Here is a 71,763-nt window from a genome sequence, read left to right as displayed (position 1 = left end):
AGCTACTCAGGAAGCTGAAGCAAGAGGGTGGCTTGAGGTTGCTGTGAGCTTGGCTAACACCATGGCACTCTAGCCCAGGTGACAGTGCAAAGCTTTGTTTTAAAAAAGAGATTCTCTCTCTCTCTCTCTCTTTCTCTCTCTCTCCCTCTCTCTAGAAAATTTCAATAGAATCAGTTGGTTCTGTAAAACATTTTTAAAGAAAAAACATTTTTAAAAATCACCATTTGCAATTTTTCAGTCACTTCAAGAAAGATTTAAATTTCCTTTCAATAATATTTGGCTGTAGATGCCTCTTTAAATACAATCCATATGGAAATAGATACCAAAAGTCAGGCCTGGCTATCAAAGCAGTACCATTTAGAGCCAGAGACCCTATTCTAGATCCCCCCGGAAGTGGTCCCCTGCCCCAGGGGCCAGCAGCTGGTGCTGGGCCAGCCTGAGAACCAGCCCAAGGCAGCATCTCTGCCCTCAGCCCTTGCTAACCCTGCCAGCTGGAGGAAATGGAGATGCTGGAAATTCAGGCTGAAGCAGGACACCTAGGCAGCTCCTCCAACCTTAAGAAATACCAATCATGAACCAAGTGTATGGTGCCCCATGATCATACTAATGTACACAGCTATGATTTAATAAAAATAAATAAATTAAAAAAAAAAAAAGAAATACAAATCAAGTTACAGGGGCAGCTGCACTTCCCTCCCCAGGAGAGCAAAGGCTGGAAATCCAGCGTGTGTGTTAAAGCTGCAACCAGCTAGTATGGAAACCTAGGGGGCAGGACCAAAGGCTCCATTATCAAAGGACCCACACTGGTCCTGGCTCTGTGGAATAGCAGGCCAATGCTTTTTGCCAGAGTTCAAATCCTATCGCAGCCCTATCTTTGCCTGCCCCCTAACTCCATATCTGTGAAAGGCCCATGTGTCTGGGGATTTGAGGAGTCCAGAGTATGTTCTAGGCCCTGCTGCAGATCGGGGGCCTACTCCCATGCCCTCCCTCTGCTGACCTCGCAAGTGATGCATTAGCCACCTGCCTCACCCTTCTCCCCACAGCCACCAGGGTGGGCATGCTGCACAGCCCTGTCAGCACCCTCAGGCCCTTTATTGGCTCCCCACAGCCACAAAGAGGTTCTTAGCATAGTCATTTGGGCATGTCTGGGGCATCTTGATGGTCACAATAACAGGAGGGCCCTGCCACCATTTTAGTAAAGGTGATGACAGAGATGTGGGTGTCTGAAATAGGTGAGGCAATCCCCCATGAGGAGGAGTTGTCTTGGGTCCCTCACAGCCTCCAAAGGTCCCAGATGATATCCACCAAGATGAGAAACCAGTCTGTAATCATCTGGGCCTTTTGCCTAATCTTATTCAACAATCAACTCTTAGTATTGATTGCATAACTTCAATATGCAGTGACCTTCGCAGGAGGTCATATATATGAAGGGGTGAGAATGTGCTGTTTTGTTAAGAACTTTACCCAGAGTTATTTGTCATTTCAGAAATTCAGGTCCCCTATAACAAATGACTCTCGGTAACAGTCTGCATTTACAGCGTCACACTTGCTGTGATTCCATCGTCTGTAGGAGCAAGCATCTTGACTACTTCGTCACTCTCCCCGTGTTAAAGTACATATTATTTTATTAATTACGTATGTTACATTTCTCCTTTATATTACAGATTGAGCACTATGTTGAAATTTTTTGAAAATACATGTGTATATAACTTATTTGTGGATTTTCTAAAGGAGACATTAGAACATATTTCTATATAAGGGGGGGTGGTGAGGCCAGATGCGGTGGCTCACGCCTGTAATTCTAGCACTCTGGGAGGCCAAGGTGGGCAGATTGTTTGAGCTCATGGATTTGAGACCAACCTGAGCAAGAGCGAGACCCCTGTCTCTAAAAATAGCCAGGTGTTGTGGTGGGCACCTATAGTCCCAGCTACTTGGGAGGCTGAAGCAAGAGGATCAGTTGAGCCCAAGAGTTTGAGATTGCATTACCCAGGGTGACAAAGTGAGACCTGTCTCAGAAAAAAAGGGGATGGGAGGAGTCTGACAAAGTTGAGAAACACAGGCTCACAGCTACTGCACAATCCCCCTAGGAAGGCTTCTAGATCCTTCTGATCCAGCCCTGTCTCTGACCACCAGCTTCCACAGTACACACAGTGCCTTGGAAACGGTTCAGGTCCTGCCATTGACTGGCCATCCTGCCACACACCACCCAGACCTCCATACTCACTCCTTCTATACCTCATGCACAACAGAAGGACAGGGTGACACCTGCTCAGCCAACTCGCTCCTTGTGACCAAGTCCCACCTCATGAGCTGTAACCCACAGCTGGGTCTCCCAGAAAGACACCTGGAGAGCTAGTGCACGACAGTGCTGCTCCTGAGGCCTTGGAGGTGACGGGTGCAGTGCGTGCGGAATGTGCCATAGTGTGTGGGAGTACAGCGTTCGCTTCCACGCAGGTGTGTGGTGTGGTGCGTATGGCACTTACGATAGCGTCTGGGTGTAGTGGCAGACACATTGGTGGCAGGGGAAGAGTGTCTAAACCACTCGGTTGGATTGGGTGTGATGGAGGAATCTGTGGCTAAAGGGCTGAGGGAAGCTGGTGGATAAACCTAACCCCCCGCAGGGCTGCTGATTACGTCCTGCCAAAACGGTTCTCAGTTCTGTCACAGACGATGTGTGGAAGCATTTTCTGTCACAAAGAATTTTAGTAAAGACCACAGCTAAAAGAACAAAGGGTGTGCATGGGAGTAAAGGTGGCACATCTGGCGGGTCGGTCCCCTGGTGTATTGGTTCCTGGGTGGTTCTGCGAGGATTAACTGCTTGAGATTCTCCTGAAGTACTCGCAGACGAAAGGATCAAGACTTCTCTTGAGGAATCAAACCATAAAATGGGAGTCAGTCGGAGAGAAGCGTTTAGCCTTGAAAGCATGGAACAAAGGAAAGCCTCAAGAGCCCGTGTCCATCGCCTGCAGAGAGGAAGTCTTGAACAGTGAACTTGAGATGCCACGGTCAATTGACTGGGTGAAGGCAAGGGGGAGGGGGGCTCAGCGAGGATTTCTGGTATTCTCTAATCCTCTGCTGGGAGACAGGTGCACGCACACCCCGCCCTTCATTGATGCAGTTAAATATGTGCTCCATCCAGCTGCCCTCGGGTGGTTGAAACGTGCCTGCCTAAGAGGCGGGCCTGGACCATGTCACTGTGCCGGGCCCCCTGGAGTTGCCCCTCTGTTTTCTGTGCTTAGAGTGAACAGAGAGAGATCCACTCTGAGGATGCTGACAAAATCAAGAGCGTGACCAAGCCCAGGATGGGAGTGCACTCTTACCAGGCAATGAATGCTGCCTGAGAGCCCTGCCACCTGCCCTGGGGAGCCCCCCTCATGGCTTCTCACCAAGGGTCCAGCGTCGCACTCATTTCCACACCTCCAGCTTCTCCTGAGGTGCTGCAGACAGGGGGTCGCCCACCATCTCCCTCCCAGCCCCGGGGGACAAGCACACTCACAACTTAGGTTTGTGCCTCAATGACCTGGACCATGGCCAAGGTGTGGATTGGGTGGGAACAGAGACGCAGGGTAGGCTCTAAATAAAAATGCACGGAACAGATGCACCAATGGATCATTCTTGAGCCCACTCTTGGGGGAGGGGCCCATTTAATTTAAAGTGCACGATTCAATGGGCTTTTAGTATATTCACAGACTTGTACAACTGTCACCACAATAAATTTTAGAACATTTTCATCACCCCAGAAAGAAACTCCATACCCATCAGCGTTCACTCCCCATTGATCCCATTCCCCCATCCCCTGGCAATCATTAACCCATCTTTTGGCCTTTATAGATTTTTTCTGTTTTGGACATGTCATATAAATGAAATCATTCTCTGTAATGGGCTTCTTTCACTTTGTATATAATGTTTTCAAAGTTCATTCATGTTCTATTATGAATCAGTACTTCATTCATTTTCATAACTGTGTAATATTCCATTATGTAGATACACCGTATTTTATTTATCCATTCATCTGTTGATGAACTTTGACGTTGTTTCTACAATTTGGCTATTAAGAACAGCTGGCTTTTTTTTTATGCTAAATTTTTTAAAATTTATTTGTATTTGTGTTTATATATATTATATATATATATTTTTTTTTTTTTTGAGATACAGTCTCACTCTGTTGCCCTTTGTAGAGTGCTGCGGCATCACAGCAACCTCAGGCTTTTGGACTTGAGCAATCCTCTTGCCTCAGCCTCCCAAGTAGCTAGGACTACAAGCACCCGCCACAACGGCCGGCTAGTTTTTCTATTTTTAAGGATGGGGCTCACTCTTGCTCAGGCTAGTCTCAAACTCCTGAGCTCAAGTAATCCACCTGCCTTGGCCTCCCAGAGTGCTAGGATTACAGGCATGAGCCACTGAGCCAGGCCAGATTTTTTTACTTTGAAATAATTTCAAATTTACTAACAAATTTTGCAAAAGTCATTACAAAGCATTTTTTCTGTGACGTGCCAGAGAATGAATGGCTGGTCTCATGTCCCGTCATTACTAGCAACCCCCTGTACACATAAACACACATACAACATTTTAGTGTCTGTTTCTCACAATGACCCTCTCTAATCACAATAAGGGCCATCAAAATTAGGAAATTAACACTGATTCATTCCTGCTAGATAATCCATGGACTTGTCCAAGTTTTACCAATTGTCCCAATAATGTCCTTTAGAGCAAACTGTGCAACCCAGGATCACGCACTACATGTAATTGTCACCTGTCATTACTCTCTCTCAATCTGGAACATTTCCTTAAGTTTATCATTGGCTTTCATGACCTTGACACTTTACATCACAGGCAAGTTATTTTTCGGAGTCCCTTATTTTCAGCTTTCTGCTGTTTCCTTATGATTAGAGTCAGGTGATACCTTTTAGCAGGAACATCACAGCGGGGTGCCAAGTTCTTCTCATTGCACCGTATCAGGTGATACACAGTTTCTATTGGTCCTGTTACCGGTGATTTTCACCCCGATCAGTTGATTAAGCTGCGTCTGCTACACTATATGTTAGCAAATTTATTCCTTTTTCTTTGTGATTACTAAATAGACTTTGGGGAGACGCTTTCAGACTATGTACACATACATCCATTCCTCATCAAACTTTGATTCACTAAGTTTAGCATCAACTGATACTTCTTGGCTGAATTATTACTGTGCTAGCATCCAGATGGTGATTTTCTGATGGCACTTTTCCTTCCATATTTACTAGTTGGTATTTTACTCCAAGGAAAATCTGTTTACTGACATCAGTATGGTGCAGGGATTATGATTTGGTAGTTGGTTACTATCATTATTTATGTTTAGATTTGATTTAGCAATGTTGGCTTCTATGTCCTTTCAACATCAGTTTTTGAGCACTTTTATTTTTTTCTGACCCAGATATTCTAGGCTCATCTAATACGTTGCCAGCCCCAGCCCTAAAACCACTCATTGATCCAAGGCTCTCTTTTAGTAGAGAGTGGTATTTAGAAATCAAAACATGGACTTTGGGTGTGCTCATTGGTATTGTGATATCACTTCTCTGAGGCCCTCTCAATGGACAGAGATAAAGAACGTGCACACGCAGATTCTCTCTCTCTCTCCTCTCTCTTCCTCCCCCTCCCTCATACACACAACCCACATGTATGCATATTTACGTACAATCATACCCACATTTACAGTTACAGTTATAGCCATATATCTCTCGAAATTCATATATATATTGAAAACACAAATTTACATTAACAGCTCTAATTCCAATTTTACACCACAAAATTCATTCCAATATTCCCCATTTCCATATTTGTAACTCCCTCTCTGACACTGAAATACCCTTTATCCTCAACTATATTACTTGCTGAATGTGTTACTAATCTCCATCACCTTTGGGGATACCCACGTGGACACTGTCTTTACCCTGCTTTGCCTTAAAACTCTCACATAAGAACACAGCTGTCACTACTGCCCCACTTTACCTCCACTGTGTCGTGCACCAGGATGCTCCTCCCATGTGGACCCTCTCTTCACCTCACTTGAACTCAAATCCCCTGTTTCATGCCATGTAGATACTCCCTTCACCTTGCTTGGGCTCTGACACCCACCCTGGGCTGCTGCCACCTGCCCTCCATAGAGACACCATCCTTATCCACTTAGTCTCCAATGGATGCCGTCAATACCTCCACCAGCTGCCCCCACACAGATACCTACCTTGCTCATTGAAAGGTGTGGGTTTTAAGTTCCATAGGCTTTTCGTGGCTGGATTTTGCTGTCCTCATCTCCACAGTGTCCTTAAATGTGTTTTTCCTTCTCCTTTACAAGAAATTGACAGTTAGCTCTGGAGTTTTGATCATCCAGGCCCAATTTTTTGGCAATACAACTTTAAAGGTAGAGCTGTGTTCTTCCATCGGATAGCACCTGATAACCGATTGTATACAGTTTCATTAAGAGTTGTAAAATGCCATTCTGCTTCTCATTCTTGCTCTGAAGAGACAATCCTCCTCATCTACGTTTGTTTCATGAGCAATCATTGATAAAAGAAAACTGATCGTTTATATAAGAAGGCAAGTGATTGATTCTTTCTCCTTATTTTCTGGTTTTCAAAATAATAAGTAGGTTTCCTAACAACCTCCAAGAGTCATTAATGAGTGGCTTTTCTTTTTTATTTCCAAAAAATTTATATGAACTCATTGAAACCTCAAATATGTTTTAATCTGTTGCATTTATTTTTGTTGATAATCATAAAATCATAATAATCGATGGCCAATATTTGCCTCTTCAAGTTGCTACGACCTGGTAGCAGGTCTTTGATGGCTTCTGATCTGATGAGATGCCAGGTTCACGTTATATATCTTGTGCCCCAGAACTGGAATCTGCAACCTCTCTAAAAAAACCAAATCGCCATTTTTTGAGGGTGAGTAGAGACCATAATCTAATCCGTAGGGGTATTTACCGTTCCTGGGTTGGCTGTTATACCCAGGTCCTTGTGATGGATTAAAAAGGGGGTAGACCATGGGCATAACTTAAAAATAATGACATACCTCCTGAATTCATTCTCATAACTCAGTTTAGATTCAGGAGTAGATAGCTTATTCTTAGCTTCATGAGTCTTACATCTGTATATCCTTTATGTCACGCTGAAAATATCAATTCCCAATAAAAGCAACATAATTACATCCTTGAACACACTACATATCCAGCAGTCTCAATTTAACAATGCCAGCATTAATATCACTAATGTGCATATTGATAAACATTTCAAGAATTTTTGGCACAATTCACAATTGCAAAGATGTGGAATCAAAGAAAGTGCCCGTCAATTCATGAGTGCATAAAGCAAATGTAATATACATACACACACACCATGGAGTATTGCTCAACCTTAAGAAGGAACAAAATAATGTCTTCTGCAGCAACTTGGCTGGAACTGGAGACCATTATCCTAAGTGAAGTATCTCAAGAATGGAAAGACAAATACCACATGTGCTCTCTAATAAGTGGGAATTAAATGATGGGCACACACTAGCACAAAGAGATGCAAAGGACATTGGAAACCAAGAAGAGAGGAAGGTGGGGAGATAAAAACTTACCTGCAGGGTACAATGAACACTATTCTGGTGATGGGCACACTAAAAGTCCCGACTTAAGTCTTATACAAGGTATCCATGCAACAAAAACATTTGTACTCATTCAATAGTTTCAAATTAAAAAAAAGAATTTAAAAAAAGAAGTTTTTGCAGTTATTTTTATGAGACTACATCTTACTTTGGATAAAAATTGAAAGAGTTTTTTCTGTGTAATTATGCTACTATATCAATCAATATATAGATTTGTTTCTTTTTGCTTTCATGATTTAGATTTTTAAAAATTTTATGGATTTTTTTATTATTTATATTTTTCTATTTTTTGAGACAGAGTTTCACTATGTTGCCCTTGGTAGAGTGCTGTGGCGTCACAGCTCACAGCAACCTCAAACGCTTGGGCTTAAGCAATTCTCTTGCCTCAACCTCCCAAGTAGCTGGGACTACAGGCGCCCACCACAACACCTGGCCATTATTTTGGTTGCAGTTGTCATTGTTGTTTGGCAGACTCAAGATGGATTCCAACCCACCAGCTTTGGTGTATGTGGCTGGTGCCCTAGCCGCTGAGCTACAGGGCCTGAGCCTATGGATTCATACTTCCAAAGTCACATCTATAAAACAAGCTATACTAAATCTCCAAATTCTAATATGTTGGAATTTGGGCCATTCCTAAATATGGTCAGAGAAGTGTAGGCACCAGAATCTTGAGGTTCTGCAATATCAACACATTACTCAATTCTTGGTTATTCATATCAACATATTTTATAATTAGAATATAGGTTTCATGCTTCAACAAAGACTTTTTTTTTCTTTTTTCTTTTTTCTTTTTGTGAGACTCACTCAGTCTTTTTTTTTTTTTCTTTTTATGAGTCTCACTCAGTTGCCCTGGGTAGAGTGCCATGGTGTCATAGCTCACAGGAACCTCAAAGTCTTGCGCTCGAGCGATCCTCTTGCCTCAGCCTCCCGAGTAGCTGGGACTACAGGTTCCTGCCACAGTGCCCAGCTAGTTTTAGAGACGATGTATCACTCTTACCCAGGCTGGTCTCAAACGCCTGAGTTCAAGCAATCCACCTGCCTCAGCCTTCCAGAGTGTGAGGATTACAAGCAAGAGCCACTGGGCACGGCCAACAAAGACTTTCTAAAATCACAATAATATTGAATTCTCTCTAGAGCTGCTGTGATGGCTTCACTGTTGCCAATGCCTCCTTTCATCTAATTACTCCAGTGCTCATGACACATGGCATGTATCTTGTAACCAAGACAGTTGCCCCAGATCATGCCATCCCAGCCTTATACCAACCAGCAGGGAAGAAAGGGGAAGAGGAGGCCAATTCTCTTGAAGGGCAGGACCCAGAAGTTGCACACACAACTACCATGGAACACTTAGCTACAAGGAAAACTGGGAAATACAGTCTTTTCCTCAAAAGCTAAAATTTGAGATTCCATTAATATAGGAAGAAGAAGAGAATAAGATGAGGGACCTGTCTCTGTTACATCCTCCAAATAATAAGCCAAACCATCATATGATCCCAGCATTTCTGCCAACAAATTTATCACCCTAATGATACTTCAAAAGTTTGAGATTAAATCACATGACTAACCAAGAACACACGCAGACAGAGGCTGGGAAAGGAACACACTCTTACCCTACGGAAACAAATACAAATTTCTACATAGTCAAATCTGACTTCTGTGATTTCTGCCTTTGTTCTGTGTGAGAAAGGTATTTTCCAGCTGAGTTGAGATATACGCTCAGCTTTATGTTCTGCAGTTCTTTTCTGTATTTTTTTTTTCCTTTTACATCTAAAATTTTTGTCAAATAGTATCAGAGAGCTAAGGCTATTTTTTTCTAAATTGCCAATCAGTAGGGTCAGGCTTGAGACAGATGGCAACGTATAAAACACTCACAGGATAAAGATTATCCAGGTCAATTTCAAGTCTTTCTCCATGTTGGTTGATCACTTAGACTAGATGGGGCTTCCACCTAGCATCTCAGGGCATAAAGACAAAGGGACCCAGTTCTTACTTTTAAGGGGCAACTGAATAAGGAAGATGAATCATAAGCAAGTCAGCACCATGGAGTGTGAGCCGTGCTGGGGTTCGTGTAGAGGGAGAATGTGCAAGGAAACTTGCCAAAGGAGCCATGAGTTGAGGCAGGAAAGACCAGGGGTGTTTTCCAGGTAGGCGAGTGATGAAAAGGCATTTTACAGTAAGTTGCTTAAATTCTCTGAGCCATCTAGAAAAATGCAGGGGTAGCTCCTCCTTCATGAGCTTGTTGGAATTCAGGGATGGGACCTGGGCTAGAGTCTGGGGCTGAGTTTGTTATGCAGCAAGGGACCAAGGTAAGGAACATTCCTTCAGCTTCCCTGGCCAGAGATGTCGGCAACCCTGGGTAAATGACTCATCTACACTTCAATCTCTGATCTCTGGTAGGTGGGACTGCAAAACAGCTCAAGGTTTCGTGGAAGAGTGTTAAGATGAAGCCAAGCAAAGACCCCATATACCTTTGTAGGGATGAGGGTTAAGTGGAAGCTGAGTGTCCCTGGAATTGGATCTGGTAGCTTCACAGTTTCTACCAGCATACCCAGCCTCTTGCTGCAAAACTGATTTTGGAGTGGATTATGCAGGTGGCCGAGGTATAGAGGCCAGGCTTCTAATTCACGATTTGACTTTGGGCAAGTCATCTCCCCTCATTTGAGAATTGCTTCTTCTAACTCCAGGAGCATCCCAGCATTCCTGGGCCAATCCAGGGATGAAGACAGGGAAAGGGAGACATATACCTTTAAGGCTGTCACCCCATCTTAAAAGAGTCCACATGCCAGTTGTCCCATCGCCAGGTCCTCAGGCCAGCAGTTGCCATGGTGTATGGACTCAGAAGGCATGTTGCTATAATAAGACATGTTTATTTGAATACGAAGGTCAGGGAGTTAAGTAGTTGGTATTCCAGTCATATAGAGTCGTTTGCACAGTGTCACTAATAATTAAAGGGGGGTTTGACTAATCTAGTTGCTCTTCCTAAATATACTCTGCTCAAGAAACTCATCAAAGCAGCAAAGTAATCTTTGAGGTTATTAATCTCCTCTGCTTCACAGCTGGGGCAAATTTATTTGCTTGAATTAGCATGTAATAAACTTATAATAAAGCTGCCAGAGTCCCAGCTTGGTGGAGATTGGTTCCGTGTAATGGGTAGTTACATCAAGAAATGGGGTGCTAGTCTCTAGGCCTCCACTGAAGGCCTGTTGAGGCTGGGGGGCTGCCCCAGAGCCCACACAGAGAGAGGCCACCAGGAATGGGAGACCTCGAGGTGAAGCCTAAGGGAGATTTACAGATCAGAGAGTCCACCTCCTCATCTCTGCCCTCTCCCCATTGCAAAGATGAGGAAACCGAGGCTCAGGGAATGGAAGGATGTACCTCAAGTGAACTGGATCTCACCTGGAGAACCCAGGCAAGAATTCAGGTATGAGGGGTGCCCCACCCCCTTCTCCCCACCTCTCCACCCCCATCCTCCACTGCTCCACAGTCAGCAGTCCTCACCTTCTGGGGTTTTCACCCAGGTTCTACTAAGACCCCGCCTGTGTCTCCTACTTCTCTCTATCTGCCCCCTGCCTGCCTCTCCCCATACCACAGCCCCACCAAGGCCTGCTTGCCTCCCAGCTTCTTCATTTTCCAAGGAAACTCTGCCCCTCTGTGCCGCCTGGGAGCCCATCTGGAACATCTGGAACATCTGCGTGCTCCCTGGCCACAGCGATCCTGTTTTTGGACCCTGATGTAAAGGCATGCTAAGAGCCTATGGAGGGTGCAAAGTGTCCTCCTGAGCCCTGGGGAGTAAGAGAGCCAACCAGACTAGGTATCAGGGCAGCTCAGATGGGGGCCCGAGACCTTCTTCCACTCTCTTTCCGGTCCTTCTCCCTGCTGCCCCGCGGAAAACAGCTCCCTCTGGCCTTTGCTCCTGGAGGGGAGGTACCCTCAGGATTCCCACCCAGGGTGGGGGCAGCAGGGTGCTAGTGGACCCGTACTTCTTAGAGAGGGCAGCTACAAGACAGACCATGACCTTTCTGCTGCCAGCACTGACCTCCTTGCACAACATTGCTTTGAGGGATTTCACCTAAAATGCCTTATCCCGTGTGGTGAGGGCAGGAAGAAAGGAAGGGGATTAAGAGGACGGGTGACACAGTCTCACGTCACACATGGCCCCGCTCCTCGTCCCCCCTCCCCATTCTCTTATCCCTCATTGCCCTGCCCCATCCTCTCCAGTCCTCTCTCCTCCATCTCCTGCCCCCACCACCTCCTTGTCCCATTTTCTTACGGTCTTGAAGGAGAAGTAGGAGAAGAGAGGCTTCTTGGAGTTCCCAAAGACCCATGACCCTTAACCTTTCTTCAGACACCTCTAGAACATTGACCTTGATGACCCCCTTCTAGCAAAGCTCACACCTGCCACACTCCCAAAGTCACAGCACTTTTTTTTTTCCTCAAGCAACAGGTACTAAAAATAGAACAATTAATCACTGGGAGTCTTGAAAGCCAGGGAGGGTCAAGTTCATTTTTTTGAAGTTTGGAGAGCATAAGTGACTTCCCTAAGGCCATGCAGCAACTTAGCTCAGAGCCAGCAGGGGAAATGAAGCAACCCGGCCCCCTCTCAAAGGGCTCCTTCCACCTTCCTGCCTCAGATGGGGCCGTGTGGTGAGGGTTCCCTCCCTGGCAGCTATCCTGTTGACCTCTGTTCTGGGATCCGCGTCACTCTCTAGTTTTCCAAATCATTTACTCAAGAGTCCCCCAAACTCTTTTCCCCATCAAATCGTCCCACCACTCTTTATAAGTGACAGTCTAGGAGACACCTTCTCTTGGAGCTTTTTCGCCTGGCTCAGCTAACAGAAGCTGACAGGGTAGAGCCCTGGCAGGGCAGAACTAGACTTGACCTGTGAGGTGCCTGGTGCTGGAAGGACAAACCCTCATAGATGCTGTTGGAAGGAGAGCAGTCTGGCAAGCAGAACCCAACATTTGGTGGAGGGTAGCACGGATGTAACCCCAATGGTGGTCGGCATAGGTGGAGCCCCCTTCACTGGGACTGGGTGCCCTGGCCCACTGGTAGAACTCTTGCTCCAATCCACCCACACAGCCCAGCCAAGCCTGCGTCTTCACCATCGCAGAGGTGTTTTGGATCAGCTCAGCCCCAGGAGGGCTCTCCTCACCACTCTTCACAAACCTCTGATTCTACCTGAAGCCAAGGAGCAAATAATTTCAGCCTTTTCTTGGTGGAAATGGCAAGGGCCGGACCCTAGTTAAGATGCGTCAGGGACAAAGGAATCTTAGAAAGGCATAAACTTACCCTAAGGTGATAAAGTTGTTGAGAGAGAAGGCAGGAGCGAGAGAGGCGTCCAATTATTTTTCATCTCTCCAGGCCTTCTCTGGAAACCTTCACTGAGATCTTTATTTTCCCTGGCAAAGGAAAATTGGGAACAAAGAGGAAAAGAATAGAGTCTGCCTTCACAAGAGCTATTGAAATAGGTCTTCATAGAGGACAGAACCAGAGAGATGAGGGTGGACCCAGACTCAGGTCAGAAAAGCTTGAAAATACACACAAAGCAAGTTATCCACAATCCAAGGGCTTCTGGGCTACATCGGGAGCAAGAAGGGGCCACCACTTGGAGCAGGTGGTGTACTATAACCTTACTGCTTGGTGAGAGTAGGCACACCTTGGCTCCCCATTTTGCCCCAGATATCTTTGTCCTAGAGGAGATTTTCAAGCCAAAAAGGTAAAGCACAATTAAGAGAGACAAGAGGAATCACTGAGGCAAGAGGATCACTTGAGCCCAAAAGTTTGAGGTTGCTGTGAGCTATGACACCAAGCACTCTACAGAGGGTGATAAAGTGAAACTCTGTGTCAAAAAAAAAGAAGAAGGAAGGGAGAAAAAGAAAAAGAAAACCTGGAAACGAATAAAAGGAGGATCCCCAAATAAGAAACTATTTAAACAATATGTGGGGCATCTGATGTATGGACTCTTACCAAGTCATCAAAACCCCTGCAGAGTTTGTAGGAGCCTGAATATGCATGCTGGCATGTTAGGTATAAAAATAAATAAATAACAGGACTCGAATTTCCTTATACAGTTCACACATTTTCTATTATGAGCATGTACTTTTTTTTTCTTTATTACGTTTACATTAGAAAAACTGTGACATAGAATATTTCAAAATATTTACAAGATATATTTCAATTATATGATGTTTACAACTATCTAACACAAACAAACTTTGCCTGGAAAAATAGGAAGAAAGTACACTACATTGTAAATCGGCTAACATCTCAGAGGTGGATATTTTCTGAATTTTCTGCAAAGCATATGTTCTTACTATATTATATTGGGCAAGAAAGAAAGAGGGGAAGAGAAGAGAGAAGGAGGGAGAGAGAAGGGGGGAAAGAGAGGGAGGATTCAGAGAAACAGGATTCAGAGAAACTCTGGTCTTGTGAGGAATTCAGTTCCCCAGACACAAGGTCCCAGGGCAAGAAGCTTGGGGACAATTACAAAACGCCTGCCGGGTACCTCTGAGCAATTATAGCAAGTGAAGAAATGGTGAGTTATTGACAGCAATCCTCTGATATCTAGAGCAAAACAAAACATTAAATCCCAGTTAAGAGCAGGCTGGCCAGTTTGATAACAGTCTCTGGTAAATTTCCAAGTGTAAGAATTTATGGAGGAGCAAGCACCAATCCCTGGAGGCCAGCATGAGCTCCCCGAGGCTGAGCCTGGCCAGACGGAATTCCCATGCTGAAGGGACCACCAGGAGAGAAGGGGCGAGGGGGTCCTCCAATGACGGATGTGGGGTGGCAATTCCAGTGGGACATTTGTCAATGCTGCTGGGGCCCAGAGTGAGAGGTGCGGGCCTGCCCACCTAGCAGTTCAGGAGGTGTGCAGGCAGGTGGGGCCCTGGCACAGCACGGCTGGCATCTCCAACAGCATTCTGAGGCGCAGCCCTTGACCTTTTTCTCAGCAACTTGGATCAAGCAGAATGGAAGACGCGGGTATTCAGATTTGCAGTTGACACAAAGCCAGAGGGATTGTTAATAGGAAGAATGGCAGAATCAAGACTCAAAAACATCTTGACAGGTTGAAATAATGGGCTGAAAACATGTAAAAGGGATAAATATAAATTCCTGCATTTAGGGTTTTTGTTTTTTTAAGTTTCATAAACATCAGATGTGAGAAAGAAGGCTTAAAAGCAGAAAAGACAGCTAGGTAGGAGCTAGTGTGCCATCTGATAAGCTGTCGATAACTCACCATTTCTTTGCTTGCTATAATCGCTCAGAGGTACCCGGCAGGCGTTTTGTAATTGCCCCCAAGATTCTTGCCCTGGGACCTTGTGTCTGGGGAACTGAATTCCTCACAAGACCAAATCAAAGGAAGGAAGAAAAAAGGAAAATAGCATTTACTAAGTGTGCCAGAAACTGCACGAGGTGCTTTGAAGTGTGGGACGTGTCTGTGGGACAGGCACTATCTCCCAGCCCATTTCACAGATGAAGAAACTCAGGCTCAGTGATGTTATTAACTGATCGAGTGATTCATATCAAGCTATTAAGTGAATTCCTATTAAGTTACTGGAGTTAAGCTATAAAGTAATAGAGCTGGAATTCGAATGCAGGTCTTGTCTCTAGGGCTAATGTCTACCCGTCCCCTGCTCTCAGGAGGTAAATCGTACCATGATTTCTTTCTCCTCACCAGCAATAGTTTTGAAAATGGCACATCATCCAACTGGCCGACCAGACCCTGGGGCTAGTACGTTGGGGAAATTTCCAGTAAAGTTTTCCTTTTTCTTAAAAGGAGCCTCCCTCTTCCACATCTAAGTGTTATTAGCATATGGGTCTGGAACTGAAGTAGCCATTTGGGCACCTTAAGGACTTTGGCATTGGATGACCAGCGAGATATGGAGGGGACAAGGGAGGGAAATGGAAGTGTCCCATGTGTTGAGGCACTGAAACAAGAAAGATCCCACCACCTTAGGACTGCTCCTTAGGAGATAATCCATTTTCCTGATTGTCCTGTGAGCATCCTGACCAATACATAAGGTCAGGCGGGTCCCCTCCACCAGCCCTGGCAAGATGACGTTGAGAGCTCCCACATGCACACACACACTGCTGGGCCTTGGGTTCGCTCAGCCCTGCAGGCTCAGCCCTCTTTCTGTTCCCAGGCCCAATCCTAATCAGAAGCAGTAGGGATTTAAGCAACTCCAACACTGACCCAGCAATGTCACCTATGCCACTGGTATGAAGCTGACCTTGTTGGCTAGCAGGGCTTCCAGGTTGTTTCTGAAGCTCTCCCCTCTCTTGGTGTTCCAGCTTTCAGGCAGGCAGGGCTCTGAATGATTTTTTTGCTCTGGCACTACACCTGCTAATGGACTCTAGTTTTCCTTTGATCATAGATCCAACCCATCAATCAAGAATGACCACGTGTCCCAAGCCTGGCCAATCAGATTACTCAAGCCAATCCCAAAGCTATAGGGATTGGCTCAGAGATGTGCACACGTGGCCCAAATCTGACCAATCAGAGTTCTTCCCCAAGACTGTTCAAAATAGACTCTATAAGAGGAAACCACTGACCCCTTGGCTTACAAGGAAGCCAAGAATCGAGGCCTGGAGGTGGCCATATTCCCTGCCCGTGGAGCAAACCTGTCTGCCTGGGGAGACAAGGAAGCCAGGGAGGCTTCAGAGCTGAGGGACAGGTGGATGGAGGGAAATGGAGTTGTGGCCTCCTCCACAGTGATCCCTGGATGTGTTCGTTTTCCTCTGGCATTTCTTCAGAGCTATGAACTTCCCTCCACTTCCCCACTGACAAATCCTGTTTTCCTAAGCAGTTAGGTAGGGTTTCCGTCAGCTGTAACTGAAAGTGTACTGATCAGTACCTCAGCCTTTCTCCTCACCACATAGCTGCCCCAGACCTGGCGTGCTGGACTCAGCTGCAGGCTGAAGGAACCTTTCATCAGTGCCCGTATCTACATGAAGACTCCAGGATCTACCTGCCTTGGTTCTGTGTATGGGATACAGGTGGAAGGGGAGGGTGTCTAGCCCTGTCCTCTGCTCTTACTGAAAGGTCACCAGGCAGTGTTGTGCCCAAACCCGAGGTGGCCACAGCATACAGGGCAGGGTGTGAGCCAAAAAATAGGGGGAACATTGGGGTGAGAATTGAGCTCCGTTTACTGGTTAAACTAGTCATTCCCTCACTTCTTTGTTTATTCATTCAACAACCACTGTATGTATTAAGCATCTACTATTTCCAAAGTGCTCCATCCAAAGACTTAGAACAAGGGTTGGCAAACCTCTTTGTGAAAGTGCAGATAGTGAATGTTTTCCGCTCTTTGGGCCATCTGGTCTCTGTTGCAACTTTGCCTTGTAGGTAGGATGAAACAGCTACAGACAATATGTAAACAAGTGGGCATGACTGTGTTCCGATAAAAGTCACAGTTGTCACCGTTTATCTGCAGGGGACAGGCTCCAAGACCCCCCAGTGGATGCCTGAAACCTTGGAGGGTACCGAACCTTAGGTAGACTATGTTTTTTCCTGAATGTACATACCTATGATGAAGTTTAGTTTATAAATTAGGCACAGTAAGAGGTTAACAACAGTAACTAATGATAAAATAGAACAATTATAACAATTCACTGTAATAAAAGTTACATGAATGTGTTTTCTCTTTGATTCTCTTGCTCTCTCAAAATACCTTATTGTACTGTATCATGGGTAACTGAAACCGTGGAAATCCAAACTATAGATAAAAAGGGGAACTATTATACTTACAAAAGCAGGTGGTGGGCCTGATTTGGCCACTATCCATGACTTAAAATGTACAGTTGGAGAAGGTGGCGGGAGATAAAGTAAAGCCTTGAATAGCAGCAGGAGGAAAATGAATTTTATTGAATGGCTGATGGAACTCTTGGAGAATGTTTACACTGCAGAAGACGAGATTGAGGTGGGTGAGAGAGGGATTGATTCAGCACCAGCCTCCTTGCCAGACTCTCATGATACCTTTTTTTTTTTTTTTTTTTTCAGTGAGTAGCTATTGAATGTCTACCACAGTCAGACACTGACCTAGGTGCAGGGCAGACAGTGGTGACCAAGGCAGGCAAGATGTTTGTCTTTGTGGCATTTTGACTGTCCCAAATTCACCGCACTTCCTAATCTAGCCCTGGCCTGCCTCCCACCTCATCTCCTCCCATTCCTCAACTGCTAAACCATTCAAACCTCCCAAGTGTTCTTTCCCACTTCTGTAACTTTGCACCTGCTGTTATCTTGTCCTTGAATGCCCTCCCTCCACCTCACCCACCTGCTGCGGTTCTTAGAGCTCTGCCTACTACTCTTCCTCTTGAAGCCTTTGCTGTCTGCCATCCCCAGGAGAGAGCTGGTCACTCTTCTGGGTTTCCCCAATATTTTGTACCTACTTTAGCTCCAGTACTTCTTATGCAGCATTGGAATTCTTTGCCTGGAAACCCATCACTTCGCTAAGACTATGAGCTTCTGAAAGTGCTGTGTCCCCCATACCTGGCAGAGATGGCTCAATGAATGTTTGTTGAATGAATGAAGGAAAGAAAGTATCTTTGGGAGAGAAGGAGAGAATTGTGCCAGAAGGAAGGTGGGAGAAAATCAAACCTGAGAAGAAGGATGGCAGGGATGTTCGGGACCTAAATGTTTAGATACAAGGGATCTTATCTACAGGCTTAAAACTCCTGTCCAAAATTATTTGTTGAGTGTGAACAATAACACAGTCTTTCCCTCTCCGAAACACCATGGTGAGGGCTCCTTTGTCTGATTAAGGGCTGTCCAGAGTGATTGATAGGTTCCTGCTGGACGGCTGAAACTTCTCTCTTCCTGACAGCACAAGTGATAGCTGAGTGGAAACTGACCCCAGCTGACACAGTCATCTTAAAATATCTCTGTTTCCCTGCAGCCTAGATAAAATAGTTGTCACACTAAAAGTAAGGGCTCTTCTCAGGGGGATGCCGGCATCTCCAAGGACTGGTGATGAAGGAGTTTGTGATGTCAGGGCTCAGCTGAAGCCCAACCCAAAAAGGACCCTAAGAAACTGGCCCTGGGTGAATTGTATTCTGGGGAGCAGCTCAGTGTCCAGCCTCTCAAGGCCGGGCCAGGGCGAACAAGATACTGTCATTGACAATACCGAGAAATGTTTATTCAGCATTTATTGGCACGTGTACAAGGTTCAGCTCAGATCAAAGAGAATAACATAGACACAGCCCTGTCCCAATGGTACCTGGCAACACACGAAGGATGATAATGATCCCAGGCATTGCTATGAGACTTTCCGGCATCAGGAAGAGCTTTGGGAATGCAGGGAAGTAGGTAGAACAGGTAGGAATATTATTTCCACTGTAGAGGTGAAGAAACCAGAGAGGTTAAGTGTCTTGCCCCAAAAATCACACAGCTAGTAAGGGGTAGAGCAGAGATCCATTTCAGGACAGGAAACAAATATACCACTCAAGGGAGTAAAATTGAAGAGGGGTCAGTAAAGGTATGCTCTAAAGAGCTGTGGGAAGGGCTAAGGGAACCAACAATGGGCTAGGAGGCACCCCCAATATTATGGGTCGAATTGTGTGCCCCAAAGGAGACACGTTGCAGTCCTAACCCAGTTTCAGGGGGGACCTGATTTGGAAATAGGGTTGAAGCAGATGTTATTAAGAAGCCGAGAGGAGAGTGCCACGTGAGGACAGAGGCAGAGATCGAAGTGCTGCTGCTGTAAGCAAGGAAAGCCAGGATGCCAGCAGCCGCGAGGCAGAGGCGAGGCAGGGTCCTCCTCCGCAGGTGTCAGAGGGAGCACGGCACTGCTGGCACCTTGACTTTGGATTTTAGCAGCACAGAAAAGTAGGCTAAGTAGGAGTGAATGCTATTTCCACTTGAGAGGTGAGCAAGCCTCAGTTCTCACCTCCAGAATTGTGGGAGAAGACAGTCCTGTTGCTTTAAGCCATCCAGAATGTGGTATTTTTGTTAGATCAGCCCAACGAGACTCCTACCCTGAGGTTGGCAACAGTGGGCATCCCTGGGCCTCAAGGGGCTTGGGGTATAGGCGTCCAGGGAAAGCAGAATCCACAGAAGGGAGGATTGCCTAACAGGAGGGGTGACCCAGCTGCCAGTCACCACTGCTCAGGGAGGGAGCTGGCAAACAGGTGCACTGGCTGCTGTCTCTGTTCCTCCTCCAGGTCTCCCCAGAGTGTCTCCCCTCAGCACAACCCGCACGAAGCCAGCAGACAGTGGGGTGAGGAGGGTGTGCTTTGCAGAGCCAGCTTCCCGGGTCTGAGATCAGGTGGGGCAAGTGGGCACATCCAAGACCTGTCCTGCACCAGAATGACCATTCAGAAAGGGACCCTAAAGGCAATGGGAGAGTTTCTGCCCTTTGGAGACCTATAGTGTGATGAAGAGACCACAGATGGATGAAAAGCACAAGACCCTTGGTACATGCAACCAATTAATAAGTGTGGAGGCAAGGACTATGTATGGGTAGAAGGCAGGGTGGCCAGGGACACCTTCCCACCTCTCCTCACTTGTCCCATTGTCCCTGGTGTAAAACAGGAATTTTGCTTCCTTGCCAAGGAATAGCTGGAGAGACAGTGGGTAACAGGCCAGTGGTCGAGGAAGCATAGATGGGACCATAACCCAGTGGCTTCAGACAAGCCAGGCCAGGCCGGAGCTGGGGAGCGGGTGTGGAATTCAGTCTCTGAAGTGGGAGGTGGATTCTGTGGCAGGATCTTGGAAGCAGGCTCCAGAGCAGTACTCCCCTGCTCTGCTCCCCTCCCCTGGCGGGGTCCGGGGAGGCCTGGGCTGTCCTGGGCTTCTGTGCGGGCCCTGAGTGGCTCTCCTTAGTCTGTGAGTATCTGTCTCCCCCTCTGCAAGCTGGAGGACATGTCTGTCTTGTTGGCCCTGTGTCTCTGTGGCATAGCACAGGTCCCCGGTATATATTTGTGGAACAAATGAAAGAGCAAGACCCCAGAGAGAAGGAAACACTGCCAATGGGGAAGATATCTTGAAAAATAAATCGCAGGCCAGGCCGGGCAGGGGGCTGGCAGGGCAGGGCCAGACAGGTGGCCCCAGCTTGCGGGGTGCTTTTGGTGAGGAAGGGGTTTTTGGTCTAGTGGCTCCCCCCACTCACCACAGCAATGCCCCAGAACTGCAGGCTAGAACCAGAGAGGATGATCCTGTCCCCAGGCCTGGACCTCACAGTCCCCACTGCAGACCATCTGAGCTCCTGAGTCACCATCCGCCTCTAGCACCCCTTCCCCAGGCAGGTGGCCTTCTGGAACCTCAGCACAAAGGACTCTGCAGAGACCCAGAGAGGGTCCCCAGAGTTTCTCAGGGAAGGGGCAGATGGGCTGAAGCCTGGGCATGTAGGGAACCTGAGCTAGGTCAGTAAAGGTCAAAGAGGACAGGGGAATGGTTGCTTCAGCAGACAGAGAGAGCCACCCAGGAGGAGGCCCCTGAAGGCTCACAGAGGGCAAGGCCTGTCCTCGCCAGTGTGCTCGACTACAAGATCGTTCTTCTCCAACTAGGACTTACGCTGAGGCTTTAATTATAGCTTGTCACTCACACGCCTTCCCCCGGAGACGACTGAGCCGGACGGCAAAGGAAATGAAACCCTCGCTTCAGATGGCTCATTCTGTCTGTCAGGAGATTTCAAACTCACAAACAATAATATCCTGAATTGTGACAGGGCGGTGCCTTCCAAGAGCTGGATGCAGTCCCCTGCCCCTCCAGGACTCCAGCAAGCTCCCTCCTGTGCTGGGGTGGGACGGCCCCTGCAAGAGGCCATTCTTCACCTGACCCCAGCCCGGCAGAGTGACTGGCACGAGGTCACCCAGCACAGGGTCGGTGGCTCAGGGAGATCGGCGACCACTGCTTTTTTGTGGACTCTCTTCTGTCCCTCTGGAGGTGTCCCAGAACAGAAGACCCCTTCTATAACAACGCTAACAATTCGATATCACCTCTCGTGGACAGACGCTAAAGCTCCGTGTAAACCACTAACTCCTCTTGGCCACTCTATGAATTGGTTGTAAGTATTATCCTCACTTTTCATAAGGAAAAACAAAGACTAGAGTTTGTTCAAGATCACACAGCTAGAACCAGACCCTGAACCCACATTGCCCAACGTCAGAGCCTGTGTTCTCAAAGCATGCTTTCTCCTTGTGCCTATACCAGGTAAGTGCCAGACCTGAGTCCCAGCCATTCACCTCTGCCAGAAGCACAGATTATTTCTGGAAGCATTCAACAAAGGGAATCCCCCACATCATGGAGACAGGCTGATCTGGAGCCCTGGCGGGGTCAGCTGTGAGTGAAAGGAGCTGGGGGTGTCTTCGTGTCTGTCCCTCCAGCCTGGCCTCAGCAGTGCTGGCACTGGGGAGGGGAGATTGGCTGCAAGACAATCTGGGCATCGTCACAACCCTTGGTTGGAAGTCCAGAATGGACTTGGGTTTGAAGTCCAGAATGGACCAGGGTTTAGGCCCTTAAGGAGCTTAGAACAGAATATCATCTGCTGTGACCCAGAGGAACGTGGGGCATGCCACACAGATACCTTCCCAACAGCATGGCCAAAAGCCCACTACGTTCCCAGCTGGTGGTTTCCAGTCCATGGAGAAAGAAGCTACTTTGAATTATGTGGGTGACTCGGAAGACAGCAGAGTTTCAGTTTTAAGCCACTCCAGGCAAGAGAAATTCAACACAGTGCTGACCAGGAAGGGCAGGGCATCTTTGCTGAGCCTGTGGTCTAGGAGAGAAGAGACCTGACCCAAATTCTAGATCCTGTTTTGCTGTTTCTGGAGCTTTCAGCAAGTCTCTTAACCCCTGTGAGCTCGGCTTCCTCGTCCTCACTGTGGAGGCGTGGCCCCTCCTTCAGGGTCATGAGAAGGACCCAGTGTGTTCTGCCCAGGCCTCGATGCACCTGCTGGAGAGGGAGGCAGCCAGAGCCGTGTGATTAGACAGCCTGTGTCCCAGACTGTGAACTTCACAGGGCTTCTCTGCCCCTTAGGTGGGACGGGAGGGCTAGAAGACAGAGACTTGAGTTGGGCATTTCTCTTCCTCTAGCTGGGTCAGGCTCTGGTACCTGAGGGCAGACCTTGGAAACAACTTCTCTGGGTATTTTAAAATGTACCCCCTCCCATCCCCCACCATCACCACTGCCAGATTCACTGTGAGAACCAGGTCCATGGTGGTGGCCTGATGCCTGGGCCCCCTGGAGTTTTTCTCTCTCAGGCTTGTCCGTTCAGAGCCTCCAGGAACTGATCAGTCACTGGCATGTTTTCCCACCCTGGCACTGGTTCCCGAGGAGGCTTCTGCTTGTGGGTTTCTGCTCCATGAAGTTCTGATTCTCCTTGTCCACCTGTCTTTATCATTCGAGGTGCAGCGATTTGCCTAGTGACCTCAAGTCTGTGAGGAGGCTAAGAGGAGTTGGTTTTCAGTGTGTTCGGAGTTTCACAGGCAATAGCAGGGGGAGTGGCAGCTTCTGATCTCCTTTTCTGCCCAGGGACGAGGAAAGGCCTTGCACGGTGAGTTGATTTCAAGGTGCCCAGATGGTTCATTTCATTCCCTCCTGTGCCAGGCACTGGCTCGAGATTTGTGTTCATCCAGCTAGCCCTCACCACCCTGCAGGAAAGGTGTTACAAACTCCATTTCACAGACAAGAAAACTGAGGACCAGAGCAGTTAGGCTATGCAGCTGCTGGGGACAAAGGTTTGCCCAGCTCCAAAGCCCACAGGCCCCCATCACACTGATCACGTGCTGCCCCTCACTCTTCTATCCCCCTCCCCGCGAATGCCCTCTGATCAGCCAAGCACACAGACCCGCTCCTAGTCCCAGAGGAGGTTATGGAGCCACTCCATCTGTGCTCGGGTGAAGGGTTAATCTGCCTCCCTTAATGGACGGAGGGTGCTGGCAGCCCCCCGCTGGCAGGGTCCGGTTACTGGGAAATATGCTCAAACGGTGCATTATAGTTTTATGAACCAGCTCCTTCTGCTGTCCTGATTGAAGTACAGAATGCCTGGGGCAGGCTTCCCTCCTTCACAGACCTGTTTGTCATGAGAATTGATTTAAAAAAAAAAAAAAAAAAAAGAGCCTGATGGCTTGATTGCGTTTGTTTGAGGCAGGAGGAGGCCTGCCACCTGTCTCTGCCACCCTCAGCTGGTCTAGACCAAGAGAAGGGCCGTATCTTTATCCCAAAGTACCAGGAGGTACTGGGGGGTCACTGGCAGGGTCAATGTGGGAAGGCTGCTCTCCTGAGTCTGGGGTCTTCTGGCTCATTGCATCCTGAGCAGTGATGTGGCCTGTCAGCCTTTCAGGAGGAGTCAAAGCACAGAGGAGCATCCACTCTGATGCCACTCCCCAGAGCCGGAGACCGGTCACTCTGTCTTTGGAATCAGAAGCAAAGAAAGGTGGCAGCTCAGTCTGTTCCAAGCAGAACACTCCCACCCCAGCACCAAGGATGTGGAGGGTGGAGAGAGGCAGGGTTGTCCTAGTGTGGGAATGGAGTGTGGCCACTTTGCTCATGGGACTCACTGTGGAGGCAAAGCTGGGACCTGAGCAAGGCAGCCATGATGCTCGAGCCACCTGGGAGTAGGGGCTACAGTGACCCCAGCTCCTGGGAGAGTTGCTATATCTCAGACCATTGGGTCCCACCTCCCTTATTCAACAGGGGAGAAGGGACTTCCCTAAAGGCACACAGTGACAATTGGCAGAACCAGGACCCACCCAGCCTCTTGACTCACAGGAGAGGTGGCAAGAGGGGATGGTCAGCTGCTGTCCATGGCGACCAGGCCAGTGAGGAGAAGGCAGCACCCCCTTGCCAGGGTGAGCCTCTAGATCAACCTTGCCTTCAGCAGAGAGACCGAGGCCTCTGACAGTCCTCTCGGCTGCCTTGCAGCCAGCCCATTCCAGGTTTTCACATGCCCGTGCCCTGGCCATCACTCTCCAGGCCTGGGAGATGCTGCAAGGAAGGAAGGAGGGGGGTGGCAGGAGATGGCAACCTGCACTGGTGCCTCCAGGGGCCGCTGGGGTGGAAGCGCAGGCTGTTTACACACAGCACACCAGGATGGGTTTCTGTACTCAGCACATACTGGAAGAATAAACTCATTGAGATGCCATGTTGCTTTCCACACTGTCCCAAGGGGCACAGGGCTGAAGGTCTAAACAGAGCTGGGGTGTTCTTCCAACCTGGGCAGGAGACAAGGAAGCAAGTCCCCTGGGACAGCCAGCAGAGGCCCCACTGTGCCCCACAACCCCAGACACGTGCAGCCCCACAGCTGTCCCTGAGGCCCAGCAGAGGCACCTCTAGAGCTAAACTGCTCTCTCACCCTGGGACAGTGTGCAAGCACAGGGCAGCTGAGGGAAGCCACGCTGGGGGTAACAGGAGCCCATCTGCCAGCTCCTACATACCTCTCCCCAAAGCCAGCTGAGTGCCTACCAAGCCCCAGGTCCAGGGATCTGGGATGGGAGTATAACCCAGCAACTTCTTCCAAAGGGCTTCCACTCTGATGATTGCAGGTAAATGCAAACAGGTGATTGTAATAAAAGCACCAGGTCCAGGGATCTGGGATGGGAGTATAACCCAGCAACTTCTTCCAAAGGGCTTCCACTCTGATGATTGCAGGTAAAGGCAAACAGGTGATTGTAATAAAAACCCCAGGTCCAGGGATCTGGGATGGGAGTATAACCCAGCAACTTCTTCCAAAGGGCTTCCAATCTGATGATTGCAGGTAAAGGCAAACAGGTGATTGTAATAGGGTGTTTAAAAGGCCAAGAGACAGATGAGCAGAGTGCTGTGGAGGTACAGGGGCTCTGGGACAGTGAGGAGAGGTGGGGCAGGGGGCATCCTGTAAGAGCTGAGCCTGAGAGAACGGGAAGAGCTAGCAGGTCTGAGGAGGGGACGTGGAAAGTGCGCTGGCTGGAAACAGCCCTGGGCCATGGCACAGAATAGGAATCAGCAGCGCGCTGTGCTCGGAGGACTGGGGGGGGGGGGGCTCGGGAAGGCAGGCAGGGCCCAGGTGGCATGGAGAGCAGGGTCCACCCTCCATGGTCCTTTCCCCTGCAATGGGCACTGTTCCTTTCCCAGTCAGGGGCTGCCAAAGGGACCCCAAGGCTTCTGTCACGTTCCCTGTCCAGGGTCATTCTCAGGCCCTAACGGACATGTCCATGTAGCTCTTCTGTGTCCCATTCCTTGCCCCTCAGCTAGGCCAGCTTCAAAGCCTCCTCCTTGCTTAAGGACATGGGGCACCCAGGGAGAGGACAAGCCTGTAACTGGCATCTGCTCCATGGATGCCTTGAGATCCAGGGGAAAGATATCAAAAATTAGACCACAAAGACCAGAGAGAATGGTGGAGTGGTGTGCATGCCCACCGAAAGCCAGCACTCACCTACTCCAGGGCTCTGGACCCTGACCACTCACAGTCATGAGGGTTTCTCTCCCAGGTATCAGCACCCAGGCTTCCCCTGACCAAATAAATGTGCTCTCAGGGTGGGTCCCGAGTGCTGACACTTAAAAAGCTCCCTGGGTGATTCTAGCAGGCAGTCCAGGCACCAGTCCATACCAACCAACTCAATTCCATTTTTCTTGTGTCCTCTCTTGCTCCTAATCTCACAACCTCTGTGCTCCCACTGGCTCTCTCCTTTCCAATCTGTTCCTTCTCTCCTTCCCTAAGGCTGACCCCTCTGCTGAGCTTTGGATCTCATCACTTCCCATCACCTGGGGGAGCAGACTCCAAAGAAAATGATGATAATAACAACCATAATAAAAACAGCAGCTAATCTCCAGAGAGTACTTATATGTGTCAGGCGTGTGGATGGTCTCGTGTAGATTTGGTCCTCAGTGTAATCCTTTACTACAGAATACAGGGCTTTGTGGTTATGGAGACCACCTCTCTATCACCCCCTTGCACCTCCTGTGTCTTTAGCTCCCATGAACTTGAACTTCCTCAGCAGGTTTATCTGTTAGTATTCTCAGCTTTGATGGCACAGCTCCTGAGTTAGTCTGCAAAGTCCAGAGCAGGCAAAGGTCACTCTGTCCTCTGGGTCTCCACAAAGTCTCCCCAGGTAGACATTTATGGCAAGTAAGCATGGGGCCTGCAGAGCTTTGGAAAGGCTTTGTCATAACCTGCTAACCTGTCAATCACCCCCTTCGTTTGGTGAACTCTTCAAAGCAGTGCCCTTGACCTTACTTTTTAAGGAGAAGAATAGGAACATCTGACTTACATAAAGTTTCAGAACAAACCCACCAGCTTGTAAAACATTCCATTGTGTCCAGATGTCTGTTAGACGCCAAATGCGTGCAACTGCTTGTCCACAGTGACTGATCCTGACAGATTCCCCTGACCCACTGGGGCCCTTTTCCATGATCAGGTTCCCACCCTGGCTAGAGTGGGAAGGAGACCAGTGGGTGGGTGGGTGTGTGCCATGGAGCCCAGCAGGTGTGTGTGCACTGGGCAATGGGGAGGAGGGATATGAGAGCGTGGGTGTGTAGCCTGGGTGGTAGGCGTGTAACATATGTGCCTGGGGTGTGACAGATGTGTTGTGGTAGGTAGTACATGTTTGGGGATAATTGGTTGCAGTGCACTGACGAGTGGGTGTGCTCTGTGTGTGTGGTTCGTGATCATGTGCTGTAGATTTACTGTGTTGTGTTTGGTGTGTTTGTACAGCATTTGTGGTGTATATGTGGCATGTGGTACGCGTGCAATCTGGATGTGCTATGTGGAAGGACGCGTGTGTGGGATCTGGTGTGAGGTGTAGGGTGGCATGTGTATGGTGCTGGGAACAAAGTGAATGGTGCTTATCAGAAGGAAGGACAGAGAAAGCCACTCCTGTTCCCAGTCTGGCTTCTTCACCCATGCAGTGAGACCCAGGCAAAGACCAGAACAGTCCCTATCTGTAAGTGACACAGGAGTCATCCCAGGAGGGGAGAACTTTGGTCAGGCCTCCCCATCAAGGCAAACCAAACTCTCCGGTTTTCCTAGCTGCCGACAGCTCTATGACCTGGCCCCAAGCTTCAGGAAGGCCAGAGAGGAGAGGACAGACCCAATGAGATCTACTGGGGCACGGGGAGCGGGGGAATGCCCATATTCTTAAATTTCTTCTTAAACCCCGGTGGCCAGATGATGCCCTGAACGTGAATGGGATAGAATTCCCATCTCTCATCCCCAGCTCGCAGTGGGCTCAGCCACATTCCTGATGAAATCCTCATAAGATCTGGACTCAAGGCTTAATCTCAGAACATGATCATGACCATGAAACCCAAGGCAGTGCCATTCCTTACTCTCTTGTCTCAACACCATTAAAGGAAACTCAGGCCCATAGACCCCAACAGTACTTATTAAAACCTCATTCATTCTATCTACTGCCTTCTTTCCCTGCAGCGGCCGGGGTAAAACTCTCCTCAACCCCCCAGAGCTGCTCCTTGGCCTCCAGTCCCTGAAATTCTCCCCGCTCTCTCCCTACCTCCCCCACTTTAATATGTAGATCAACTTGGCCTTTCTTCCCACAAGAAGGAACCCCTTTTTGTAGAGGCTGGGAGTGGCTGTCAGTTTCAGGATTCTTTTTTGTGAGAGGGATGTCAGGGATAGCACCGCATCAATAACCCTGGATCCAGGAGCACTAAACTGCAGCTTATGTGAGGTGCATGTTCTTCCTGGGACATTTCCTCAGTTGATTATGACAAACGTTATCCTGGTAACTCACTGCTCCACAGAATTAAAACCAGCTGAAGAGCCATGCTAATGCCCAGGCAAAGCTTTAGGAGAACAAAATAGTCTACTGACAAATTTTCTTTCTTACCTTTCTGCCAGCAAGGCAGTGCCCGTGGCAGTATGGCGCAGGATAGCAGCCTTGCCAAAAACTGATGGAGAGCTACAGAGACCACTGGAAACACAAACTGGAAATCAATGGCAGCATTTCAGTATTTCCCATGATCATGGGTTGGGGTTTGGGGGAAGGCTGGGACACATGCACTTTTCTTGTTTTTCCTTTTTCTATAACCACCCTCAACATTTCTGAGCCTCATTTTCCTCACTCATAAAATGAAGGTGACAACTGGGTAGAACAGTGCCTTTAGAACAGGACCTTGGAAACAAGTCTACCTTTTCTTACTAGAGGTGAGACCTCAGGCATGTTATTCAACCTGTCCATGAGCAATGCAGCAATTCTGCTGATGTGAGCCAGACTTGGCTGATCTTGGCCGAGGTCACTCAGGCATCTACAATCAGCTGGCTGATGGGCTGGGGACTGGCTGGTCTGGGATGGCCTTGGCTGGGATAACCTGACTCTGCTCCACATGGTCTCTCATCCTCCAAAAGGCTACCCTAGGCTCATTCTCACCCTGGTGTTCAAGTCCAAGAGAGGAAGTAGAAACACATGTGAGCTTTTCCAAGCCTATTCTCACAATAACTTTTTCTGCTGTCCCATTAGCAAATGAGTCATTTGAACAACTGAGCATCAGAATAGAAGAGACCTGTAAAGTTCCATGGCAAATGGCCAGAGCACAGGGAGGCCAGTAATTAGGGCTTGTCAATGTAATCGGTCTACCGCAACCTCGAAGCTCCTTTTTGTCCTTTGACATGAAATTCACACAACATACAATTGATCATTTCAAAATGAACAATTCAGCAACATTTTGTATGCTCACAAAGTTATGAATTCACTACCTTTATCCAGTTCCAAAACATCTTAGTCACCGAAAAACAAAGCCTGGTGCCTTAATCAGTTACCGCCTATCTCCCCACCTTCCCCTGCACTCCCTGGCAACCACTGATCTACCTTCTGTCTCGATGGATTTACCTATTCCGGCTCCTTCAAATAAATGAAATATGTCATTTATGTCTGGCTACTTTGACTTAACGTCACAGTTTTGAAGTTCATCGAAGTTGTAACATGTATCAGCACATCGCTGCATTTTGTGGCTAAATGATATTCCATTGCATGAATATGGCACAATTTGTTTATCTCTTCATCCACTGATGGGCTCTTGGGATGCTCCTGCTTTTTGATTACTGTTGCATCGTGCTGTGATAACATTCATGGACAAGTATTTGAGTACCTGTCTTCAATTCTTTCAGGTCTATAACCAAAATTGGAGTAGAATTGCTGGGTCATGTGACAATTCTATGTTTTGCTTTTTCACAACCCAGTTTAATTTATTTTCAAAATGGATATGGTGAAATTACTTGGCGGAGATGCTGAGAGGCTTAGAGAGTGTGTGTGAAGTGTCGTGCACGGAGTACAACCTCAAGAAATGGTTTCTATAACTATCTTTTTGTTCCTTCATTCAGTAACCATTTATTGAGCCCGGGATCAGGAATTATGTGAGATGTTAGATAGATATATGGATATATAAGATACAAAATATCTATAAAACGTATTTGTGTTTTTATAGATATATAAAGACATCCCCAGGGTCCCTCCCAGCTCAGACTTACAATGGTTCCCTCCTTGGCTCTTGCCTGGTGTGTCCTTCACAAACAGAAGACAAAGGCTCTCCCCCACTCCCTCCCTTAACCAATTCCCCAGGAGCCTGCTGGCTTCATCGCTCCCCACCTGAATCTGTTCAGACCACCTATTTCAGATCTGTCGGCTCTTATAAATGTAGCCACACACCCGCAAAGTGAGATAAAATGGCAATGTGATTAGTGTGTGTGTGTGAGTGTGAATGCTTATGTGTTCCTGTCTCATTCCTTTTGTAAAGATTAATACATCAGAGCAAGCAGTTACGAAAGGAAGAATAAAAAAACAACAGCCCGGTCCAGTTCTCCAGACATTCAATAACCAAATGTCATCCACATGGTAAGCAATAAAATAAAAATATATGCTTAGCAGAGGCAATATAAATATGATGTATATTTTGAAGTTGGATTACAGAACAGGGGCACAAAAATAACACCCAGTGGCAAATTCAGGAAAGAGACCTTTGAAAACATGGCATCTCTTTGGGCTGCCATTCCTAAAATATCTCAGCATCTCCAGCCGTAAAGCAGGGGTTGGTCTAAATCTGACAGGAGCACCTTGTGTAATGAGGGCATGGAAATTCTCGCCAGCATCCCAGAGCCAAGGTGGCATCTATTTCCCCTCCACCGTCCCTGCTACCCCACTCCTGAGAGGCACCCCACCCCCTAGTCTGCCGGCTCCATCTCCTCCGCCTGTCCCAGTAATCCCTTACTTTTCAAAACTCCTCTGCAGACATTATTCCATTTGACCTTTACAACCTGCCTCTGAAGTTGGGAGGACAAATATCATTACTGCCATTTTATAGTTGAGAAGATAGAGACCATGAAAGTGGTCTTGAACCTGGGACTGGAAAGCTACCTACCTGCCCCTCCACCCCACAGCAAAGAAAATGTCTTCCCTGTCTCAGAAACTGTCATTTTTGGCTCACACGTGCACACCCCAAAAAATCATTAAAAAGACTTCCACACAACACTGACACCCCTCTGTGGCCCAGCATATATCTAGGTTTCTAACTACTACTCATTTAGAAAATGCAAACTATTATTTTTTTGCATCAACCAAATAAAATATAATTAGAAAGGTAAATCCAGGGTATATTATAAACATCAAAATAGATACTGTATGTTTCTTAAAACACACACCTTTTGCAAGTTGCTGAGTTGTTATCAGGAAATGGAGTATGAAAATGGGAGTGATTTGTCTAAGGCCTTGGAATGGGAACACCAGGACTGGAACGCATGTTGTTGATGCAGAGGGAAGAGCGATCAAGTCCATGTGCCTGAGCAAGTCACTTAACCTCTCTGAGTTTTAATCTCCCCATGACGAAGGGAGTATGACCGGGTGATTCCTACTCTGCTTTCTAGCTCTAAAATGCTATAATTTTATCTCTAGCACAAAATACGCCATGTCACTCAGAGAAATCCCTATGTTTCACACAAGTTGGTCAGTAAGATATCTCTGATGGAACCCCAGCCTAGAATGCATTCCTGTGAGAAAAAGGATCTTAGCACATTCTTCTTAGTAAAGTATCGCAAGAATGGAAAAGCAAGTATCCAATGTGCTCAATACTAAGATGAAGCCAGTAGATGAACTAATACATGTTTACAGAAGACAAAAAGTCAATTCAATTCAAGTTGGGGGATGGGGGCGGGGATAAAGGGGAAGAGAGAGAGGGGCCAGTGTGTTCCCACCTAATGGACATAATGTAAGGGTACGTGGCACACCTCCTGGGTGCGGGACACAGCTACAACAAAGACGTCACCTAATAAATGCAAACATTGTAACCCAATCGATTATAACCTCCTATTAATCTGAAATTTTAAAAAATAAGAAAATAAAATAAAAATAGAAAATAAAAAAAAAAAAAGAAAGGTTTAGGATTAAGAAGAATAGGTGAATAAGCACTGGTCCTGTATCAGCCGCTAGCTTGCTTTGTGACCTGGAGCTTCTCCTCCACTAAGTGAGAAATTTAGACTCAACAGGGATGAGAAAATACATGTCACATCAAGTGCCACCTAACCAGCAACACAGGGTGGCTACCTGAGGGTACACTGTTGAGAAAAAAAATACGATTCTGCCTTCGACTCAAGAGGAAAGAGTGCTGAGGTTGATTAGAAATGTCTGCCACTGGTAAGAGCTAAAGGCAACAGATGTGTGTTTGCCATCCCTGGGGTAGATGCTCTCTAAAGGCTCTTCTAACTTGACTCAAATCATCGTGAGCAGCACCCCGAAAACTGAGGGATTCAGAGTCACTGTTGCACCGGAAGCAAAACTTGGCTTGTTCAACAGTTTTTATATTACCCATGGCTTGAGTTTGAATAATCTGTCCCCCGATACCACTGTATTTCAGAAATTGCTACCTAAGGCAAATTCTCCACTTTTAAACTCATTTCCTGAGTCGGTCTTTTTAAGCCCCACATTAAATATTGATCTGCCCTGGAGAGATCTAATTTATTTAGTAGAGACATGTTTGACTCCACCATAACTGTCAAACCCTGAAATGGGGCCATACCCCTCCTGAAGCAATAACCATCCTGGATAGTGACAGACACGCCAAGGACACCAGAACCAGTGGTTTTCTGCTGTCTGAGTCTCAGCAACAGCGCCTGCCTTCCTGTTTTCAGAGAGGTAGCCCTCTCACCCCAGCTCATCAGATTTCCTCTGAGAACCTTTCCTATGAGGATGGAGGTCTGAAGGCCAAGAGGTCCCCTCTGTGCTGACCAACCTCTCAGTCCTGCTCGACCACAGAGGTACCACAGAGACCTCTTCTGCTTCCTCCCAGCATGCTCTGTTTCAAGGGCTATGGCGACCAAGCTCTGACCTTCAGACTCCATAACCCTTCCCTGGAATCCTATTTCTGGCCCAGGAACATGGACTCTGGTTTTAAACCTCAGCCCCAATGTGCTTTGACTTGATTGATGACACTTTGGCTATCTTTAAAGGAATCCCCCCGTCTGCTCTTATTAGACTCCTCTTATTAAAGGAGAGAGAGAGAAGAGAGAATCCACCTGCCAGAGCCTGGATAAGGAGCACCATCCCCCTCCTTGCAGCTAGCACACCACACAGAGTGGATTGGAAAATTCGAGGTCCTGGTCTGGCTTTGCCCTTGGATCTGACTCCTTCCACCTCTCCGCACACAGAACCACTTGCTTCCATCCCCTTACACTCCGAGTTGATTCAGCATTTCTCTATGATCAAGGCTTCTGAGCACAAATGCCAGTGTTCCCTTCTGGGTTTCTGGTGACATCTGTTTGGGGCCTAGCAAACAAGAGTCCCTGAGGCAGGGAACACAACCTGTTTTCTTGGGTTATTTTGTATTTCAAAGTTGTAATTATAAATCTCATTTACTTATCTTCCTATACCTGTGTTTTCTCTGTTAATTCACCCAATGATCCTACAAGGTTGGTAGTATCCTTATCCTCATGAGGGATATGGGGAAATTGAGGCTCCAAGGTTGTGGCTATGGCAAATTAAAATTAAATAAAATTTAAAATTCAGTTCCTAAATCTTACTAGTCACATTTCCAATGCCCATTAGCCACAGACACTTACTGGCAATCGCAGAATTATAGACCATTTCTATCATTGCAAAAAGTCCTAAAGGACAATGCTCCAAGGTGTGAAGTAACATCCCTGTGCCGGGTAGAAACTAAGTGGCAAAGTTGGATTTTAAAGTAGGCAAATTTCTATGTGCACTACCCTCTTCTGTTGTTGAAAGGAATTCAAAGGGATAGGGTTGAGGTGGGCAAGAGGCCAACAAAGAGATCTCCCTCTTAGAGGGAGGGCACACCAGAGAAAACACACCTGACCTTTTGACCGCCTCCTGTCCTTGTGCTATCACCAGCACTGTGGGCCACCTGGTCATCATGTTGCCATTCACCCAGTCTGAGATCTCCTCCAGACAAGGAGAGAGGCTGGGGCTTGAGTTCCCTCTGGCAGTTATAACTCCTATGTTCCCAGAGAAGGGGAGTCAAGAACACAGCTGGATGGAAAAGAATATCTTTACACACACACACACACACACACACACACACACAGTCAATTTCCCGAGACCTGTTGGAGATGGTAGAGGTCAACTGAAGTCATTGATCTGCAGGTTTGATCCAATTATCATTTATGGCACACCTGTCATAGGCCAGTCTCTGAATCTAGCACTTTTTACAAGTATAACCTAAGTAATTTCTGGGGCCCATTTTACTCCAAAATGTTCATAAACTAAAACAATTTGAAATAATATCAGTCTTTATTTGTTATCTCTCAATGGTAAACAGGATTTGAATTATAATTCATGGTGTCATTTCTCTTTTTTACTGTGTATTTAAACTTAAACTCTATTTTATAAATAGTTTCATTGAAATATAATTTTCATACTGTATGATTCACCTATTTAAAGAGCACAATACACATTGTGAGGGTGTATAACATGCCCCCTGGGTGAGGGGCTCTTCTACAAATGGAACTTTACCCTAGAAGTGAGAACAATGTAACCTAAATATTGTATCCTCATATTAATTTGAATAAAATTAATAAATAAAAGACTTGAAAAGATTAAAAAAAATAGTTCAATAAAAATAAAGTGCACAGTAATTTTAGTACCTTTTTGTCACTCCAAAAAAAACCTCAACCCCATTATCAGTCACTCCCCATCTCCTCTGACTTCACAGCCCTAAGTAACCACTACTCCACTTTATGTCTATAAATTGCCTTTTCAGGACATTTCACAGACTTGGGTTCATACAATACAATTGCTTCTTTCACTTAGCATAATGTGCTCAAGGTTCATCTATGTTATAGCATGTATAACTTAATTCCTTTTATCGTTAAATAATATTCTATTGTATGGATATACCACATTTTATGTATCTAGTTGTCAATTGATAGATATTTGAATTGCTTTAACTTTTAGATGATTACAATGCTGCCATGAATACTCATGGATGAGTTCTTATGTGAACTTACTTTTTCATGTCTCTTGGGTATATAATTAAAGTGGAATTGCTGGGTCATGTGACAACTCTATGTTTAACATGTTGAGAAACGGCCAACTGTTTTCCAAGGTACCTACATCTCCACATCTTTGCCAACACTTGTTATTATCTATCTTTTTGCTTTAGCCAGATAAATAGGGATAAGATGATATCACATTGTGGTTTTGACATGTATCTCCCTAATGACTAAGGAGATTCAGCACCTTTTCATGTGCTTTTTGATCATTCATTTATTTTCCCAGGAGAAATGTCTATTAGACCCTTTACTTGCTTTTTAATTGAGCTATTTATTTTTATTTTTATTTATTTATTTATTTTATTAAATCATAGCTGTGTACATTAATGTGATCATGGGTTATCATACACTAGTTTCATAGACCGTTTGACACATTTTCATCACTCTGGTTAACATAGCCTACCTGGCATTTTCTTAGTTATTGTGCTAAGACATTTACATTCCACATTTACTAAGTTTCACATATACCCTTGAGCTATTTATTTTTATTAAGTTGTAAAACATTCTTTATATTTTTAGGATACAAGTCCCTCATCAGACAAGATTTGTAAATAGCTTCTTCCACTCTTTAGGCTATCTTTTCGCTTTCACGATGGTATCATTCCCAGAACGAAAGTTTTTAATCTTGATGAAGTCCAATTTATTTTTTCTTTCATTGTTTCTTCCTTTAGCTTCATCTCTCAGATTTACTCCTATGTTTTCTTCTAAGTTTGTATGATTTTAGCTCTAAAACACATCACTTCCCAGCACCTTCTTTCCCCTCATTCCCTGGCCTCCCTTGTCTCTCCCACACCTCAGCCATGCAATCTTGTTCTCGTGACTCATCCTCAGCTCCACTGAAAAGACTTCTGACCACCTGAGCCTGCTAGGTTTTTCTTTCTTATTATTCACCTTCTCTGTTTCCTTCCAGTTTTGTCTATTTTTGTTTTCCCATGAATAAATCTCAGCCCTTTCTGGGCAAGACCTTTAGTTTCCCTTCTTTAGTTTTGCATCAAAAAAGTCCAGAAATTGGGCTGGCCCTCTAAGATGATTGGGAGTAGATCTCGATGCCTTATAACTTAGTGGCTTTTATCACCATTGTACCTGGATCATCTCCTTTAACTCTCAAACAAACCTGGGAAATTCACCCCCACTAATCCCAATTGGGAAATGGGGAAACAGAAATCTTGGGGTGACAGAGATGATTGTTAGATAAAGGTCCACATCTTAGGTGGAAACCTAAAAAGCTGCAGAGTTAGAGGGCGGCACCTGTGGCTCAAAGGAAGAGGGTGCCAGCCCCATATGCCAGAGGTGGTGGGTTCAAACCCAGCCCCAGCAAAAACTGCAAAAAAAAAAAAAAAAAAGCTGCAGAGTAGAATTTGAACTCATGACTTCTGACTGCTGGCTCAGGGCTCTGCAACAAAATGCTGCCATAGAGATTTCCACTCTTATTTAATGACCCTAAGTCACTCTCAGAGGTTGTATTTACAAACACCATGCATGAGAACAGGCAGGGGTGATGCCATCACTTTCTGTTCCATTCAGCAAAAATGTCCCTTGCGTACCTGCTCCTTGCTGGGCGCTAAATGTGATCCACGTTCACCTCTGCAGCAGCCAAGAGGAAAAGAAGAAGGCGGAAATGGCCAGACCCTCTTGTGCCTCTTCCACCTTCACCATCTAACTCTGGAGGAGTCGCCAGTCTGTGGCATAAGCCACACTCCCATAAATTTGGACCCAGGGAAAGTCGCTCTAGACTGACACCTGCTGAGTGTCATGAAAGATGCCCAAGGCTCCCCGCTTTAGCTCTCTGAGGATTACTAAATGGATCAGATTGAATCAGACCAGAAGGCAGAGCTCTACATATGGAATGAAGCCAACTCTCAGACCCAAATCTTTCCTCCCACCCACATGCCAGGACTCTGCCCATCCATGCCCTCTTCTTCCTGGCCCTGAGTATCTTTTAGGTAGACAAGATAAGACTGAATTGTGACAGCTGGGTTATTTCCCTCCCCAAGCCACTGAGTTTGCTTTCCTGCATCTCAGCCACCTCCCTGAAAGGTGACACCCCAGTGTCCCAGCTGGCAGCAGACACAGGACTTGGGGTCCTGGGGAGGACCCTCAAGGCTGCCATGGGTTTTCTAAGACAGAGCCACATATCTAGAAGCTCGGCAGCCTCTAACTGCTGGAGAGCTCAAGAGGAGTGAACAGCCTTGCAGCTTGTAGATAACCTTTGAGAACTATGGCTGTCGGCAGGGAGAAAACCATCTGTTAATTTGTCTTCCATTTGTCTTAGAATTTCCGAGAAAGTGAGCAGTTGGGCTGCTCAGCTTTATTGTTCACAGTTGGGAGGAGAAGAGTTGGAGTGAGGAGCTTCATCTTCCAAACTGCAAAAAGCTGTCTCTTCTTGACTCTTTCATGAATTTCCTCTGTCCTCCAGGACTAGAGTTTTATCGGTCCCCAGAAGGATTTCACAAATTGCTTGGAATAAGCCTTGCTGTCAAACCTGCTTGTGAACTTGAGGTGGCAGGCAAGGACCTGAGAGTGGAGAGGAGAATCGAACACAGCCATCCCTACCAGCTGCAGATTAGGCAGGCCAGCCTCCTCTGGTTAAAAATGACAGCAAAGATGCACCAACCTGGCTGAGATGGCTACCGCCATCCTTGTTTCCTGCCTTTGCTTTCTGTGACTTGCCCCTCCCACAGCCTCCTGGATCATCCCAAGATGTTTATGTCTAGTGTAAGGTATCAACTGTCCCATTGTGCCCAGAGCTGAGAGCGTTCCTGGCACGCAAGCCTTCCAGTTTTAAAACTAGGACAGTTCTGTTAAAACAGCACTAGTTGTTCACCCTCGACGGTGATGAGTGACACATGTGGATTGCATCTCTAAGGGTGGCTGCCTATTTTAAGGACAAAGGAGATGCAAAGTCTTCCTGGCACCCTTTGGGTCCTCTCAAGCCTCTGACTTAAAGGGCGAAGACTGAGCACCAGGCCGCTGAGAGTGGAGCAATGGAAGGATATGGCTCTGTACTCACAGCACTGAGGTGTCCCTCTGCACCTACGTCCAGCCCATCTCCCCATTCCCAGACCTAAAATCATGCTTCCTGCAGCCACATGCAGCTGCCCAGGCTGCCCAACTCTGCCAACCAGTGCTGTCTCCCAGGCCCCTGATATCAATGACCTAGCAAAGGTAAGACTGAGGTTGTTCCAGCAGGGGCTGGATACCACCCAGCCACCAACTTCACTAACAGAACCTTGATTTTCTTCAGGTATTGGGTAACTGAAGTGTGTATCCAGGCCCAGGATCTGAGTTATGGTAGTTGCTTTCCTCTTTGCTCTGAATTGGTTTAGGGCAAATGACCCAGGTCTGGCCTAAGAAATGTTGATGTCAACGGAAGTCTGTTGGGGCCAAAGGACTCATCCTATTTTCAGGATCTGACTCCCACGGTAACGAACCCACTCCCCCACCCCCACACACACACAGCATTAATTCTTCACCTCTTAAAGGCCCCAGCTCCTAATACGTTTACATTTGAAATGAAATTTTAACATGGATCTTGGAGGGGACATTCAAACCATAGCAGTAACTTCCTACAAAGGGTCACGCATCGTGCCCAGAATATATCATATTCTCGATAATGCTAAGCTATTATATTAGTAGTAATACTAACATTGCTAGTATTACCATTATGATTACTTCAGCTAAACCTTCTAAAAAAGAAACTTCCTAAAGTTAGAGTAGAAATGCAGCCCTTTGGGGTAGATGGCTGATGGATGGATGTTGTGATTAATCATGGGCCACAGAGTCCTTTTGTGAAGTTCAACCTAAGGGTTCCAGATGTTCAGATTTTATTTGGAGAGATTCTATGAAAGAAAGGGAAGGAGAAGTGAGGATGGGGCTTTAATAGAAGAGCAGAGGGTGTGGTGTAGGCTAGAAGTCCTGAGCTGGGAAGACAGAGTCCTGTCCAGGTACCAGCTCTGGTCCCCAGGAACCTCACTTTCGCTGTTCAGAGGAGAATCCCTGCTGCATGGCTGCTCTTGGCAGCACCAGAGACAGGATGTATGAATTGATGAAACAGAAGACTAATTGCAAATCAATGGTACAATGACAGCTAATGAATCCTCAACTCACCTATGGGACTATCTCAAACTTCCAGAAGACCAGGTCCATGAACAGACTGATATGTTCCAAAATCAGGAAGAGGAGAGGGACACAGTAGGACGGTAGAGGAGGACAGGTGACCTGGACTTGGACCTGTCAATAACTAGCCTGAAGACTTTGGGTATAGGACTCAACCTTCCTATACCCAGGGTCAGTTTCCCTGTGTCCCATGGGAAAACACCACTCACCTCTATGGTGTCTGTGCAAGCAAGTGTGTCATGTGACAAATGGCCACCCACTGTAACAACAATTCCTGCCCTAGGGATCAAACCTAGACTTCAGTTTATAGTCCCATCTTAGGGGTGTCACATCATCAGTGCACTAAAGCTCAGTGAACTCCACCCATCAGCGTCCTAATTAGATCCGTGGTTCTGATTGGCCCCCAAGGAGGGTAAAGGCAGCAAAGAAAAGTGAGTTGTGACAGTGTAGGAGTGAAAGCGGACAGGAAGACCAAGTGGGCAAGAGTAAGAACTACAAAAGTAGAGTGATCTTGGGGATGTTTTGGTGCATGGATGGACAAGTGACCTGAGTGACAGACCCCTCTCAGTAGACCAGGCATTCAGTGACACGGTATCAGTAGACCATGTGTGAACTAACAAATCATGGGAGCCTTGAGGCATTTTAAAAAAAAAATAGTAAATTGGTTCAACACAATCAGTTTAAGAATACACTGTACAAAAAAAAAAATGTATGCATTTGAGCAGTATTACCATTAAAGACAAGAAAACAGTTCAAGTGAATGTTACAGGTGATGGACTTAGCACTGGGGTGCTTCCTTTCTTGATGATAAATGCAAGAACACCCCAAAATACATATTGAGGTCTTTTTGCCTCTCAGCAAGGTGTTATTTAGGCAGAAGGAAAGCAATGGAAATGGGGGGAGGGAAGCAATTGGTGGAGACTTAGGGTCTGTCCTTCCATTAAAAAAAATCTACTCAGCACGTGGCCGGCACGGCTCAGGAAGCTTGGTGGTCCTGGTCCTGCCCCTGCGCAGCAGCAGGTCCTCCAGCCGCTTGCAGTGCTCCCGGAGCTGCTTCTCTCGAGGCAGCAGGAAGGTGAGAACCTTGTTGCGCACGATGCCACGGTCCTCCTCCTCCCTCAGCCGCTGCTTCACGCGCGCCGCCTGCTCTTCCTGCTGCGCCAGGACCCCGTTCATCTCGCAGAAGGCGTTTTCCAGGTAATGGATGGCCTTGAGGGCCTCCTCCTTGAAGTCCTCCAGCTCTCGCTGCACCCCGTCCACCTTCTGCTGCAGGGTCTCCAAGTCGTCCAGCGGTGGGACGCAGGAGGGCCATGACTGGGAGAGGGTAAAGTCTCCAGATTGGAGGCCACTCTCCACCATTTTCTTCCCTTGTAAGGTATTCACCTTCATGAGAATGGACCCAGCCTGAAAGAGGGGTTCCATGGGCTCTCTGCCACTCTGGACAAAAGGTGGGGGCCGAGAGACCAACCAAGTCAGTGAATATTTTTGGATAGAGACACATCTCCTAGAGAGACCCTACCCGTTGTGACATCAGGAGGCCCTTCAGCCAACCAGGAGGAAGGCCACAGCCCATTCATTTGCATATTATCGCCTTATTGGTTGGCTACCCGGAGTTTTGTCTGTTAGTCTAACTCAGGCTGCCCTCCAGAGGTACTCCCCTCAACTCATCACCCTTCCAGAACCAGAACTCAGACTCTTCTTTAACCTGAGGGACACACCAAGTCCCAGAGCAGCAAAGAAAACAGGACAGAGAGCAAGGCAGGCCGGGCCAGACTCACTGGTTGTCAGGACTCAGTGGTCTCCCACACTGGCAAGGGGCTTGCATAGTCTCAGAACTGTCTCAGTCTGGGCTTTAGTACCTTAACAGTAAAACAAGGACATTTGTAAGAGATAATGACTAATTCCACTTAAAGCTCCAAAATGCTAGAAGAATAATTTCTTTTTCCAAATCCATACTTCTATAATGATGCCAGAATTCTAGATAATCTTAGAAATTGCAAGAAGTGTACTTATGTTTTGATGTAAGGTCCACAACAGTGGCTGATTTGGTATATGCAGGATAAAAATGGGTTACTCATTTTTCTTAAATAAACACTTACCGAGAACTTACTACAAACAAATGTGAGCAAGAGCACATGGTCTTCCTGAATATTGAATGGGAAAAAATATATATAGAAGGGTGAATCTTAAACTTTGTACCTGATAATTATAACAAAGGAAAATGCTTCCAGCTAATCACATTTGGTTTAGTGGGGAACAAACCTTCATCCTGCAGGTCTCAATCTCTTGCCAAGACCTCTCTCCTGGGCCTCAAATCTAAATGTCTCCCCAAAAATGAGCCTCAAATTCAATCCATGCAAACCTGAATTGGGCATCTTTCCTCCCACACTAGTTTCTGTTCCAGCGTCGCTGTCATATTAATGGCATTAACCTGGGTAGCAGGCACACCATATCTCATATGAAAAACCTGGTGCTCATGTTCATGGTTTCTAGGAAACTATGGTGTTTCATAGTTTAAAAGTCTGTCCCCTTCCAAACTCATGTTGAATTGTGATTGCCCTTGTAACAGCACTAAGAGTGTGAGGGACCTGTAAGGGGTGATTAAGCCATGAGGGCTCTGCTTCGATAAATAGATGAATGCGCTATCTCAGGAGTGGGTTCCTTATGAATGGATGAGTTTGGCCCCTTTTTGTCTCTCTCTCACCTCTGCTTTGCCCTTCTACCATGTGATGCCTTCCACCACAGAAGGCTCCGCGTCCATATGTGTAAGGGTGCCAGCCACGTACACCAAAGCTGGCGGGTTTGAGCCCGGCCTGGGCCTGCTAAACAACAATGACAACTGCAGCCAAAAAATAGCCAGGCATTGTGGCGAGTGGCCTATAGTCCTAGCTATTTGGGAGGCCCAGGCAAGAGAATCACTTAAACCCAAGAGTTTGAGGTTGCTGTGAGCTGTGATGTCAAAGCACTCTACAGAGGGTGACATAGTAAGACTCTGTCTCAAAAAAATAAAATAAATAAAAATAAAAGGCCCTCTTCAGATGCCAACACCTCGATCTTGGCCTTACTAGCCTCCAGCATGGTAAAGAAATATATTCCTGTTCTTTGTAAATTACCCAGTCTCAGGTATTTTGTTATAGCAGCACAAAACAGACTAAGACACACTTCCACATCAAAATGATGCTAAGTTTTATAAAATCTACCATCTCTGAGCTCTCTAGTGTTGCTGGGTTGGAGCCCCAGCTCTACCACTTACAGGCTATATGTCTTTGGTGGATTACCTCATCTCCCTAAAGCCTCAATTTTCTTATCCATAAAGAAGAGATGCCTTAGTCAGTGGTGTGCAGCTCTCCAGGAGAAAAAAATATATATATAAGCTCTAATTTGTAGCTGTTACCAATTTCCATGGTTTAAATACTCCCACCATGGCCAATTTCAGGCTACCAACATAATGGTGCTGGGAAGAGATGCATAAAATCAGCTCTCATGAGCCTGTCTGAATGAACTAGCACCACAGGACTGGAGATGAGGGCTGCTGCCTTCCCTGAGATACAGATGAACCTATCTAGGGCACATTGCAGTTGGTGTCAAAGAGGGCATTTCTCAGGAAGGTTCATGGCTAAACTAAGTGGGGATTTTAAATGGAAAGATGAGGAAAATCAACACCCGTTACTGAGACAGAATATTTGGTGGAAAGAGCACTGTTCTAGGAGTCAGGAGAACAGTCTGGAAGGTCTGGAATGGCTGTGTGACTCCAGGTCGTTCAACCCTCTCCTCAGAACCTATTTCTTCCACTGTAATGTGAGAAGATGAGAGACTTTCTCTGAGGTCTCTGGTATTCAAAGATTCCACAAAGAATCCTTCAATTAAGCCTTTCCTGGTGACTTATTACCTTCTCCCTCTTTCTGTGACTTAGGAAGTCTTTCCAAGTCCCTGATGACAAAGTAAACTTCATGAGGAAAGGAACTGTGAGTTTCCCACCCTGTGTACCCTTAAGTGTCCTTCCTGGTGCCCTGCACACAATCGTACTCAGATAACTAGATGAAATAGAATTTATTTTCACAGATAGCTATCAAATCCTGGGCACCCCTGGCTTTCCCGCTGACATGATGACATCTACTGGTCTCAGCAGAAACAGCAACCTCTTGATAACCCACCTAAGAGCCAGATGGGAATTTGGGAGGTGACATAAACAGCATGTGGTCTTGTTGTGTATTTATAATACTTGGGGAGGGGGGTGTTGGGCACATAGTAGGTGCTCAATGGATCTTTTTTAAATCCGTGAATGGAAAAATGTTCCCCTGTTTTCTGGTCTCTATCATTCTCTGAGTATTTTTCTGTCTCTTTTCTCTCTCTCGTTCTCTGGCTATTTGTTTCTGTCTCCCACAGATAATAGTGGAAGTCACAATCAGAGCTGTGAAAAAGGGTAGCAAAAGTCAAAATGGAACAGCAATTTCTTTTTTTTTCTTTTTCTTTTTTTTTTTTTTTTTTTTTTTTTTTTTGAGACAGAGACTCAAGCTGTTGCCCTGTATAGAGTGTCACATCACAGCTCACAGCAACCTCAAACTCTTGGGATTAAGCGATTCTCTTGCCTGAGCCTCCCAAGTAGCTGGGACTACAGGCACCCGCTACAAAGCCCGGCTATTTTTTGGTTGTAGTTGTTATTGTTTGGCAGGCCCGGGCTGGATTCTAACCCGCCAGCTCCAGTGTATGTGGTCGGCATCTTAGCTGCTGAGCTACAAGCGCAGAGTTGGAATAGCAATTTCTTAATTTTCCAAGTGTTTTTGGTGAGGTTTCAGTTCACTTCTCAGAACCAGAGGGGAGGACGGTATTTCCACATGAGCACACTGAGGCTGAGAGTAAGCGAGTGCTGTGGCAGAAACCCCCGGGGCTTGATGGCCTCAGGAGCCCTCCAGACAATGCCCTCAGGAGGGCAACTCTGCACATTCTGAATGTTCCCCTAAACAGTTCATAGTGGAGGCTGTGCCTTCCTCAGAAAATTTCCTTCCGTATATCATAGGAAAGTAAGAAAGCCAATCTGTCCCCTTCAAGGTACCGAGAGAAAGGAGTCCTAACTTCTCCTAGCAAGGTATCTCTGGCTTTGAACCCCACTGCTAGATGGGTGTTGCTGCCCTTGGTCCATTTCAGTGAATCACAGACTCCTGTGTCTCAGGATGATGGGACGATGAGAGCAGCATGTCAATCCCACAGAGACCCAGGTCCCTCCCCATGAGAATCAGATTCAACCTAAATGGGGTGGGACTCAATAGCCCTCATATTTAATAGGTCCCCAGATGAGAAACCCATGGGTCTGAGCACCATTCCTGCTGCGCCCTGCCCATGACCCGCGAATGAAAGCCAGGTGGCTTCCCCAGCACCCCACCCTACCCCACCTCAACCCTTACTTGGACCAGGAAAAGGAACACAACACAGGTGCAGTCCTTTGTGTGCCTCCTTACAAGTGAGGGAAACCCTTGGAAGCTAGAAGCCCCTCACATCCCTTTTAAGCCATATTCCTGGGCCATTTCTAACCCATTGCTGGCTGGGGTAGAGCTCCCGCAATTGGCTCAGACCAGGCACAATTCCCTTCCTGGAACTGGGGCCAGGTGGGGATTTCCTGAGGCAGAAGCACAAGCCTCTGAATACCAAAACCAAAGTGAGGTTCTGTTCTCAAGGAAGAAAGGGGGGGAATCAGCAACCAGTTGTGTCCCTCACAAAGAACAATTATACTTAGAGAAAAGACTCAATGCAGGGGCCATGCAGAATCCCCCAAGCAATCCCCCTAGCCGTGTCAGCTCTCAAGTGGAAGTGGGGAAATAGACTCCTAGGAGTCTCTTAAAACTGGTGTCCCCATCCCCAAGAAACAATTTTAAAAACCCAGAATTCAGAGCAATCTGTCACAAACCCAAAAGAGTATGTGATGGGAGATTTCTGAAGGATGGAGGACAGCTGTCAGCCCTATTGAGCCACTGTTTCCTGAAAGGTTATGCGGCAGCACCCAGACTGGGAATGGAGAGGTTCAGGCCAGGTTTATTCAAAGCCAACAGGGACCCACCTGGGCAGGACAAAGATGAAGAGTGTTTGGAGGCCTCTTTTTATGTAGGGCCACGGGAGGTAGGTAGATTCCACTGCCTATTGGGAGGAGTCTGGTGGGTTCCTTCTGGCAGGAACCTATGGGGCAGGGCTAGTCAGGTCTTTTGTATTGGGGGGAGGAGAGAAAGGTTTGTGTGGGGCTGCACTAGGCCTCCAACATTTCAAGAATCCCCTGCTACACAACCGGCAGATGTGCTCATGAAAAGTCTTATCTCGCCTTCCACGCATCCATCCATCCACCAGTCCATCCATACATTCGCCCACTTATTCAATGACATTCCCTGGGACCTTCTCTGTGCACGCTGAGATAGGCAACTGGGACTCAGGAGGGTGACAAGACAGAGAAGACTCTTGCTCTCAAGCAGGTGGCGTTGCAGTGGAAGGAGACAGACAGTAAAGTGTGCAACCTGCAAATAAGATGGTTTGGGCTGGTGCCAGGTCTCAGAAGGAGATAAGCAGGGGAAGGTGAAAGCCTGGCAGGTGGGGGTGGGGCAGGGAGGGCCTTTGTGGGATGGGTGCAAGTTGGGGCAAGGCAGGAAGGATGAGGAAATCTGGGGATTATGTTCCGGAAGGACAGCAAATGGAGAGGATTTGGGCAGGAGTGGACTTGAGGGGCATAGAGGAGGCCCTTGTGGCTGGAGGTCCCTAGAAGCAGGAGGAAGGAGTGGTGTCCCCAGAGTTGTGAGGGCTGCCAGGGCCGCTCCAGCTGTGCACACTTCCCACCTCTGTAGCTGGCATTCCAGTCGGGGGAATGGGGACAAGGTTGGGATGGGGGGTGGGGCCCTGGGTCAAGAGCAAACTTCAGTGTTGCTCACCATGATTAATTAACTGGCCCCAGAGCCCCAAGGCACAATGCTAAAAATACCTGCTTCCCTCTGAGCTGCGGCAGCTGCCACCCTGCAAATTTTACCCACGCCATTTGTCATAATTTGACACTGCTAAGGAGTGTCCACAGGGCTGCGTGGTTGCTGGAATGGGACTCACCCACAGCCCACCCACCAGCTGGACCTCGGAAACTGCCCCTGATGCTTTCCCACCTTAAGCCACCTCCCATCCCTGACCCACCTGCTCCCCTGGCCCTGCCACAGGCTCAGGGCTCCTCCTGGAACTGAGCAGATGCCTCCAGAGGTGTGAGCCAAGGCACTCTGGAGAGCAGGAGGGCATCACTGGGTGCCACGTTTCACACCACCGCAACTCTGCACCTCGGATCAGAGCCATCTATCAGAGGACCTGCCAGCCTGGAGCAGCACTTTAATTAAAATATGTAAAACATCCTGGTGGGATTGGATCTGAAGACACAGGAGCAGGCCTTGGACCTGAGTTGGCCCTTCTCCAGGCTGGAGGGCCAGGACTTCACCAGAAGGGCCCTCTGAAGCAATTTGGAGGAGTGGTGATGTTTGCTACCCACCATGCCCCTACTCACCAAGCACAGAACTTAGCCCAGAAAGGACATCTGCATGAAAGAGAGTCCCCAAGGCCCCCAGTCCTCGGGCCAGCAGGGTGACCCCAATTGCACGCTGGGAAGCACTTGGCATCAGGCCCATTGCCAATGTTAGGAGTTGGAACGTCCATTTCCCCATCCTCAGCACTAATTTTATTCAATGGCTCATTGTGAAGCTGATTCTTGGATATTTACATAAACTCTTTAGCAAAGCCATTTCCATTTCCCAGACAGATAACCTTCCCAAGTGGACTCTTTGTTCAGACTTTGCTTTCTATGTTGACAGGAAGAGTGGTAGGAAGGCAGAGTTGTTTAGGGCAGGGATGAGCAAACTTTTTGGCAGCCAAGTTTGTATAAAACCAGAACAACTTATTTCTAGGCCAAATTTTTTAGTCCAACTTTTTTTTAAAAATCAGGAAATGGAATATTTGCAAATTGTTCTAAGCATCCTTTAAATTTTTTTTTCCCCAGCACTGAAGACATGCATGATTTTTACTGAAATGTTAAGACCTGCACAAACATCATGTACTATGATCTCACTCGGGACTTCTGGCCTGTGACACACTTCCAGCCCAAGGACATAGACTATGGGGAGTGTTGAGGGATTTGGGGCTGGGGAGTCAAATTGAACCCAGTCAGAGACCAAGGATAAAAAAGGAGCCCTGTTAGGAGCTCCTGGTCCTGGGAGATCAAAGGGCGAGAGTATCGCTTGAAAGCAAATCTCACACACAGTGGTAGGAGGGGTGATGGGTGTATATTATATGGATGGCTGCTTCTCCCTCCCACCCCAGCCTTCCCAGAACAGGGTGGGGAGAGATGCCTATAGGCTTCAAAATAACCCATGTGAAGATGAGTTCCTGTCCCAACCAGGGACAACTTCCTCAGGGCAGAGCTACAGCCACTGTCTGCATGTCGGGGTGTCAGGCTGAATTATGTGAGCTTAAAAACCAAATCCCCTCCTTCCCAGGTTACTTAACTGTCTGCCTGGCGAGGCTGGGAGATTACTGGTGACAGACACCAGGGCCTGCCTGGCTGCTCCAGACAGAGAAGCTTTGATCACCTGGAAAACTCCAGACACTAGGACTCCTAATGATGAGTAATGAGCTCAAACCATCGGAAAGTTACTGTGCATTGGGGACACACACTGCTCCCACAGAAGCCTGGGAGGATGGCCCAGGGAGTGGGGACACAATCTTCTAGAGTCCTGGGAGGAGTCTGACCCTACGCCCACCCCACCCCAGACCACTCAGAGCCCTGCTGGCTCATTGGAGATGTGGGGACCTTTCTATGCTCTGGGCATTTGGCTGTTACAGGGTTAGCTTGGGGTGTCATGGCCAGAATTTATCTTTATATTTAAGAATACAGCCTCTTCACTCCATTCATTCATTCACGTATATATTCAACACACATTTATCCAATGACTGAGATAAGACAGAGAGGGTGATGGTTGCTCAGGACAGAAAACAGCTCACCTTGGGCTCTGTCCTCAGGGGACTTGCGAAGAGAGAGACAATATGGAAACTCCGGCACCACAGGCTCTATGATAAGGGGCCTGACAGGATGGCTGCAGGGTATTGAGATTGTCCAGAGCGGAGAGACTCTAAATCATACTGTCCCTTCTGGCAGGGGGACTAGAAGCAGGCTGAGATGGAATCCATAGATCCCAGGTCCCTCTAGGCTTGGGTTGCACTCGACCGTGTGAGGGTCCCCAGTCTCATGTTGTACCCACCTCATTTCTGAGGTTCCTCCTGCTCCAGTGTTAGATGGGAAGGTGTCAACCTCCCTGAACATACACTAGAATCGCCCTGAGAGAGTGTTAAAGAGTCGTTCTTCAGGTCTGGGTTTCCTCCCCAACAGATTCTAATTCAGAAGGTCTTGGGAGCCTGGACTTAGGGTGAGCAACTATCTTGATTTGCTCCAAACCAACAGGATTTTCCAAATGTGAGGTTTTCAGTTTTAAAATTGTACCAGTCCCAAGAAAACCAAAACAGGTTAGTCACCCAGGCTAGGGCAGACACCATTAGTCCCCGACCAGTAACATTCTTTTCTTCCTGGGGTCACGGAATCCCAGTTTTGATCCAGTAGTACATGCTCAGGAAAGGGGAACCCTCCCCTAACCCCAGGAGGGAAGCCTGGGTGCCTTCGGTATTTCCATTTCCTGATGCTGGTGGTTTGTTTAAGGTAGGCTTGTGACCCAGTTCTGGCAATGAGTTGTAAAATGAAGACTTGTGGAAAGGATACTGCATCTGAAGAGAAGAAAGGAAATGCTATTTATATACAGGAAGAGAGAGAAAGGGGGAGGGGATCACCCTTCTACCTTGGAAGCAATTGTGTGAGATCATAATGGCTGGGACTGTGGCAGGCATTTGACAATCATAAGGCAACAATCCCAAGGATGCTAACACATCTGTACTGAGGATAAACAATCAGAAGGATTTTTTAAAGTCTCCATTTTCTTTTTTTTTTTTTTATTCCCCTCGGTAGAGCGCCATGGCATCACAGCTCACAGCAACCTCCAACTCCTGGGCTTAGGCGATTCTCTTGCCTCAGCCTCCCGAGTAGCTGGGACTACAGTCGCCTGCCACAATGCTTGCTATTTTTTGTTGCAGTTTGGCCGGGGCTGGCTTTGAACCCACTACCCTTGGTATATGGGGCCAGCGTTCTACTCACTGAGCCACAGGCACCACCCTAAAGTCTCCATTTTCTTATAACATCACTGAGACTCTATATAAAACCTGAAATTATCTACCTGCAATCTAATTGATACGTGGTTAAACATCTTTCTTGCCCAAACAACTACAATCTGATAGTCCACTAATGCAGCCACACACATCATGACAGTTACAAGGGGCCTAGAAATCAGCATTTCTACTAAGATCCCCCAAACTGTTCTGATGCCTTCCATTCATCTAGGTAATCCAGTGATTCTTAAAATGGGGTCCTCAGACCAACAGCATTGGCATTACCTGGGGAACTTGTTAGAAATGCACAGTCTCAGCCCCACCTGGACCTGCTGAGTTGGAAATTCTGGGAGATGGGGCCAAGCAGTCTGTCTTTCAACAAGCCCTCTTGATGACTGGTAAAGTCTAAGAATCCCTGAGTTAATCAGAAGCTGAGATGCTCTGAGTAATACCAGACCGCAAAACTTCCGGATGGAAGGTTTAAACTTAACTCGTGTCTCAGCTGCTTCTTGGTATTGCCTGGAAAATAAAGCAGTATGCCTTCTCACCTTGGTGATTTCTGTGATGTTTTTCCTCCTTCCTCCCGTAGTCTTCTCCAGGGAGGAGTCATTCTCCAGGTCATCTTGCATCAGTTGGATGCTTTGGCCAGATTTCCTGGCCTGTTGTTATTCAATAACCTCCCGGTGGTGGGGAGGGAGGCAGTGCTTTGCTGTCAAACCTGGCCAGGGCAAGAGGTGAACTTGGTTAACCCAGCAGCTAAGGAGGGAGAGTGAATGTCAATGCCCCTGGCCCAGTAACCCAGGGTGACAGTTCATACCCTTCACATAGGCCTGACTTATCTGACAACTGCACCACATGACAGCTGGCCTAGGAGGAGAGGGGGAGGCAGCTTCATCTTCTCTCTCCTCCCAGGGGTGCCCTGCCTTGACTGGTCTTTTATATTCCAGGCAGCCCCCTACTTCTCAACAATAATGAGTCGCTCAAAACCCCAGTAATAGTCCAAAGGCAGAGAGTGAACAATAGACTTCATGTTGCAAGAGGGTTCCAGTCTCAGCTTAGAAGGAAATTATAAAATCCCTAATTACACCTCCTCTTTGGAATGCTTTCTTCAACAGTAATTTTTGGCATTTCACATATGCTCTTGAACTTTGTTATTTTTCACAACTGAGCCTACTGTCAAATGGTTATTCAGCAAGCGTCACATTGTGAAGAATAATTTATTAAAAACAAATAATACTAATTCCTTCCACTACTTCAGTGTTTCCCGTGTGCCAGGCACAGGGGCTTTCCAGGCATTGTCCGTTTGAAGCAAAGAGCCACCAGCCCAGGCTTGCCTACTCAGGCTCATCTTTGTCCTGGGTGAACCGGATTTATGAGTCCTATCACAGCCACTTAATTTTGTTCATCTTCCACTCATATTTATCAAATAAAGCCAAAGTTCTGTAAAATATTTAAACTCATGTACCACTTCTGCTATGTGGTCCACGCTTGACAATGACCCACTGGCCAGTGAACCCCTGTGTAGCTGAGAATGCCCATCAGCTGAGGTTCTAGACACCAAATTCAGCACATGGGAGGCATCCAGAGGAACTGAAGTGCATTCTCAGAAAGTGAGAGCTGTGCGAGGTTCTGCCTTGCCTCTCTCGTCAGGCTGTCTAGTGTCTCTGGCGCCCTATGCCACTGGTCTTGTGTTGGGCCATCTCTCCTCTCAGAGGGCCACCCCCAGCCTCCCTCGTTTTCAATCTAACAACAATTAAGGCTGCTTCCAGGAGAAGTGAGAGCTCACACTTGGCACAGCTGTGGCTGATCTATCTCAGGATTAACATTCTCCTTGGCTGGCATCATTTGGTCATTATTATAACTGAGGCCTAAACAACAAATGTCTCTTTTGGTACCGCAGTTCGGGTAAGCAGAAAAGCCAGAAAAGGCTAAGCGGAAAGAAACATTGAAGGGTATCTTCTGGAATCTCCCTGTTAAGGGGCTACCATTTGGCAAGTTGGCCTGAGAGCTAAGCAGAGAAGCTGCCTCGTTTGGGAGTAGTTGTGCAGCTAAGCCATGGGAGCCAAGCAGCTATCTCCTCCGACTCCCTGAATGTCATCTGCTATCCAGGTAGGTGTCCATCTCACGCAGCACCATTTTCCTGCTGGTTTCTGTGCTGGGGGCATCTCAGTGGCTTCCTGCCGGCCGCAGAAAGGCATTTTCTGCCAAAAGGTAATTCCAACCTACCCCAGACCTGTCAACCCAGAAAACAGGGTGAAAAGATCCAAGGAAGGCTGTGGGCCTGGCCTTTAAAGCCTCCTCATCTGATTTCTGGCGCTGGCACTGGAAGAGGAGGGGAGACTCATGGGTTAAGGGCAACAGGTCAACAGAGGCTTGCCAAGGCTCCAGAGGGTGTTACTTTGGGGGCACTGTATTCTAGAGGCAAGTAAAAGGCTGATCCTTGGGAGGAGTATGAACTATAAAATCCAGCTAGGCCAAAACCCAAGAGCAGGCAAGCGAAGGGCCCAGCCCCCTTGCCCAGACACAGAGCATCTCAGCGACAAAGCTTTCAGGAGTCAATTCGCTTCTGCAGATGCACCATTCTGCCAGAGCATCTCTCTTTCTCCCTTCGTTCTTGCTGGGGGAGGTCAGAGTTCACATCAAATGTCATTAATCATCTTCTTGGGGGTGGGAGGGTTATTAGACAGTCCTATTAATCAGAGGCCTATCACACCCACAGCCTGGCTGGGTCGCCATTGTCCTGTTCCTCACCTATCATAGAAAGATTAGATTATCAGTGACAACTGAGACACCCTTTGAGTCACAGGAAAGCTGGAGATTGGGGTTGCTTTTATTTTATTTTTTTTTTATTTATCCTCCTGATTTGAGGATGAGCTGTTTCTTGTCTTGTCACACTGCATCCTTTTCTCCAAAGAATCGGCTTTAAGAATCCAATTTGTCAAACTGGACAATCACTGGCAAATCCATTTTTTAAAAAAAGGGGCCTCAGCGACTTTATCGAAAAGGGTGAAATAAAGCAGAAGGTTTTAAACAGGGCCTGAAAGGATTAGAAAATAAGTTGCACTGGACAACAATTAATCTCTGAAAAGCAGGGGCTTTGTAAAAAACGACCAGGCAGAGATGTGTCCGGTAGGGATCCTGGTGACCCGCATAGTGGGGGTCCATCTAGTGCCTGGACGTCCATCCCCCTTCCAGAGTGGAGTCAAACTGAGTGGAGGCTTGACGTTAAAAAGAAGATGACATCTTCCAAGCTTCCTTCTAACTCCACCAACCAAAAGCAACAGCAACATCAGCAGCAACAAAACAAAACACAACAACAACAAAACCCCGGGACAGAACAGCACAAAGAACGCAGCTTTCCACCTCTCCCAAGTCTGTGACAGACTCAGACACTCAACAGCTTCCAAGCTCCCCATAGTGGCCCTGTAGGGAGTCAGAAAGGGAGTGGGTGCTTTCCAGTCCCTCCAAAGCACGGAGACCAGAGTGAACACTATGTTAGCTTAGATGGGACCAGTGCCTTGTTGACACTGGAGTCCAGGGGTTACAAACACAGATGGGACCCAGAAGGAATGTAAACGGGGTTAAGAGCAAACCCACATGGTATGGTGAAGATTGTGGCAAGACAGTGCATGGGCCTGCCCACAGGGCCAGCAACAACCCATCCCACACTCTTTGCACTGTGGGAGGGGAAGGTGCAAATTCACCAGCTCTTCCAGGTTTCGGGAGATTCTAGAGACTTAGGTTTTTATGTGAACACTCCCTATTTTGATTATTGGCAACTTATTTCTTTTTAAAAAATCATTTTGCATACTAAAATAAAACCCAATTTGCCCTGAGGCCTAGGGGTTATGACATTAATCTAATCCACCTGCCTCCGTGCAAATAAAGACCACAAAGCCCAGAGAGGCTGGTAGCTGCAAAGGTCACACCACTGGTTAGAAGCAGAGCCAATCAAGGCAGGAGCCTGGTTCCAATCTCCAGCCAGGCCCTCTCTGCTCCAGACCTGGATATATGAACATGTATATGACCAATCAGCAGGTGAGTCATTCAAGGGCAATAAAAGTGGTAAGAGAGAAGAGGCTTTGCTCTTACACCTTTCCTGTGAAATCTGAGAAAGGACTTTGTACCCTTGATAACACAGTCATTTAAGTTTTCTACCTGCAGTCTGGCTCTGAGTGTCCTCTGTGTGGGTGCTGTAGAGGTCTTGAGCAGGGGACAGAGGGGCTTCCCAGTGGCCCTCCAGTTGCAGCTATGGACTTCTAGCTCTGTGGAGGTGCATTTGCACACTTGGCCCCAGCAAAAATCTGGAGCCAGGAAGCCAAACTACCTTTGCGAATACCAGCTCTGCCTCTTAACTAGTTGTGTGACTTCGGATAAATCATTCAACCTCTCTGGACCTTAATTGCCTGATTTTAAAAATGGGAATTAAAAATGGCACAGGGAAGAGACTGCTGCATAACAAGTGCTTAAAAAAAAGTTGTTGTATAATATAATCATGTTTTATGTTATCTTCAAAGGTGCCTGATATTGAGACACGACATTATAGAAAAGTGGGTCTAGAAAGAATCTTAGAAACCATTTGAAATTGCTTATCCAACCTTAGAAAAAACCCTAAGGTCCAGAGATGGAAAAAAGTTTATTTTCTGCTGTAGGCACCTGTGAAAATCTGCATTCCCACAAGCATATTTCAATTCTCAGCACTTCATAGCCCTGTGCCGACCGTTTTGCTTTCCTATCATGACCTCATAGGACATAAGGAGAGTTTCTGCTTTAGATGTATTTAAAAGCAAAGCCATAGAAGCCTTCAGACTCCCAAATATTTCAGCAACGTCAGCATAGACAACACTGGATAACGTGTCCACTCCTGTGCTCATTAAAGAAAGATTTATGAGACAACTTGAGGCTGTATTTGTCCACTGCAAGCTTGCAACCGGCTTCATTTTTAAAAAGGATTATTCCCCAAAGCACTTTGTGATCATTAGCGAGAGGTTGAGCTTCAAAGAAATTTTGGTGTTTTGGAAAAGATACCATATGTCTTTACACACTGACTTATGTGTGGCTATGAGTCTCTACACACTGGCTGTGTTTTGGTGTGAGTCTTTATACACTGGCTTGATGCATTATGATCGAGCTATTGATCGTTTGCGAAAATTGAACATTTGAACATGTTAACTGTTGACAAATCTCAACAAGTATCATATCTTCCTCTAGTAGGTGATTAATTGAAAGCTCATGGAGGTCTGGGGTGGAATGGAAGAATTAAGGGCTAGAGTGATGGGGCAAAACATGACTACTTACTTGGCTTTAAGGCCTTGTGCTAATTTCTTAAACTCTCCAAGTCTCCGCTTACTCGTGTAGGAGCTCCCTTCCACCCAGGCGGGTGTTCATCTGCAGACAGGCATTTACTGAGTGATTTGTATATGGTACCTCTTAGTGAGTGCTGGGATGAATCAGCTCAAAGCTAAATTCAGGTTACCATCAAATGAGAGGAGAGAACAACAAACACATCGAGCTTTGGGCTTTTACTTAGGATTCTGATCTAAAGGCCAGTGGCCGAGTTATTTATTTATTTATTTTGGAGACAGAGCCTCAAGCTGTTGCCCTGGGTAGAGTGCCGTGGCATCACAGCTCACAGCAACCTCCAGCTCCTGGGCTCAAATGAGTCTCCTGCCTCAGCCTCCCAAGTAGCTGGGACTATAGGCACCAGCCACAACGCCTAGCTATTTTTTGGTTGCAGCCGTCATTGTTGTTTGGCAGGCCGGGATGGATTCAAACCCTCCAGCTCAGGTGTATGTGGCTGGTGCCTTAGCCGATTGAGCCACAGGCGCCGAAGCGGGTGAGTTGTTTAAATAAGAGCCTGCACTCTTCTCAGAGCTCCCCGGGACCCTGAAGTTGGAGACCTGCCTGAGTTTCAGTTTAGGCATGCTATTTTTGATTTATTGACCTTCCTGCAACCTTCTACCATACTGAAGCAATCTGAGAGGGGAAGGATTGTGAGGTGCCTCCCTAAGCTTCCTGTGTAAGGGAGGAGCTGAGCCTCAGAGGACAACCCGGAGGGCTCAGTCCATGCTGTCCAGAGACCTCTGGCCTGTTCTGCTACTCTGGGGAAGAGTCCTCAAGAGTTACCATCTACCTGAGCAGTACAGAGGTGAATGATAGCAGTGCTAAGTAGGAGTCAAGAGAGTAGGGGGCCTGGAGTCTGAGACAGAGATAATAAGGGGAGTCAGAGTTTCTTGAGCATTTACGATGAGCAAAGCATGACGGTTCAAGTTTCATACCCAGAATCTCATCCAGTCCTCACATCAGCCCCATGAGGTAGATATGAGTATCGTCAGAGCTGGGAACACTGACAAGTTAGCTTGCTGTTCAAGGCCACGTGTGTCCCATTGGGCAGAGCCCAGATTTCAAAGCATGGTGGGCACACTCTGACCTGCCAGCCACATAGCTTTCCTGAACACACCTGACTCTTTCAGAGCTCGGACAGGGGACTCCCAGCAGCCACGCCTGTACCTCATTCTATTTTAGGGCAAATCTCTCCCTCTGCCTGGAAAGACATCCTTCTAAAGAGGCCTGTGCTTCCCTCTGGGGGCCCTTTCTCTGGATGCTGGAATTCTGGAAGTCCCCTGGAGCTGCATGTTAGCATGCTGAACACACACACAGGAACCCCAAGCTGCAAGTAGAATTCCGGGAGCGCTGCCCGGCCTGGGGAAGAAGCGGGGGGCTCCTTTCTTCTCACCACCCCTCCACCTGCCGCCCTCCCTACCCGGCATCCTGATCTGCTGCCTGCTGGGCTGCTGGACTAGGAAGGACAAGTCCTCCCCGTGCATGTCCAGGGCTGTGTTCTTGGCTTCCATGACCTTACAAAGGCCCTCCCCTAATGTGCTATTTAGATTTGGGGGAGGGGAGGGAGGCAAGAAGGAGAGAAAAGAGGAATAGAAGGAGTCTAAAATAAGTGTATTGGCTACCGGGAGAGAAACTCGGGGCTCATAGCACCAAATGGAGTATTTGTAAGCTCTCAGCCACCTGAAGTGTAGCTCTTTCCCCCTACATGCTTAATAAAAGCTGACAGCCTGCATTGTTCTGCCACAGCAAGGTAACTACATCCCAGTGATAGGGTGAGGGCAGTGAGGGACAAAGGCACCAGAGCTGAGGGGAGGGGGTGGTGGAGGAACATAAGAATGGGGGCCGGTGGGGGGCGACTTTTAATCGGAGGCCTGGCGGAAGACCCTGGGAACGGCAGCCCACTGACAGTGGAGACCAGGAGCTCCAGATGGCTTTTTGTCTCGATGTAATAAAAAATGTCATCTGACAGGCCCTGGGATAGGACTCAGGGAAACAGAAGTCTGCCGGGCGGGGGAGTGGGCCGGGTTAAAGGCACCAGAGTCTGAGAAAGACAAAAAGAAGTGGCTGTCTCTTCAAGCAATTAGGGGCTTTACAAATGACATTTAATTCCAGAGGTGCACACCAGGGACAAAGCCAGTTGTTTTCAGGTCTTGGCAGGGGTGGAACAATTGGAAATGCTCTGGACACTTGGCCTCTGAAGAAAGGTGGTAACTTTGCCAACGAACCATGGATGTGGGTTCTTCATATGCACACACACACCCCCCACCACCCCTCCTAGTCATTAGGGGATGATAGAAAGATACAGGCCTTCCTCGTGCAATTTAATTGCTCATAGACCAAAAAGTGATGAGTTCCATCAAATTGCACAGACATCCTGTAGGAGACCAGCTGCTGTATTAATGTGGCTTCTCGGAGGGGGACACACCCCCACCTGCTTCACCAGGAGCATACAGAAGCCCAGGGAAACAGTGGTACCCCTGTGGCCTCTGATGGGGCTGTCGCTTTTTATTAAGTAATCTCTGCCTTTCAGATCACTGCTTGTTTTCTTCCCAAAGGTCTTGGTTGCTGTGCGGGCCCAGCACCACAGCAGGCTCTCAATAAATATTAAACAGTGGATGCTGGTGATGTTTCCAGATTTCATTGTAAAGAACAACTTGTCTTAAACCCGGCCCCGGCTGAACTGCAACCAAAAAATAGCCGGGCGTTGTGGCGGGCACCTGTAGTCCCAGCTACTTGGGAGGCTGAGGAAGAGAATCGCTTAAGCCCAGGAGTTGGAGGTTGCTGTGAGCTGTGTGATGCCATAGCACTCTACTGAGGGCCATAAAGTGAGACTCTATCTCTACAAAAAAAAAATAATAATAATAAAAATAAATAAAATTAAAAAAAAAACAACAAAAGAACAACTTGTCACCCAGGGTACAGGCCCCATTCTAGGACTATAGTGTGGTCACCAAAGCTGGATAGTAGGAAGTTTAAGGTAGGATGAGTTAGGGGCTCTAAGGCAAGGAAATGAGGCAGGAGGGTTGGTGGATATTAGCAAATGCCTCTTAGAGAGACAAAGATTACAAAAGGAAGATGTGTAATTCTGGTGAGGATGTGGGGAAAGGGGCATCCCCACTAGGTGGTGAAGAGTGGCGTAAAGGCTTTTCCAAAAACAAGGTGTCAATATTGACCAGAATGTAAATGTACATGCCCTTTGAGCAGGCCCCAAGGGCGTGTACATATGTGCGCAAAGTTGTAGATATCAGAAGATGTTCGTGGCAATGTGGTTCATAATGAAAAAGGAGAAGCAAACTTCAAAATTCATCATCAGGGAATACTCTCCAATTATTAAAAAATAATGAAGTGAATTAACACCTATTGATGTGGAAAAGCCTTTAAGACAAATTGTTAAAAAAAAAAAAGCACTGATTAATAAACAATACATATGACATAATAGCATTATGTTTAAAAACAAAACAAAACAGGCTGGGCATGGTAGCTCACGCCTATGATCCTAGCACTTTGGGAGGCTGAGGCAGAAGATTGCTTGAGCTCAGGAGTTTGAGACCAGCCAGAGCAAGAGTGAGACCCCCTCTCTACTAAAAATAGAAAAACTAGCTGGGCATTCTGACAGGCACCTCTAGTCCCAGCTACTCGGGAGGCTGAGGCAAGAGGTTGAGGCTGAACCCAAGAGTTTGAGGTTGCTTGCGAGCTATGATGACATAACGGCACTCTACTCAGGGTGACTGAGTGAGACTCTGTAAACAATAACAACAACAACAAAAAACCCAAGCCTAAATATCTAATATGAGCAAATATATGGACATATCTAGACATAAATGCACAGGTAGTGGTTACCTTTGGGGGCTCTTCAGAAGAGATGGCAGAGAGAGGTTTTCAAAGGGGCTCTTTAACATTTTTCTTTCAAATTTTTATAATGAAACTGTCTGCACATGACTCACATAATTTAAAAATTAAAATATGCATGTGATAAACATCTCTGTGTTTTAGGCATGAGCGCTGGAGTTTGATCAAACCTTGAGGCCCGCTCTGCCACTGTCTTGGTTCTGACTCAGGCCAAGTCCTCCGTGTCTCTGAGCTTTGGTTTCCTCCACTCTGGGGGGGTGGGGCTAATGGTTTGTACCCTATAGGTTGCTGAGAGGTTTTGATGACATTCGCTTAGAAGTGCTCAGCCCCTGGCACAGTCTCAGTGCTCAACGAATTGTCATGGTTAATATTGTTGCAGATCAAGTCCTCTAAGAGTCTCTTGGAATTGGGGAAGGAAGTAGGGAAAGCAACAAGAAGACCCAATGAGGAGTCTCAAAATTATCCAATGAGAAAAAGTCTCAAAAGTTTCCCATGGTGCTGGGAAGATCAGCACATCAAGGAGACAAAGGAATTCATCAACTAATGTGAATATAACTCTTTGTCTCTTGGTCCAACAGGTCTGGGTAGATTCCCATCACCTCCCTGCCTCCTGAATTCAGGCAACAGAGATAGGAGATTGAATTGTGGGCCCCACACCAGTGTTAGCTGCGGGGTTTCATTGCTCTTTGGCAATGATAAAAGGGCAGGATGACTCTCTTTCAAGAGCTACCACCCAGATTGGGGCTTCTAGGACAACATATGTCCTTGGGCATAAAAGGGCTTTACTCTCTCTTAGCACAACTTCCTGTCCCCCAAAAAATATTAGATTAGAAAGGTTATCACTTGCTGGGCACAGTGACTTACATCTGTAATCCCAGAACTTTGGAAGGCCAAGGCAAGAGGATCCTTTGAGCTCAGGAGGTCAAGACCAGGCTAAGCAAGAGTAAGACACATCTCTACTAAAAATAGAAACATTAGCCCAGTGTGGTGCTGGGTGCCTATAGTCCCAGCTAGTGGGGAGTCTGAGGCAGGAGGATCACTTGAACCCAGGAGTCTGAAGTTGCTGTGAGCTAGGTTGATGCCACTGCATCTAGCCTGGCTAACAGAGTGAGACTGTCAAAAAAAAAGCCATCATGAGCTATCTACTGAGAAGACAGAAGACAGAAGGGGTCGATTCACATAGTTTGTGCTTATTAAATATATGTTGAAGGATTGAGTAAAACATGGAGAGGAAGAAATGAAAAGGCAGAATACATCCCTAGCTGCCCCTCAACAAGGCCCCTCAGAGTGGACTGGGAGACATGTGCACAAAAGCCCCTTGGGTCTCTATTTATTCTGAGGAAATCGATCCCAGAAAAGGTGATGTTCCTCTAGAGATGCCTAGCAGGTGAGTGGCCCAGGCAGAATCTGATTCTGAGATTCTGGACCAGTGCTGTCTAGGAAAACAAGAAGAACAATATTTGTAATTTAAACTTAATCAGCAACCATAGTAAGATAGAAAAAGAGACAGGTGAAATTAATTTTAATAATGTACTTTATTTAACCCAATACATCTAAAATATTATTTAACAAATAATCTACATAAAAATATTGAGATGTTTTGCCTTCTTTTTCATATAAAATCTTCCAAAATCTGCTGTGCATTTTACCCTCCCAGCACCTCTGAGCAAGGACCAGGCACCTTGCAAGCGCTCGGTAGCTAATGGCCAGGGGCGCAGCCCTAGACTTCTGACCAGCTCCGCTTCCTTCAAGTGTCAGGCTGCAATCACAGGGGGGCTCTCTTCTGGGGTTGGGTGGGTGCAGACTGGGAGATTCAAGAAAGAAATTCATAATTTGGTGAGTGCAAAGCATGTTTATAAAAGGAGAGCCACCCACAGCCAGCCAGGCCAGGCACCGGGTGGGATAGGATGGAACCCTGCTTTAGATACCGATGGGAATGAGCTAATTAAGAGCAGCAGCCGCTAGTCAGGACAGAGAGAACCCGGGGAAAGGGCAGGAGAAACAACCCCTGTGAGTGGAGGCTATTTGAGCCCCAAAGTGGGCCTGGCCAGCTGGCTGGGGAAGAGCAGCCGCCAAACTCCAACAAGGGGCCCCTTCCTTCAGTCAGAGGACTCAGCTCTGTGAGTCCTGTGAACTCTGCCAGGGCAGGACACATGCTTGCCTCATCCCTAGGCTCTACCCACAGCCCACGTCTGTGTTTGCCCCCAACCAAAGTGAACAGAGCTAGCTTGAGACAGCGAAGTAAGATGAGATGCCTAGAGGAGATGGCCACTCACCATGACTTAGCATCAGCAAGTGTGGGTGCAAATCTGTGCCCTGACACTTACAGATGTAACCTAGAGAAGGTTACATTTTGAGCCTTGATTTTCCCAGCTACAAAATGGGGAGGCTGTTTGTCCCAACCCCACTGCTGAGGCCCCACTTGGTGAGGCAGTTGGGTGTGTTGGGAAAACAGTGCATGCCAAGCCTTCTGCAAAGAGCCTGGGGCGCTGTGTGTGGGCAGTGCTCATGTCCCTGCTGACCTCACTTGGCGCAGGAGCCAGGCGCGTGCTCAGGGTGGGGGTGGGGGGGGTGGGCAGCCTTTCTTGTCATCCCGCTGAGAAACAGAAAGAAGGCGGCAGGCCTATCCCCTGCTGAGGCCACACGACTACAACCCACTCCAGCGATTTTCTGTGACTCATTTTTAAACATTTCTGATTCGTTTGTAAGGTGGGATATTAGTTTGTTTATTTTTGTTGTTGCCATTTGTTTTTGCTTCTAACCAAGAAATAGGGAAGAGCTTTAAGAAGCTTATTTCTCCCATATCTTCTGCTGGTCAAGTTTGCAGAGTGTTGAGGGCCAGGTGTGTGGAAGGGCAGGTTCCATCCACTCAATGGAAACTGGGGAGAGTGGGCCCAAGGAGGGATGTTCGCAGGATGCTGGACTGGGCTGAGCAGTACAGGAGACCAGGGTTCGGGAGACCTTGAGGACCCCGTGTGAGGGTCCAGAGGCCCTTCTCTTCCTACCATCCCTATCCAGAAAAGGGCAGGGCTCTCATTTCTGCAGTCACCCCTGTGGGGCTGGAATGAAAGTGTCATCTCACCTCTTAATCTGTGTCCTGAAAGCAACCTGAAATGTCATCTTGTCCAAACGGTTTGGTTTGCAGGAGACAAAACTGAGACAGAAAGAGGCTGAGAATTATGCTCAAAGTCATGCAGCTGGAGAGAGGCTGAGCCTGGTTTTATGCAACTGATAAAGGTCTGGGGGAGCAAGGAGGAAGGAAGGCCTAGAGCCCAGGGGGAGAGGGGATGAGACTGGTAGAGAGTGCTTCTGCAGGGGAAGGGCTGCGGCCTCCTTATGCCATCTGCACAGGGAAGAGGCCCAAGCCCTTGTGTGACTCATTCAGAAAGGCAGATTGACATCAAGATGAAGGAGCAACTAGAGAGGATTGTAGAGAGGATCTGACAGAGGGAGACCTTTTCCATATTCCAGGAGGCCAGATCACTTGGGGCAGATTCCAAAGGCCTATCTTCAATAAAAATAATCTAATCTCTGATTATACAGCAGTTAACTTTGGGAAAACTGATGTGAGATGGTATAAAGTTTCAATATGACTGACAACCTCAAGTCAGCTGGGATTAGAGTCGGTGAGATCTACTCTACCAACGTCATGACAAAGAGCCCAAAGAATGAGCAATCTGTTTCTCTGGGGCCTGAAGTATGGCACAGGCAATGGTCTTTGGAGGAGGTTTGATGGCTGCAGACCAGATGGCCTCTTAGGTTTCTCCCACCCTGAGGATTATCTGCTTGAGCTGCTGGATAGTTCTGTTCCTAAAAGGCTGAACTGGGTGATCCATTCTTCTCATTCAGCCCAAGCTGGCTTTCAGCTCAGAGCTTGCTTGGGCATAGGAGAAGGGGATTAGGATGGGGGAATGGGATTCTACAGCCTCTTTCCGGCTTCCCAGCTCTGATGGCCTTCTCTCTCACCTGAGGTGAGAGGAGGGTAATGGTTCTGAGCAACCCTCACAGCCATACAGCCAGAGGATTAATTAACGCAGCTAACATGCTCAAAGATCCCTAAACGAGGGCGTTAGCCAAGGGCCAACATTATTAGAGTAATGATGGCTATTAGGATTACGCTATTGTTATTATGTTTGCTCTCTCAACCCTTAAATCACACTCCATCTCGCCATTGCTTGCATTTTTATGTAATTATAGCTTATATAGGTAACAAATGAATATTTCTGCAAGCCTGGGAGAGAGCCTTTTGCATACATTAATTTGCTTGATTAGTTCTCTATTTGGTATTCTTTGTTCCCCCAAGCCCCCCTTTCCTGCTCAGCTTCAACAGAAAATTAATGAGTTTTAACACCTTGTAAAAGTGGGTTGTGCCATGGGAATACCTCAAGTGTACTCTGGGTTTTAAATCCACACATTCAGAGGCTTCCTAAAGGTTATGCAAAGGTTAACAAACAATTAATATGTTGAATCAGTGTGCTAAATCTGTTTACCCAATCTCTGCAATCTAAAGGCCATTAGCCATCAGCCTCAACACTTTACATTGATCTCTCTCTTTCCTAACCCACCCCTACTCTGTTCCCTGAATAATTGGGGTGGAAAGAAAGAAAAAAAAATCTGAATCAAGATCAGGATACATGTATTTCTCTCAAAAGTTTGGGATTTGTTGCTACTTAAGACTCAAAGCTTTGGGAGTCCTAACCGACATGATCAAGTGAGTTAAAAGTTTTGAGAAGACAGTGCAAGATGGGGGCAATTCTGCCTTTTTAACAGTGACCAAAATGTGAGTTAGGCTCATACATGGTCACCGTAGTGCAGTCCTGCTCCTTATGTTGATTCTGTCCCTTGTTGGGAGGATGAAGGAGGTGGGGAAGAGGTGTGAGCTAATTCCCACCTTGGGGGATAACAGGAAGAAGCTTCCTACCCCTCTTGAAGGAGAAAACATTACAGAGCAGTTGGGGCCTAGAATGTCCCTTTCCTTAGGAGACCGGAGGAAGAGGAGAAGAAATAGCCAAGGACAATCCAGGCAGTGCCATCCCCCTACAGGGGTCTCCTAATTCTTCAAAGAATCTCATTCTTTGGGGGGTCTCATTGCTTTGGGATGCTGCTATTGGTGATGATAATGATGATCCTGATAATAATGAAGACATGACCTTGACTTATCTCTGGAGTCCAGGATACATGAGAAGAGCAGCATGCAAGTCCTTTCCAGACTGGTGCCTTTCAAGCCAGCTAAATACCATTGTGTGTAAAACCTTTGTAAAACTTCTTGCATTAATGGTGATAATGAAGGGACACTATGCCAGGCAGCATCCTAGGAGGTCTACCCAAGCTATCTTATTCTAATTCTTTTAGCAACATTATCCCCATTTTGCAGATGAGGAAAGCAGGATTAGAAAAAGTGACCAAGGTCATACCACTGGAAAGTGATGATTCTGCTCTCTTTGATGCCAAAATCCATGTTCTTCACTGCAAGGTTATATTGCCTCCTGCAAGAGAAGAGAATGTTTTATTTAACAGAAATTATACACTGTCTCTTCTCCCAGAGCAAATCAGATGAGTCATTTCAGCCCTCTGCCCTTTTTTCTTTGCCTGGAAATGAGGGTATTTGATGTGTGACTTACAATAACAGAGGGGAAAGTAGAAATATCATAGATACCTAACCATCAGGAAAAATAAATGACAATATATTCACTTCATGGTTCATTATCAATCATTAAAAATAAATTTTACAAAGAGTTTGTTAACAATCAAATGAGTTAATATCAAAATAATTGAATAAAGTGGGATATAAAATTACATATTGGGTATTGGATTGTTATAACTACTTAAAACATCGTACACTGAACACAAAAGTGTTTACAAGTGAAGGATATTAATGTGTGTTGCTTCAAAAGGCATCCAGAAATGAGGATTGATGGATGGATAGATAGCTAGCAAATGTCGATTGTAGAATCCAGGTGGTAGGTTTGGAATGTTCACTTTTTTATGTATGTATGTATGTAGAGACAAAGATACTGAAGGGAAAAACTCACAGATGTTACGAAGGCTCATTCTGGCTCAGTGCCTGTGGCTCAAGCCGCTAAGGTGCCGGCCACATATACCTGAGCTGACAGGTTCGAATCCAGCCTGAGCCCGCCAAGCAACAATGACAGCTGCAACCAAAAAATAGCTGGGCATTATGGCGGGTGCCTGTAGTCCCAGTTAATTGGGAGGCAGAGGCAGGAGAATCACTTGAGCCCAGGAGTTGGGGGTTGCTGTGAGCTGTGATGCCAAGGCACTCTACCCAGGGCGACAGCTTGAGGCTCTGTCTCAAAAAAAAAGAAGGCTCATTCTTATGAGACAAGATTATGGGTGGTTATTTTTCCTCTTTCTACTATTTTAATGGCTTATTTCTGTATAATAAACCACCCAACACTTAAGAGACTTAAAACTGTGTTCATGGGCCAGCTGCAGTGGCTCATGCCTGTAATCCCAGCACTTGGGAGGTCGAGGCGGGTAGATTGCTTGAGCTCACAGGTTCGAGACCAGCCTGAGCCAGAGTGAGACTCTCTTCTCTAAAAATAGCCTGGCGTTGTGGTGGGTGCCTGTAATCCCAGCTACATGGGAGGCTGAGGCAAGAGAATCGCTTAAAAAGAGTTTGAGGTTGCTGTGAGCTGTGACATCACAGCACTCTACTGAAGGTGACATAGTGAGACTCTGTCTCAACAATAAATAAATAAATAGAAATAAAACTATGTTCTTTGATTAGATACCTGTTCGTGAGTTAGTGACTTAAAATGACACCTGTTTGTTACTCCTCCTGATTCCAAGTGCTGGTGAGTGGCTCGTTGGCTGGTTTTGTCGAGGTTCACGCAGGCAGCTGTGCTGAGCTGGAGGGTTGATGAGGGTAGGGGCCCAGGCTGGCCTCCCTGACACAGTTGGTAGCTGGTGTGGGATGATGGCAGGCCAGGCTCTCCACGTGGTCTCTCATCCGAGGCTTCTTCATGGATGGCAGTCTCAGGACAGCATCGCGTCAGAGAAAAGCAAAAGTAGAAGCCACAAGGACCACTAGCCTCAGAGGTTGCCTAGTCTTACTCCCTGCCCCATTCTATGTGGACAAAAAAGGTTACAAACCAACCCACTTGCAGCAAGAAAAGAAACAGACTCCAGCTCTGGATGGGAGGAGCAGCAAAGCCATGTTGCAAAGGGTCATGATCCTGGGTTGGCATGAATCTGGGGCCATAAAAAACCTACTACATCTAATGCAACAAGATGTTATAAAGGGATTCTCGTGTCAGTATTTCGACAGAGGCCCCCAAATGGAAAGCAATGTGCAGAGTAGAGCAGGATGCTGGGCGTCTAGGCAGGGCTTCCGGATCAGTCAGCAGTGGAGCGTCTCCGACCTGCAGTTTTTTAAGAGAGGCTTTGAACACCTGAGTCAAGTTGAAGAGACTGAGAGTAAGGATGCCTTAGAAGAGAGAGAAAGTAGGGAACTTAGAATCAAAGAATTCGGTCAGTGCCCCTGAAATCTGAAAGATACAGGGAGGCAACCTCATTCATGCCCTAAATCAAAGACAAAGGGCTAGCTGGGGAGGCCTGCATGGTGGGGCAGCCGAGAGGCAGGGCAGTGGTGAGGAGAACTGCACTTCTAAGGTTTGGTGGACTAGAGATACAGGTGCATTTCCCGTGGGCCACACGCAGACTTCCCCTGAGAAAAATGCCTGGAAAGGAGTTCTCCCTGTTAGAAAAGCGAGATGACCACCACAGAGCCATGTGTATGTAGCCAGTTGGAAGAAGCGTTGTCAGAGATAGCAGGAGATGATGTCTCTGAACAACTCCCAAAAGCACCCATGGGAGAAACACACCCAGGTGATGACCATCTCAGTCAACCAAGACTTTTTTGGCCCCTTAGCTTCTCCCCATCTTTCTCCCACACTGGACGAGGGGGAGGCAGCCTAGCAAGAGGTCAGGAGGCTGGGGAGAGTGAGGGAGGGGGAAGCAGAGAAGGGGCTGACCACACGCCTGTGCCCACAGGCCACGCTTGGGAAGGGAGGGGTAATATTGCACGAGAATTTGATATGAGACCAGGACTTGATGTTTTATTACCTTAAGAAACAAGACTCTTAATTAATACCTGGGAGTATCCAAAAAGCTAGAGAAAGGAAAAACGAATTCACAGAGTCAGTCTGCAGGGAAGGAAGAGGGGAGAGCAAGTTGCTTTCTATTCACACCCCCAACCCCAGCTCATTCAATCACCTGCTTACTCCCTAGCTTCCGTTTGTCATATTGAACTGGCATGACTTATACAGAGAGTGAAAAATAAACTCTATTTTTAAAAAGAAAGAAAAGAGCTTTGCACTCTAAATTTCAAAGTTTTATGATGGATGAGAAAGTGTCCTGACAAGAGCCTGGGTTGACCGGGAGAGGAAGGAAATGATGTGTGCTCTTGGGAATCAGGAAGTAGGTTTCCTCGAGGTTTTGAATCTAAATAAGACTACAGACTTCAGCAAAAGCAAGTTAAGTGGCAAACTCTGAAGTCCATTAGCCACCCTGAAGAGAGGGATCCAGGTTCCTTGCCCCCAAAAGACATAGTCTGGCAATTTTCAAGTATTAAAGTCTTCTTCTGGTATAAACCCATTCTTTCTTGCAAATTGCTGAGAAATGAACACAGCCTGTTCTCAGGTCACAGAGGGGAGAGATCTCAGAGAGGACTGTTTGCAGCCAGGATGAGTTCTTTATAAAGATCCCCAGAGATCTTCTGACTTCGAATCAAGGTCTCCATGTTTCATGTCTAAAGAAAGAAAACATCATTTGGAAGGAGTTGTTAAAAAAAGAAAATAGTTTCATTGTTTTAGAGAAATGCCAAGCTGATGATACAAAGAAAAAAAAAATAGATAAGCTACACTATGCCCTCTGAATCATCAGGGCTTTTATGCATAGATTTTATCCATAAAAATAGCAAGGGGAATTAAGTTATGTTTGGAAGGGCTGAAACCGTCTGATCTGGCTTGCCCAGGGGCCAGCCCCGGATGGTGTGTGCATATTGATTGTGGAGGCAACAGCACTGGGGAAAAGATATTGTGATGACTGATCCAGAGTTACTGGCTCTGGAGAGGTCGCTGGTGCCTGACAATCACTGCATGTGTGACCCAGGCCATGTGAGGAAGTGCAGGCTGTGTCCAAGCTGACTGGGGCTGGTTAATAGGAACACTTTCACTCCACCCTAACCCACCCCAGCCCCTGAAAGAGACATTGACCTTGCTACTAATTGCAAATGTGTTCTGTGCTTCATGGCCCTTTGCTCCCCTCCTGAGCATGAATGCCCAATTTAGGAGGCACCACACCCCCTGCTGATGGTCTTTCCATGCTAGACTGTGCTCTTGATTTGGGAGGAAAGAGGAGGAAGGCTTTCTACAAAGATGATGCCCCCATTCATCTTTGAGTGTCAAAAGCATTTCAGCCTCCTGCAGCCCAGGTTGGTACCAGGGTAGAGGTGGGGGCTGATCGTTTGCAAGGAGATGGAGAGAGAAGGCGCCACACTTTCACCAAGACATGAGTCTGCCAAAGGCTGCTTGTACCTACAGAGGAACACGGTCAGCTGGTGGGCTGTGGCAGCCCTGGCAGCGGGAAGGTGGCCAGGCCCCAGGCTGGAGAGGGCAGCTCTTTCACTTGTCAGGCTCCCCCCAGAGACCAATGCCCCCACCTCAGTCACTCTGTCCCTTCTACTAGCTCTCCATGGCCCTGAATTCGGCTTGACTCCCAAGATGTCCCTTCTTCCTGAGCACTTGATGAAACTACAGTTTCCGGCCTCCCTTGCAGTTCATTGAGAGTCATATAACTAAGGCATCCTCAGACGAATGTGAGAGGAAGTGAGGGGTGCCCTGTCCAAACCTGAGCCTTGGGGCACATGGGTGTGTCCTGCTGGAGCCATGGCAGCCCAGCCTCACTTACTGCCACTTACTGGTGATAAAACAAGGCCTAATGGAAGGAATTTGGGCCCCTCAATGACTGTGTGGAAAGCTCACCTCAAACTGTTGTTACATAACAGGGAAGTAAACTCTGTCTGATGTAAGTGAGTCAATTACCTTTGAGTCTCATGGTTATAGCAGCCAAGACTTACTTCTTACCAGTACACACACACACACACACACACACACACACACACACACACTCCGCTGCCTCCTGACCACTAAGGCAGAAGTTCTCACCTCATTCATATTGCACCAGAGAGGGAGGGCAAGAGAAGGGCAGACCCCACTATGGTACAGAAAGAAACATTCTCTCCCAAAGACGCTAAGAGACATGATAACCTAAGGGAGACCAGAGGCCGGGGAGACAAACCCCTCTTATTTCTCCTCCTTTCTTAATTATAATCCCATTTGTGAGCCAAACCCTGTCATCCTGTCTCCCTTAATGGCCGGTTTCTATTCTGGTCCCTTCTCCACCCTATTATCTTTTGCAATATTCAGGAGCTTGGGCAGTGAAGGGATAAGGCTGTTCCCTTGGACTGCGGCTCCCTTCTCTGTCTTTTTAAATATTTCAGTTGCTCCCAGTCCTTAATTTTTGCATTTCGATTTCCTGTGGTACAGTAGATTTATCTCAATCAAGTTCTCCTGGCTCGCCCCCCCTTATCTTTCCTACTCCGGGGCTGTCTGAAAATACCTACATTATCTCTGCAACCAATATGCCGACTGTAGGACAATCTACAGATTGCCTTGATAGGGAGTTGTCTCCGGGAAACCTTGGAAATACTGTACTTGTCAGGACAAGGGCGAAGTGTGAAACTGCAGAGGTGACTTTGGTGACTTTCTCAAGGTTAACTGAGGGGTGCAGGCCTCCCATCTTGTCTGGTCTCGTTGTCCTCCCACGGAAGGGGTTTGCCACTGACCTCACTCCCCTCACCTGGCCTAGACAGCCTTGACCTAGCGCGCATATGCCTCAGACGTCCCACTTGTGATGCCAACGTGCCCTTGTAGATTACTGGGAGAGATGCTGAGGGGTCCCCATGGAACCCTAGCGCCAAAGTTCGAGAGAAAGTTCTCTTTGCAACCTGGAACCCTGAGGCTCTTGTATCAGAGAATTTCTTCTTTGACTTTGTTTTTTTCTCTCAAGGAGATCAGAGCGTGGAGACAATGCCAGATGAAAGTCTGTTCTTTTCCGGGATGACAGCTTCATCCTGAACCAAGTCTCTCAGGGGCAGCAGGCCTTACTGAGTAACCCAGAGCCCCCTCAGCTTTGGTGACAGGTAGACTTTGTACACTGCTCATTTACTGGGAAAGTGTGTGGCTGTTCCTCCACGGGACCCCAAACTGGCTTCCTTTCCTCTAAAATGTGACCTCATGGTGAGTAACCTCATAATCAGTGCACTGGCCAGTGGGAGGGACAGTGAGTGCAGGACTGACACTCGGTCAACCCACAGGGACCCAGGCCATAAACAACAGTTCTTCGGCTCAGGTTCACATCGTATTGTCGAATCTGTTCAGAGGACACAAATAATTTACAGTCCTGCTCCTCAAAGGACATGAGGCCTTCAACCTCAGCTCTTGGCCCCGGGCACCATCCCTCTCAAAGTCAGTAAGGAAAACCCTTTCCTCCTCTTTGGGGAATTTTTCTTCTCCTTTTAGCCCCCCTCCTCCCCTCCCCTTGGATTCCACTTCTGTTCAATCCCTGGCACATATTTCAATCATTTTTTTCCATTGCATTTGACTACTCTGGAATTAGGGATGTGAAATGAAATATGCATTTGGGCCCTGCCAGATGGGCTCCTCTTAGCAAATCTCTTGTGTGTTATAAGAGCATCTCTGGTTTCTTCTTCAAGGTTTTAACACTTAGAATTACATTTGTCTTCCTGTAAGAGGGAACTGATCGATGTGGCCTAAACAAGGTAGAGATTTATTTCTCTCTCATGTTATAAAAAAAGGAAGTCCAGAATAAGGCATCCTAGGATTTATCTGATAGCTCCCGGGATCCCCCTCCTCCGAATGTGGCTTACATCTATAAAGTGGCTGCATAGTGGCTGCCAGAGCTCCAGTCATCATGTCCATATTCCAAATAGCAGGAAAGAGAAATAGCCAGATCTTCCACTTAGATCTCACTGATCACACCTAATTGGATGGGAGACTGAAAACTAGTTTGTCACCTGGGCATGTTGTCCAGGGTCCTGACACTAAGGAAGAAGAGTAGAATGTATATTGGGCAGGTAACAGGAGTGTCTGCCACAGAGGCAATCAATCAGAGTAGTGGTGAGGAGTGGAGACACTGGCATCAGATGCTACCAGTTCAAGTCCTTTGCTCCACTGATCACCAACTGTGAGAGCTTGGGCGAGTCACTTAATCTCTCATTCTTGGCAATACTATTATTATAGTTTGATTATTGGATGGATTGTGTAGGAAGCTACAGTGCTCTGGTGGGTGACAAGTGCTGGGTTATTGTTACTGTTATTCCTCTGTCTATAATGGTGCTATTGATACCCTCGACTGTTATCCTGCCTGGTATGCGCCTTGCCCAAAGGAAGAACTGTGCTTGGGCTCAGCTGAGGGTGAGGGGCAGAGAAAAGGTGCACTGCAGCTCTAATTTTCTACTCCCAGGGCCAAAAGAAATCAGTCACATGGGGAGTCCCTTCATTTCCTCTTCCTCTTCCCAGTAGAAGGGCTGAGGTGCAGGAGAGTACAAAGGAGGGTGATGCAGAATGATGCCTGGGGGCTTTTCTAGCCTTCTTAAGCCTCAGGAAATGTCAGCCCTCCCACCTGGTGGTTGTCAAGGGTAATTCTGTGCAACTCCAGCCCAGGGGCAGGCACATCCACTTGGCCTTTGCCCCAAGGAATTTACAGTCTACTCCAGGAGTCAGCAAACTACAGCCCGAGGCCAAATCTAGCCTGATAGCTATTTTTGTAGATAAAGTTGTATTGGGACACAGTCACACGTGTGTGTTTATCTGGGCTGCTTTTGCGCTGTAACAGCAAGTTTAATAGCTGTAGCAGAAAGGACCCACAAAGCCCAAATGTCTTACTCTGGCTCCACACAGAAAAAGTTTACCAACTTCTGCTCTAGGAGGAGGCAAAGAATGCATTGTTTTGGATATCGGCAAGTCTACGTGATCAAATAGCACATTGAATTGATGTCTGTAAAGAAAAGAACCTGGAAGAGCTGGAAGCCAACAGTGAGAAGTGGAGCTGAGGAGAACAGAAAAAGCACACGGTCAAAGAAT

General features: G+C 47.1%; 1 protein-coding gene and 1 long non-coding RNA gene across 2 annotated transcripts; both read right to left on the bottom strand.

The window, feature by feature from the left end:
* Positions 1-40,123: 40,123 nt before the first annotated feature.
* CCDC182 (coiled-coil domain containing 182) lies at positions 40,124-40,594 on the bottom strand. The gene has a single exon (XM_053570752.1). It carries the CDS (start codon positions 40,592-40,594, stop codon positions 40,124-40,126), a length of 471 nt encoding a protein of 156 aa, XP_053426727.1.
* An 8,274-nt stretch (positions 40,595-48,868) lies between these two features.
* On the bottom strand, positions 48,869-50,339 carry LOC128569551 (uncharacterized). The gene is made up of 3 exons (XR_008375425.1): positions 50,202-50,339; positions 49,933-50,102; positions 48,869-48,949 (listed from the first exon to the last, which is right to left on the bottom strand). It is a non-coding gene; the product is annotated as an uncharacterized LOC128569551 (long non-coding RNA).
* Positions 50,340-71,763: the final 21,424 nt, after the last annotated feature.

Source organism: Nycticebus coucang, chromosome 18 (genome assembly GCF_027406575.1).
Source record: "Nycticebus coucang isolate mNycCou1 chromosome 18, mNycCou1.pri, whole genome shotgun sequence".
In the NCBI taxonomy this organism is placed as follows: Eukaryota; Metazoa; Chordata; class Mammalia; order Primates; family Lorisidae; genus Nycticebus; species Nycticebus coucang.
This window is presented reverse-complemented; position numbering and strand designations above follow the sequence as displayed.

What these genes read in the sequence shown, in the direction of transcription:
- CCDC182 (XM_053570752.1), bottom strand. Translation starts at nt 40,594, where the DNA reads ATGGAACCCCTCTTTCAGGCTGGGTCCATTCTCATGAAGGTGAATACC.